Below are 52,757 nucleotides of genomic sequence, written 5' to 3'. Positions count from 1 at the left end.
ACGTACTCCTTGTTCTACTAAGAATTAAAGGTTCCGAAAGGTGACCATTCCATTTAATACATGTAGCAGCATTTTGGTAAAGATTTTGTATCATGAGTAGAGATTGATCAGATATTCCAATTTGGAAGAGTCTTCTAATGAGGTTTGCATGTACTACTACATCAAAGGCTGATTTCCCATCAAGCATAGCTATGCAAGTTGGTCTTTTTAGGTCTTTATTTTCTCTCTCAAACTCCTCTATGATGAGTTCACACATAAGTGGGGTGGTATCCTCTGTGAATCCACTTTGTAACGGGTTTTTAGATTCAATAATTTTTATATTTTCTCTTAGTTTCAAGATCTTTTCTATTATTTTCGATAAGGTTGGAGTGACAGTAATTCCACGGTAGTTAATAGCATCTTTAATATTGCCTTTGTTTTTAAATATTGGAAATAATGTGCCAATTTTGAGTAGGTCTGGAACATAACAGTATTTAAATGACATATTTATTAGTTCACGTATATAAGCTTTCAGATCTTCACCACCATATATAATATTTTCTGCTGCGATTCCATAAATGTCTGCTGCTTTGTTTTTGTTCAAACTTGATATTGCTTTCAACGTCTTCATCAGTCACTTGCATATGAATATATATATTTTGACAAATATCAGATATAACTTTAACTTCTTTTTCAACATTTTCCAAATGTTTATGATCGAACTTTGTATTGACAGACTTTTTAGCTAGTTCTCCAAAATGTATATGCCAGCCGTTAATAATTTGGTTGTCACTGTTATAAATATGATTATCAACATTGAGCTCCTCTATACGTTTTGACATTTTTCCTCTTTGATTTCTAATCATTCTAAAAAAACGTTTTCTAAATTGGTATCTGTGACTTTAGATTCAATTAGTTTTTGCCTCTCATTTATTCTTCTAATTGCTATTTCTAAGCGACATTGCTTCCTCAGTTCGTAAGTTGTTAGCTTCTTTTGTTTCAGGTAGTAGTTGTGCGGATCATTAATGCTTCCGTTACTTTTCCAGTTATAGAACGCAATTTTCTTGTTACTGATAGCTTTACGGATTTCCTCATTCATCACTTGTAATTTTGGCTTTTTTCCCCCTTTTTTTTGATTTAGAAGCAATAACTTTTGTAGCTTTAATTATGATGTTATTTAAAGTGTTGAAGCCGCTCTCAAGGTCTTCACGATTTTGTATTTTACATTTTGTTGAGCTAATTTCTGTAGAGATGAGGCTTGCATATTTTCCTGTATCAATTTTGTCCCATTTTATTCTTTTGTTAAATGTTTTTGCTGATGTTTGAGAGTTTTTAATAATATTGAGCTTTTTCTGATGATGTAATAACAGACAATAACAGGGGATAGTGGTCCGAAACATTTGAAGTTACATTTAGTTTCTGTATATCTGTTATGTTCTCTGAATATTTGTTTTGATAAAAGAATAAAGCCAATGGCAGTGGCATCTTTTCCATTTGAATGTATAAAGGTAAGTCCAGTTTCTTTTGAAGATAGCTCATTGTCTTGCATAAAGTCATTGATATATTTCTTTCTTTGAGATGAAGCACCATTAATTATGTCTTCATTAAAATCTCCTATAATTATCTGATAAGTATTGGAGTATGTACATACAATCTCATTCAGTTGGTCTATACATTCTAGTAGCTCTTGTGTACTATTAGTGGGTACTTTGCATGGTAGATATAAGGAAACAATGATGATGTTAGAATCCCCTTCTATTTCAATGCATTATATTCTATTATTTCCTGCTTTCAAAGTCGAAATTAAGGGGTCTAGTTCTTTTCGCCACAATATTGCCACCCCACCGTATCCTCTCGGCATTTGTATTGGAGGCAGAGGGTCATCAGTGTCAACCGACTTTCCTATTCCTATATATTTAGAGTGAATTTCATTCAACATGTTGAGTTGACAATCAAACAACCAATGTTCCTGAAGTAAATAAATATATACATCTTCCTCATCTCTCTAAAGAATGTTAAAATATTTTTACAGTTAAAACTCAAAACTTTCATATTCTTCTGCTCACAACCATTAAAATCTAAAACGTTATTTGTACAGTTACTATTTACATATGTAAGCGAATGGTCATCTAGTGCGGTGTCTGGTTGAGGCTTGGATGGTATAAAAAATGATCTGTATAACTTGTAGGTTGGTAGTACAACGGTTGTCCTATTTTTCTATACTGATTATCTATTGTTTCCTAATCGGTATGCCTCGAGTGGTATGTATTCTGATCATTAGTTCTTAAATGTTGTGTTGTATTGTTTTGAACAGATATGTGGTTTTGGACCTTTTCTTTGTCCAATTTGGAACAACTTCTATTAAGTTATCCTTGCAGATGTTTCGGGTCTCTAGTTCTGTTTGATATGAATATTGACTAGATATTTCTCTTTGATCATGATTCTGATACTTCCTATCTTCATTTTCTGATCGGTACCAGTATTGATTGGGTTCACTGAACTGCGCTACATACATACTGTACTGATTAGTTGCTGGTGGTTCACCACAGTTTTGGTTATAGCTGCTATCTCTATAGTATAGTTGTTGGTGTGAAGGATACATTTGCTTGTAATCATATGATGTTTGATTTTGTCTATTGAGAGTATCATTGTTGGTATTTTTATTTTCATTTTGAAGTTTATTTATTTCATCATCAACTTTACTAAGTACATATTTTGTCACTTTTTCTCGTATACCAATCACAAGGTCATCAGTTGCAGTGCTAGTAGAGTTTTGGTGTTCTGGAGGATGTTGATTTTGCCTGTTCTGAAAAGACTCTATTTTGGTGTACAGAGTTTTAATTGTATTTTCCAGTTCTTAATTTCGAAATTGTGCTTTATGTAATCTATCTAAGATGTTTGTTTTTTTCCTTCATATTTTCATTAATCATGGCTTCTTTCATTTTTAATTGTTTTTCTCTTTTTTTCAACTTTTGTTCTAATTGTTTTAATTCCTTCATACCAATTTTGTGATTTTCATCTAGCTTGTTTTTATCAGCTGAAACAGTATATGTAGAATCATCAGTGATCAGATGTGAAGTATTCGGAGATTCAGGTCTTTTGGCGTATTTCATGTCTTTGTGCAGTACAGACAGTAGCTCTAGATTCAGGTTGAATATATTTTGGAGTAGTTTCAAGAGAAATGCTAACTGGTCCTGATTCATTAATGTAATTTGTCTCTATTTCTACAGATTTTGGTATTGTTTCATGTGTTTGTTGTTGGGTTTTGTCACTGAGGTCTCTCTGTTCAGCTAACCCTATGCACGAGTAGCATTTTTGAGTATCATTATCTAGACAATTGTCATGGAATGGCATGTCGCATATTAAGCATCTGTTTTCAACACTTTGTTCAAAATTATTGCAGGCATTACATTGAATTTCTTCTTGTAAAATCATGTCAGCTATTGACTATTCTGGATTATTAATAGCACAGTCATTATGTAATATTGCTTACTGTTCAAAGTTGTTTCTTGTATCAAACGCTTCATTTATGCAAATTTTACACACATAGATATGTACACTTTGTTCTATTTCTTCAATTTCTTTTTCAGCTAGTTTGTCACATTTATAATGGACCCAGTGATTGTTTTTACACATGACAGATCTTGTTCGACAATGGCGTTTACATTTAAAGCATTTTTCATCTTGCTGGAGTTCATGTTGCTTCTCTTGTTCTTTGTCTAAATTTTTATCAATGACTTTATTCTGTGGTAATGAGTTTAGTGCTTCTTTATGTTTTATTGCCAGATTTTGATTTAACATTTCTATATTTAATTTTTGCTCCATTTATCCGTGTGTTACTCATGATTTTGTGAATTTCTTGAGCATGTTGATGTATGAATTGATGAGCATCTTTTCCATTTATCAGTAGTGTACATTTTGTTATATAAGCATTGATTGTGAAGCTCAAGTTTGTCGAGTCAGTGATTTGATAGGTATATTGTACCTTGTTGCCGGTTTTGTCCTTGGCAGTTGTTTTATTACATGTATCAAAGTATGTTTCACATGCATATATGAATAGTTCAATGGATACTGTATCCAGTGTAGCAGTTATACCCCCGCCTGTATATGAATATTCAATCTCAGATCTCTGTGTAGTCTCAATTTTTTTCTTTAAAGATTTTTCGATATTTAACACATATCTGTTCTCATAAGTTTTTCCAATATAAAGCTTGCTGTCACTTTTTGAATGTTTTAAGTTCGGTTTTTTAACTAAAGCCATCTTGTATAATTATAAAATTTTCCAGTATTGAAATTGTCTATAAGACCAGCGATACCTGTGGAGATTCCCACCCTGATCGCTAGTACCTATAGGTCAATTTACCAACAGTCAAATATTGCCTATTATAATAATAATAATAATAAATTCTTTTTTTAAAGAGGGTAAACTCAGTTAGTTACAATAAACTAATCTTCCCTGAGGCCCTCACATACAAAGTACAATACAATCAAAAACAGATATTTACACATAGTTGATTTACAGTCAAGTAGTTCAATGTAATATTGTTAACACGATAAGATATAAAGCTGTTCAGGATGTACATTTGGTCAAAAAATCAAATAAAAATAATAAAAAAAAAAATATACAGATACATTGTAGAAAACATAATCTTATCAGGACTGTGTTATGTACTTCTTGATACTTTGTTTAAAAGTATAAGTGTTTTGAGCTTTACGCATTTTGTGTGGTAGTCCATTCCATAACACTGATCCAGAATAAACAAAAGATTTCTTAAATAGCTCAGCTTTTGGCTTAAGAACTATCAGATTACCTAAAGTGAGACCTATCAAGTAGTAAGGATTATTATCTGATTTCAGTTTAAACTTTTGAACTAGGTACATTGGTGCTTCCATACGCATACATTTATATAGAAGTAAATATTTATGGTATTTGATTCTATTGTCAACTGTCATCCACCCAAGTTTTTTAAATAAGGGGGCTGAGGGGGATAAAGGATCTGCATCTAGAATTAATCTTGCTGCCCTTTTCTGGAGTTTTAAAATTCTTGTTATCCCTTCATTTTTACATTCACCCCAAATAATACAGCAGTAGTCAATTAGGGGCAGAATATACCCATTGTAATATGTTTTCCGTGCATTTATATCTAAAAATTTCTTTATTTTAGAAAGAAGGTATATTCTGGATGATATATTAGCCCAATCTTGGTCAATTTGATTTCTCCAGTTAAGTGTGCTGTCAATTTTAACACCTAATAATTTTTCACATGAAGAATTTTGTAATACTTTTGAATTTATTATCAAGTTTGGTTGATAAGTCTGAATTGATAGTTTCTGCTTTGTTCCAGTAACCAAACATTTTGTTTTATTTGCATTAATGAACATGTTATTCATTTTGCACCATTCTTCAACCCTGTATAAATCTTCCTGAACATCATCATGTATATTTTCTATGTTTTTCCCTGATTTATGAAGAGTGGTGTAATCAGCAATATAGGTCTGTTTCACAATTTTCAATGCATAAGGGAAGGTCGTTTATAAATAGCACAAACAATAGAGTACCAAGTATAGAACCTTGGGGGACACCAAATTTTACATGTTGTTGTTCAGAATAAACATTAGAAATGTTTACCTGCTGTTTTCTGTTATTCAGGTATGACTTGCAAAAACTAACAGTAGCCTCACTAAATCCATAAATTTCAAGCTTTAAACAAAAAATGTCATGATCTACCAAATCAAAAGCTTTTTTAAAATCTAATAAAATTGCTAGGTTTAAATTACCATCATTCATTTCTTGCAACTATTTATCAATGATATTAATAAGTGCAGTTTGACAAGAATGATGCGGCCTGAAACCAGATTGTGTAGGGTGTAAAAGTTTAAGTTTAGATAAGTATTTGTACATATTATTAGAAACATGTCTTTCTATTAGTTTTGATAAAGTTGGAAGAACAGATATAGGTCTGTAATTTGTTGCTAAAAGCTTGTCACCATCCTTGAAAACTGGTGTTACCTTAGCATTCTTCAGTAAAGAAGGATATATGCCAGTATCTATCATTCGGTTAAATATGTATGTGAGAGGTGATGCAATAAAAGGGGCACTTAGTCTTAGGATTTTTGGTCCAATATTATCCATACCAGATGCTTTGTTTATATCAAGTTTTGTTAACTCATTAAATAGCTCATTCATGATCACTGGTGGTATAGAAAATTTATCATGTTTATGTAATTTATTTTTAACAAATTTATCAAGATTACTGAAATCTGCTTTGTTTACAGGTGTATAACTTCCTTGTTCTCTTAATTTTTCAGCACAGGAAGTTGAAAAGTTATTAAAAGTTTCTGCTATTGATTTTTTACTTTTAGTTGTATTGTTATCTTCTGTGGCTAACTCATATGGTGTATTTTTAACTTTTGGGTTCAGACTGTGAAGACATTTCCATAACGTTTTAGGGTCATTGGAGTCTTTTACCATATTTTTTATAATAATTCTTTTTTGAGTTATCTATAATTTGTTTAGTTTTATTTCTCCAAAATCTATACTCACTCCATAAACCAAGTGCATTATAATTATCTCTCATATTCCTAGCGTAAATGATTTCACTGCTATACCATTCAGGCTGTCTGTCCCTTTTAACTCTCTTTTTAACAACAGGAGCATGTTTATCTATAGCCTTGTTCAACATATCATAAAACAATTGTAGACAGTCAGAGGGGTTTTCTTCAAATTCAATTTCAAGAAAAGGTTTTGTTTGCAGATCTAATAAAAAATCATTTTGGTTGAAATTTTTGAAATTTCTGTAAGTAATTGTACTGTGTGTATTCTTTTTTCCTATATTTGCTTCTTTCCTTGTTAAACAGATAGGATAATGGTCACTAATTGCATATCTACACACATGTGATTCCTGTACCATATTTGGATTATTGACATAAATATGATCAATCAATGTACTAGAATCTTTTGTTACCCTTGTGGCATCTACAATGAGTTGTTGAAAATTGTATGATTCTAAAACATTCAGTCATTTTTGAGGAGGTTTGTTTGGTGCTTTAAAATTAAAATTAAAATCACCCATAATTGTTATATCTGAATTCATGGTCATTGCCACTCTTATTTCTTTTTCAAAATCATCAACCCAATATATCAGTGACTTTGATGGCCTATACACAAAACATAATAAAAAGGATTTTTTGTATTCTGGTTTAATTTCAACCCACATTGTTTCAATGCCCCTATTTCGATGTTGTTTTTTCTTAAAAATTTTATTGTTTCAGAAAAATAAACAATCAGACCACCCCCACATGTACGGGTAAGGCAAAGCTATCTACTGGTTATATAAGCAGCCTGGATATATGTAGAAGGCAGACAGTACAAGTTATATACACAAAGCTCTATGGACTGGTAAAAGTCGGTTATGATTAAAAGAATGTCATTCACTTTTGTTCGAAGACAATATATGATATCTGCAGACTATATATTTACAACAGTCATGAATTGATAAAAATGTTTTATTCGGTAAAACAATAACACCAGATTTTCACCTCCTGAATAACGTAGAAAATTCCACTGTAATTTATAAAAATTGGATACTATTAAAACTCTAGTTCAGAGAGATGATTATTGATGGGTGCATACAGACTATCTAAAAAAATTTAAGAAATGGCCGCCATGACATGCGGTTTATGGATGGGCTCACAACTGCTAGATTGGTTTTAGTGTTTATATATCAAATAAAACGAATAAAAAGTTTATAAAAGTATTCCGCCAGTGTTAGATGTAATAAAGAGATGTATTTGCAATGTTCCTGTCACAATATATCTTCTAAAATATCAAGTTCAATGAAAATTTTCCTCTCCCAAATTCAAACCACCACCATTAATTCGAGCATGCGCGTAGTCACAATCGCCTACTACTAAACTTGAGTATTACCAGAGACATATAATATTATTATGTGTCTTTGGTATTACGGAGTTAACCATAAGGCAAACAAGTGGATAAGATCAATCCTACAAAACAGAATGCAAAGCGTTATCCTAGAAGGAGCTGTCTCTGAACAAGTACCAGTATTTTCTGGTGTACCTCCAAGCACAGTTCTTGGACCTCTACTGTTCCTGGCCTACATAAACGACATGCCAGAAACAGCAACATCATCAAAGACCAAACTTTTTGCAGACGACAGCCTCCTCTATAGAATCATAAGCAACCAAGCAGAAAGTGACCTACTGCAGAAAGATCTAACATTATTAGAGGACTGGGAAGATAAGTGGCAAATGAGCTTCAATACGAAAAAATGCATTGTAATCCGAATTCAACCTAAGAACCGTCCTGTAATACCAACAAATTACAAATTACATGGACACACACTAGACACCATTGAAGCTAGCAAATACCTGGGAGTAACAATCAGCGATAATCTAACCTTGGACAGACGTATTGACAATATAGTGGGTAAAGGAAACAAAACACTAGGCTTCATAAGACGTAACCTAAAAAATTGCACTAAACCGGTTAAAGCAGCAGCATATTCAACAATAGTAAGACCTTCAGTTGAATATGCTTGCACGGTATGGGGCCCTACAAAACAAGCTAAAATAAAAGCAATCGAACAAGTACAGAAAAGAGCAGCCAGATTCGTAAACAACAACTACACAGACCGCACACCTGGCTGTGTAACAAAAATGGTAACATCTTTAAAATGGGAAAGCCTTGAAGACCACAGGAAACAAAATAGGCTATGCATGCTGTTCAAAATTTAAATGATCTAATAGACATAGATCGGCACCAATATCTGACGACAAACGATAGCCGGACCAGAGGTAAAAACCGCTTCTACCAAGAAAGGGCTACAACAGACGCCTTCGGCCAATCATTTTTTCCAAGGACCATCAGAGACTGGAAACAACTGCCAACATCAGCTGACACAGTTGAATGATTCAGAGCTGCCCTGAAGGCATGCTCTACTAAAATTTATACAGTAACATCCTGTACATAATTTTAATTGTATATATATAGAGAACGTTTTAACTTGTAAATAGCCAAGAGAAAACTTTCTGTGTTGTCCGACACTGCGTATAATTTTCGCGGGACCTCATACATTCAAATATTGAATTCGGTTCCTTACCTGGAAGAAGAAGAAAGTACCTCACAACATTTGATAATTAAGGCCACGGTCCCTTATAAAAGATTGATTAAAAAAAAAAAGGATTATTGAAGACCACATATTAGGATAGACCACAAGCTTTCTATATTGTAAAGAACAAATGGTAATGGTAAATGGTGAAGAATCCGACTGGGCAAATGTAACATCAGGGATTCCTCAACGATCAGAGGTTGTTCCTCTGTTGTTTGTATTATATATAAACGACCTACCTGATCAAGTAGAATCAGATGCTTACCTATTTGCAGATGATACCAAGATGTTTAGAAAAATGAAAGATCCAAACGATAGGAATATTTTACAAGATGACCTATCCAAGTTGAAAGCATGGAGCGATAGATGGCTATTTAAATATCATCCCGAAAAATGTAAGCACATGAAAATAAGAAAGAAAGCAAATAGCGTTATATTTTACTCGTTATATTTTACTTAATAATAAAAAAAATCACAAAGGTTAAGATGAAAAAGATGGATGACTCTTCGTTGACTCGGAACTCATCTTCGAAAACCAACTCATTCTTTGCGGTTAATTCTGAGGAGACCTTAATATAAATATTTGGGTACAGAGATGTAATCACCATTGTATAAAACAAAAGTAAGAACCCACATGGATAACGCAAGTTCAGACTGATCAACTTACAAGAAAAAAGATACTTACAAGATATAAGGAGTTAAAAGAAGGATAACTAAACAGTTTCCAGACCTCAAAGACCTTTTAAGGTATCCAGAGAGATCGAAAAAACTAGGCTCACCTACCCTGTCACAAAGGAGAGTAAGAGGGTATATGATTAAAACTTTCAAAGTTGTGAATGGCTACTATGATGAATGCTAAAATTGGCAGAGGAATCACAACAAAGAGTTAGTAACAGAACAAATAGTAATAAAATGGTTCACCAAATGTTTCAAACGAATATCTGAAAACACGCATTCCCTTTAGAATAACCAAAACTTGGAACAAACTGCCAGATAAAATTACCACCGCCCCCTCCGTCAATGCCTTCAAAAATAAGTTAGGCAAGCATTGGATAAACGAAGAGATCTACTACAATGATTACAGGGCAGAATTATCTTGAAGTCACGGAAACAATAATAGTACAACAATTAAATTAAATTATGAGTCTGGTGAAGAGGAACCATTGTGACCCTGTACTAGAAATCTACTCTAAGTAAACCACATAAGCACATCCTGCAACTAATGAAAGACACACCAATTGACGTGAGAGTTGCCGGCAATTTTTCAAATACGGTAAAGATAACACGAATATTCCAACAAAATCAGCAGTGAATCTGTACTGGGGTCAAAAGATAAATTCAATTTATTAGTCCCAGATCTAGATATGAAAATAAATGGGTTAAATCAGAATTTAAAAGCTTAGTTAAAGTAGATGCAGAAATGGTAAATGAAATTCCAAGTATGTACACTCCCGGTTTCATTCAACATATTTCAATACTACCACCTTATATCATGTATTGGACTTAGTCGGGAATAAGAATATGGCACGATTTGGCAACGTCGTCAGTTGTCCATTTGGATGCCACTGGTGGACTCCTGAGTCGCAGGGATGAGAACTTCCAAGTTTTATTACTACGATTTAGCATGCCCAAATCCCGTGGGTGGTCAACCTTTGATATCTTTTTACAGCATTATTATCAACATTAGACACCTTTGGTTCGTTTATGATTTGCCTAATTTAGAAGTGTCGAAAAGAAAAATATTCTGTCACTCAAACCCCTCCATGTACCACGACAGATTGACGCTTGGCTTTATTCAGGCATCTCTATCTGAATTTAAAAATGAAAGTCTAAACAACTTACGCAGTAGAGCATTCCGCATTATAATTGGAGGTGCAAAAGATGGCGAACTTAATTAGATGATCATACCTCATGCATGTTTATCCTATGTAATGAATTTGTTTAAGAAAATTACTTTGGAGTGTCAAATGTTGAATTTTGGCATATATTGTCTGATTGTTTTGTTACACTCGTCAAAACTATCAAATGTCAAAGAAAGACTTCGTGCCTTTTATCGCGTTCTGTCTTCACAACACTTAGAAAGTGGGACAACGAATTATAATCAGACATCGGAACATTATATTTCCAACCTAGACATTGACAGACACAATCTAACCAAATTCTAACTAAAGTTTATACTGAAAAAAGTGTCTATGCTTCATTTATTTATTTACAAAGACGGGTGCCACATGTGGAGCAGGTTCTGCTTACCCTTCCGGAGCACCTGTGATCACCCCCGGTTTTTGGTGGAGCTCGTGTTACTCAGTCTTTAGTTTTCTATGTTGTGTTTTGTGTACTGTTGTTTGTCTTTTGGTCTTCTCTTTTTTTTTGTCATGGCGCTGTCAGTTTATTTTCGACTTATGAGTTTGAATGTCCCTTTGTTTACTTATGAAAGAGAGGCGAAAGATACCAAAGGGACAATCAAGCCTCTCTTTTACAAGTAAACAAACGACATATCCCAATCTTCATCGAAAAAATCAGAAATTATATATGCCAACCATCCTTTAAAGGTCCAATCTTCTCCTGTGTCATCTTTCAAGACATGGGAAATCAGATGTATAAACTCTACACCCACCAATACATGTTATGAATGGTAATGCAATCATAAATAAAATTTCAAATAAATCCAGTTAGATGAACTGTCAGTGCAACTGAATGACCATACCCATTGCTGTCCAAGATTATAGTATGTTGCACTCCGTAAAACCTGGAAAGGGAAGGGTCAACAGACAGGGTAGAATTTCCAAAACTATAGAAGAACAGTGGGACAAAAGAAAGCCTACAGAAAAAGAAAACAAACTAATAGGGAAATACAAGAGAGCACCAAACCAGGTGAAACTGGACACGCTTGAACAAGATGGTAAATTGAAGAAGAAGGTAGTAAGAAAATAATACAAAACAAGTCAAAAATCATGACACACGGCGGGCGGATAAACTGAAGAAGATAATAATGTGAAAATGAAGACAGTAAAAATACTATAAAACAAGATAACAAGAAAAAAAAACATATAACATCTGACGAATTAGAACAAGAAGTGACTAGAGATGAAGAATTATTTCATTCTGATGCTGTTTTTGCGTTTTCGACAATTGACTTCACGCAAAATAAATATCACAAGAAATTAATAGAAAAAGAGTAAAGGACTTCGAAGATCTTTACTATCTTGAATTAATAAAAGATTCCAACAAAGGACTATACAACCTTGGTAATACGTGTTGGTTTAATTCAGTGGTACAAATGTTTGCACACACAAGATTAATGGGGGGCTGAGATCAGTTCTAGATGTTTTTGACAAGGTTGGTAAAGGTAAAGAAGTACCGGCCCCTTGCAGACTTCCTCGACTTCTCTTAAATTTAATACATTTGGTTTTTGATTCGACTCGACAGAATGATGTCCAAGGATGTGTGACAACTGTACAACGGCAATGCACGGATCTATGTGGAGTAAAGCTTTTCATTGCGGTATGTTTAACTATTAAGAAACTGTTTGGAGAGTAACTTGAAGAAATGATAGTATAAGAAATGCAGATATTATAAGCATATAAACTCATCATAGATACCAGGATTAATCATTTGTACGCCAGACGCGCGTTTTTTCTACAAAAAAAACTCATTAGTTAAGCTCGAATCAAAAAAGCTAAAACGGGACAAATAAAGTACGAAGTTGTAGATCATATTATTAAATAATACAAAGTTAAGCCAATAAGACAGTTTTCAACAGAGACTAAAGACGAGGATGTTAACAACTATAAGCCACCTTACGACCTAAAACACTGAAGCAAACCAATACCGTATACATGGTATAGGAAACTTTCAAAGGTTCCGGCAGGACCACATTTGAAACTTTTATAAAAGAAAAAAAAAGAACTGATTTTTGCTAAAGCAGTAAACGAAAAACTGAATATGGCATAAAGCAGTGAACAAAAACGACAACTTAAGTATAGGCATGAGTCACTTACCCTGTCGACGAACCAGTCTCGCACGTTTCGGATTTCTTTTGATTTCTGCAGTTTTTATTTTAACCTTCATGTGTATTTTTTAAAGAATTTATAAGATTTGAACTTCGGTAAACTACTGTTTCCTCGATTACCTTGATATGGAATGGCACATAAAGCAAGTGGTGGGGTTAAAACATATGTGTGTGTGCGTACAAGCAAACCCTAACCTGGAACGGTGGTGTAAAAGCATCACATTAGACCAACATGTGAACATCAGTTGAAAAGGTGCTAAACAAAAAAAAGTGAATTTAAATATTACGGTTTTTAAGGCCAAACCTTTTCTACGTTTTTTTCCTTGTATTTCTGATAATTGAGTGTGATTCTATAAAATAAAATTAATGCAATGTTAAATTTTCACATTTTAAACTTTATTGTTCTGTCAGTTTGTGAAAAAAGGTTTGAACTTAACAGTATGGGTATGGAATCGGTAAATCATATAAATAAGCTTTTTATATTGAAGCACATGTCTTTGGTTTTATATACGTATCAATGTGATGTATTTACATTTATAGGTTATTTTACCAGAGCTTTTTTTTTTAAATATTTTGTTGCAATAATGAACACCAAATTCTCGACATGACAAAATCACAAGGTTCTTGACTAGATAAAAACATACATTTAAATGGAGGAACTAGTTTCTTAAATTAGACGTTTAGATTGTGAGAAATCTCAACTCTAATCCTTTAAATTCAACCATTTGATTAACAAAATGTACATAAAACATCGTACCAAAATAATCAGTTCGGGAAAGCACTTATCACTCTTTAACTGCAAAAAAGATAAAAGAAAAACAATAGCATGCTAAAAATGATATTCAATGCCGTATCACAGATGGACGCAACTATAAAATGCGATCTCAAAGTACAATATGTAATTACCATTCCACTGTAAATGGTGTGTTGAGAAATAAAGATATATATATACGTTTTGTTAAAATATACTTTTTCACTTTTTTTTGTCTTTTGGAAAATGTTTGTACTGTCCTCTACCAAGAAATTTGTTTTGCATGCACACGTATAAAAATTGCGGTTTTTATCCAACGCAATCATAGGTTTGAACGTTGTTTTCAATTTAGACTTGTTTATATTTTTTCGTTTGGACTTGTATTATATTTGCCTTCGGGTTTATATGATCCGTTCATCCTATATCGACTCTTCAAAATTCAAGCGTCTATCCTAAATTGAGGTAAATTATATGGCCTTCCAAATACCGTTTCGATTCCTAACATCACCGAAGAGACATTGATTGTCGAAATCCGGATATGGTGTACTAATTTTTGCACCTTTTGTTTGCGGTATACCATCCTTTCCGCAAGTTTATTGTTTTCTGTTTGGTATTAAATTAATAGTTAAGATCCATTTTGATACATCTGGTGATCCGTTTATTTGGCAATCGCCAATGGCAGTCAGCAGGGTTTAAGAACATATCCGTTGTTCGACCTGCTAGTCAAATGCGTTTTGTTAAAATATACTTTTTCACTTTTTTGGTCTTTTGGAAAATGTTATTGCCGTATTTAGACCCCTCTACCAAGCAATTTGTTATGCATGCACACGTATAAAAATTGCGGTTTTTATCCAACGCAATCATACTAGGTTTGAACGTTGTTTTCAATTTAGACTTGTTTATAATTTTTCGTTTGGGCTTGTATTATATTTGCCTTCGGGTTTATACGATCCGTTCATCCTATTTCGACTCTTCAAAATTCAAGAGTCTATCCTAAATTGAGGTAAATTATATGGCCTTCCAAATACCGTTTCGATTCCTAACATCACTGAAGAGACATTAATTGTCGAAATCCGGATATGGTGTACTAATTTTTGCACCTTTTGTTTGCGGTATACCATCTTTTCCGCAAGTTTATTGTTTTCTGTTTGGTATTAAATTAATAGTTAAGATCCATTTTGATACATCTGGTGATCCGTTTATTTGGCAATCGCCAATGGCAGTCAGCAGGGTTTAAGAACATCCGTTGTTCGACCTGCTAGTCAAATGCGTTTTGTTAAAATATACTTTGTTACTTTTTTGGTCTTTTGGAAATTGTTGTTTGTGCTGTATTTAGACCCCTCTACCAAGAAATTTGTTTTACATGCACACGTATACAAATCTAAATTGAAAACAACGTTCAAACCTTTGATTGCGTTGGATAAAAACCGCAATTTTTGACGGTGTCAACGGCGGCTGTGGATCTCGGATATCCTGCGAAACGTACGTTATTGGGCGATCGTTAATAACGCTTTCAATCTCCGCAAGAACTGTTCGTAACATATCCGCGTTAACTTGGGATCTTCCCAGAACTTTTTTCAGTGTTGTCTTTGTTATTCCAATCAGTCTCTCCCACCATCCACCATACCACGGTGCTGCTCTTGGGATGAATTTCCAGTTGATTTGTATGTTCAGCTCTCAAGGAATTTGGCATGCCGCTGAAACAAAAGTGGGGGCGTTATCCGAATACACTGTACTAGGGTGTCCTTTCCTACGAAGCGTCTAAATGCTAACATGAAAGCGTTAAGTGTTATTAGATATAAGAAGATGTGGTATGAGTGCCAATGAGACAACTCTCCATCCAAGTAAAAATTTATAAAAGTAAACCATTATAGGTCACAGTACGGTCTTCAACACGGAGCCTTGGCTCACACCGAACAGTAAGCGATAAAGGGCCCCAAAAAATTACTAAGTGTAAAACCATTCAAACGGGAAAACCAACGGTCTAATCTATATATAAAAACGAGAAACGAGAAACACTTATGAACCACATCAACAAACGACAACTACTGAACATCAGATTCCTGACTTAGGACAGGTGCAAACAAATGCAGCGGGTTTAAACGTTTTAATGGTACCAAACCTTCACCCTTTTTCTGAAACAATAGTGTAACATCACAACATAGAAAGACACACTATAAAATATCAACTGAAATAGCTTAACTCAATCAAAGGACATATTAACACCATTGAACATACACTGAACAAATAAATTTGACCTATGACACAATGTAAATACAAAATAAATAAACTAAGGGAAGAATTAAAAAAAGTAACATGTTATATCGGTAAGAAATGTTAAACAATTAAAGAAAAACAATATGCTCGAACAAAAATATCAGCCATTTGCAATAACTTTAAACACAGGTAAATGAAAATAATTTTATTGTTAGGTATACGTGTACAGTACCAATAGAGAAAGGAAATATTTTTACAAAATAAATAATATTGATGTTCATAGTACGAAGTGAAAATTTATAGTTATACCAAACACTTATCAAAGCTGGTATATAGACCAGATATAACCCTGAATAACATTAAATAACAAAAAAGCAATACAATTAGTATCAACAGGTCAAATAAAAAAAGAAAGTACGATTTGAGAGTACTCGCAGTTACTGACAGCTAGTTAAAAGCCAAAACAATTAAAAATAAAAAATCATGCATCAGAGACTAAAATCAACTAAAACATATCCTAGGGATTTAGTATTTTAACGTCGTGGACAGTCAAAGAAGACATGACTAGTGCAATGCCAAAAATAAATGTATCGACAGACAGTAGGATAGTTAGGAGTTTAACCTCTGTATAGATCTAAACGAACGTGGGTGTATCTTTATATTATATGCTTGAAAAAAATACAAATTTAGTTGTTTTAATTTGCTGATGACAAAATCGATATTAGTGCCAATGTAAACTATATTCAAAGATCTATTTACAGCATTGGTAAGATAACCTTTACTAATAAGTTTGTTTAAAGGTTCGATGAGTTTACACGGATCACATAGTGATTTCCGCGCTTTAAGTACAATATTACCGTAAAATTTAGGATGTGAAATACCGTTTTTAATCAGTTTTCTACAAGTACAGCCAAATTTACTAATCAAAACTTTGTATCTATGAAAGAGCTTAGCAAAAGTTTTACGTAATTTATGGTAACGAAATCCTTGATTTAATAACTTACTAGTGATGCATTGATTACGTTCGTTAAAATCTATGACATCACTACACACACGGGCATAACGAACGAGTTGGGATATATAAACACCGTATGATGGAGCCAAAGGAACATCGCCGTCTAAAAAAGGAAAATTAACAATAGGGAATGAAAAATCGTCTCTTTTGTCGTAAATTTTCGTATGGAGTTTTCCTTTAGAGAAAGAAATGTCCAAATCCAAAAAAGGACAACTACTGCTGTTTATGTTAGATTTAGTTAAAGTAAGTTCTATTGGGTAAATTTCGGTAGTATATTTAGAGAACTCTGGATTATTTAACGAAAAAATATCATCTAGATAACGGAAGGTAATGTTGAATGTATCAACCAAATGTAACAATGACGTGTCTTTACTGAGTTTGGTCATAAACTGAGATTCATAGCAATACAGGAATAAATCTGCTATTAAAGGGGCGCAGTTAGTGCTCATAGGAATACCTACTACTTGTCGATACACTCTATCGCCGAAACGTACATATATGTTGTCCAGGAGAAAATTTAAAGCTTCAATCATATCTTCACATTTCCAGTAAGTGTATCTAGCATACTTTCCTTTTTCGTTACAGAAAAAGGCTTTAAAAGAGTTACAGCAAATAAATTTGTAATGAGATTTTTCAAAAGACCATTTAATCAAATATGAAAACTTTTTCTTGATAAGATTGTGTGGAAGTGTAGTATAGAGAGTAGAAAAATCATAACTGTCAACAGAATTAAAAGGACCATCAAAAGCATGTATTTTATCTAAACCCTCTAAAGAATTTTTAACACTCCAAAAATAATTAATACCATTATTTTCATAAGCTTTATTACAAAAGTTAATAACAAGTTCTTTGATAGTAGTAAGGGAGGTAGTTAGAAGCACTGATATATTAGTAGTAGAACACTTACTAGATGCGGAGATGAAACGGAATTTAAATGGTTTTTTGTGCAATTTAGGTAACCAGTACATAGTAGGGACTTTCAAATGTTCGGAAGAGGCTGGAACGAGTTCTAAATGTACAGCTCGAACACATGCATATGTAAATAAACAAATGTACATCTTTTTCAAAATTCCGGTTTCTTTAACATAAAGCGGTCCTGCAAAATCCACACCTGTTGTTGTAAATGGAATCATATCCGTCACTCTATCTTTATAGGACGTGGGGGTAAATCTGGCTCCATAAACGATTTTCCCATGACTTTACGACATTGTATGCATTTCTGTATTATATGGTTCACGCACTGACGAATAGACGGTATCCAATACGACTGTCGGATTTGGGTGACTGTTTGTCCAGATCCTGAATGTAACATTTTCAAGTGTGCATCCAGTATAATAAGATCAGTAAATGTATGTTTCTTTGGCAAAAGTATTGGAAATTTTGTACAGCTACCCAACGAGGAATTATGTATGCGCCCACCGCATCTTATATACTTTCATCGTCAATAAATAGGCGTAATTGTTTCAATAAAGCCAATTCTTTGCTTCCTAAATTACTCGAAATTTTCTCCTTTTCTCCCATAAATCGTTCGTTTTGTACGTCCTTAATCCATAGATGTATTGCAAATTGAATTTCTTCGTTAGTAATTCTTTCCTGTGTGTGTGTATATTTTCTTCTAAGTTGGTATGCTCTGCTGTCTCTGCATTTTCTCACAAATTTCGCAAACTCCCAATAATTTTTTCAATGAAGAAAACCTAGATAAGTCAATAATTTTTGAAATTCCGGGCATCGATGTAGAACCAAATGTCTCTGTGTTATCGTTGTCACATGTCGTCGTCAAAAGAGTTGTTTCCTGTTCCGGCTGTTGAGTCCATGTAGGCCAACGATTTTCATCTGAGATCCAAGATGGACCTTGCATCCATAATGTTGAGGTACGGAAAATTTGACTGGTTTCTTGCGTATGTTTGTATGGGGTGAGCAATCTTTGGAACGATAAGTACATTAATTGGTATTAATTCTGTAGTCTGAGCTCGTAAATAAACAGTAGCCACTTGAAGATGTCTTACTTTCGTATTTGATTCACCAAATCCCGAGACTGTTATTACTTCATTTTTTACGGGTTTCAAGTAATTGAAAAGATACTTGGTAATAAAACTGCGCTGTGCACCTTCGTCGAATAGGATGTTTGCTTGACTAAAATGGTTTTCGTCGGACGAGACTGTAACTATTGTGGTTTTCAAAAGTACTTGAGCTCTTACTGATGTCGCTAATGAGTGCATGCTTGCTACTGTGATTGCTGTCTGGTTTTCCTGTTTTACAATTATCCGTTTCTGTTTTTGCTTTGTCTTGCGAATGCCGCTCATTTGTGTTGCAAATACTCGTGTGGTGTCGTTTTCCGCGATTTTTACAGGTTTTTTTTTCGATTTGCAGTGTGCAATTCTATGACTTCCCAAACAATTAAAACATAACTGTTTCTCCTTAATTGTGCGCTTTCTGTCATCAATATTTTTCACTTTCATGCATGCAGTTGGAGCGTGAATGTCGTTACAATATATACAGGGTTTGCTGGTTAAATTTCTGTTATTTGAATTGTATAGTTTCGTTTTGTACTCGCTATAAATGCCGATGTAGGTGTATATTCTGATTCTAATTCGTAACAATTTACTGACTGACCTGTTTCTTGGATTGTAATTTCATGCTGAATTGCGTCTCGTAGCAACTGTAAATTCCATCTGTCATTTCCATGAATGCGTACCATATTTTGTCGGATGTTTCCGGGAATTTTATTTAAGATAATTGGTACTAGAAGGCTCCCGTACGATTCATGTGTCTGTCCCATTCCCTCAAGACCTCGAATATAATTCTCCATACTGTCGTAAAAGTTCTCTAATATTTGCGGATGGACTGGGTAGACTAATAAGGCTTTGCATAAAAGCATTCACAATTTTGTGGGGTTGACCAAATCTCTGTTTCAATACATGTAGGGCTTGAGCGTAATTTGTGTTTGTAATTTGTAATCCTGAGATGCACTGGCTTGCTTCTCCGTACAATTGAGACTTTAAATAGTTAAACTTCTGTACGTCGTTTTAGGACAAATTTTCATGTACTGCTGCTCAAAAGGAATCCAAAAATGGCTGCCATTCCAATATATTTCCTCCGACCGTGGGTAGGGAAAGCTTTGGTAATTTATGGTACATACTGGAGTTTGAAAATGAAGATGCTGAATGATTTGCTGGCGTGAAACTTAATTGAGTCGGATTTGTTTGGTTATTTGAAAGTGTAAATTCTGTGGCATGCGGGTTTAATTGTGGTTGTTTCATAGATGTTGTGCACGGTTATCTGCTTCCCGGATTACTTTTGCTAAATTTGTTAAAGTAATTTGGATATCAAATTCATACCTGTCGGCTTCTTCTATCTCTTCTTGAATATCCTCTTCCGAAATTTCTTCCACAATTTTATCGTTGAGTTCCGAAATATCTGTTTCCTTCTTCCGTATCATTTCTCTGATTGACATAAGTTCATTCACATTGTATTCCTGTAATAACTCCTCGAAATTTCCGCTCACTCGCTTTATTAATTTCGTGACTGCACCACGATGTCCAGCTCGAATAGCTTTGAGTTTAGAACTCGTCGTTCTTTTTGTCACGGCACCAATATGACTTATATTCAGTCTAAAGAAATAATGAAGATCGAAATTTTTATCTAACTTGATTACATATATCACAAATATCGTCGCTAAGTAGCGACGTCGAATATACTGTTACGTAATTACCGCGCTAAACGACGTTAAGATGTTTACCAATTATTTAAGGAATGACTGTAATATTTTTTCTGTCTATGAAGAAATAACATAAAAAATGTGGTGCACACTGAATAACTCGCGTAGCGGGTTATTTTAAAGTGTGCACCACATTTTTTTTGTTATTTCGAATAGACCGAAAAAATATTAGTCATTTCTTATAATTTAATTCTAAATTCCATTTTAAACCGGAGTAAACCATGAAAAAACGTTGATGAGGTCACGGTCACATGACAAAATTATGTCTATGAGCTGATAAACAAAACAACGTCAGCCAATCAGAAGACGCGTTACATCCAAAATTAAATTATAAGAAAATGTCTATAATAAAAGAAAGCAATTTACAACAACAGCTTTGTACTAAAACTGAGAATTCCTAAAGTTTTACAAAAGTTTTCCAATAATGTATGAATGTACATTTGTATACGCAAAGTTTATTGTACATATATTACAATCGATGTGTTACACAGTGGACACACCGTTCTCGTATTTAACCACTTTCGTATGCATATCTCGTGAAACACATGACCACAGCGGGTAACCTTTCCTTTCATCATTTCTTGCAAACAAATAATGCAGTTATCCCTGTTTAGCTGAGAATTTGATGCATCTTCTAATAAAGTAGTATATGCCAAGACCCTTTTCCTCTGTCGAATAGTATTTAATAAAACTTTAATACCGAAGAATACATTGACCAGCCACATTGATAGTAGTCGATTTAAATCAAACCATGTGTAGAATCCATAAAATACTGTCCAAACACCAACACAAGCTGTAGGCATTAAAATAACAAGTGTAATCGTGTATACAGTAATTCGTGTATAAAATATCACATCATCAAAATTTTCCCAGAATCCCTGGCGAATTTCATAAAATTTATACAGACAATATATAAAAAGCGAAGCAAATGATTTTATGAGACCACAAACGGAATAAGCTGTTGTAAGAAAAATGCCCAAATCTTTCATTGAATACTGGACTATAAGTCCGTATAGTATTGCCACATATCCAAAACAAAATGCAATATGCACGCCGATAACTCTAAGGGTGCTGAATCCTGATGCTTGCATTGCTACCACATCTGCACTCGCTAATTGTACGATAATTGAACAAAGGTCTGCCGAACAAACTGCAAGAAATACAATTCTGCTGGACAAAAAGATACCACGGTCAAACGGCTCCATGTCAAAGAAAATCATGTCTGTTGTACAGAAATATACGTTTACGATGCACCATATAAGTAACCCGAGCTCTATTTGTGTGGATTCATACATCCCTTTTACAATGAAATAGCAGAACTTTAACAGATGTTTACAAATTACAATTGAAATTGTAGAAAATGCTATAACGGAGATTACAGAACAACAACACATGCCGAGTGTGGTATAAAACACCAATTTAGTTTTGTTAATATCTTGATCAAGGTCAACCACGAGCCAGTTGTTAATTAGGCATACAGTAAATAAAATTATAAAATAAATAGAAAACTCCTTTCTATGGAATATGTTTATAATGTCATCCAATTCCAATCCTTCAAAACGTTGGAGGTATAGATTTATATGCATTTTCTCTTCAGGAGACAAGATTCCTCTTTCAAACACATGAAGGCATAGCAAAACAAGACACAAAATTGAGACTATAGTTAGGGCGTTGAAAATCCAATCAGGAGAAATTTGTAACACCGTTCCTCCCATGAAAAAGAGGTAAAAATGCACTGCGAACCGATATAATGTGTTAACCTCATTAAACCAATAATAAAACAGAATTAAACTAATTTGCACTAGTTTTAGAATGATTAAAATATGCACAGGGTATTCTGGTGTTTCTCCACACTTTATAAACAACGATGTTACAAGCCATGCTATAATTATATTTGAAGTTCCCAGCATAATCCTGAAGACGGTCAGCAAAATGCTGTATGGTAATCCAGTAACAACCAAAAGAGTTAAGAGTCCTGAAATTTAAACAAAAATAGCAAATTATTAGCAGTGGTTCTCAATAACCGCATCTTGTCGGAAGTAGCTATCTTCTCGTAGCATTTTTAAAATGTATTAACCACTACAAAAACTACTAAAAGTAATAGCAGCAACCTTAAAATGAATGAAGATAATCTCTTACCGCATTATATTGCAAAATTATGTTCCTAATCCATCCTTTTTTATTCTCAGTTGACAAACAATGTTCATCTCGCCATTTTACTTTAAAAAAATGTGCCGATTCTATATTTATAAGAATTCGTAAATAAATCGAATTTGACGGTAATATTTAAAGTATGTTTTGTAAAATATAAGCTGATCGATTGTTGGTTGCTTTACGACCAGTGGCAAATAGTTTATGTTTGTTAGGGACAAGAACAAATTAGCAATACTTAGTACATAGTGATGAAACAATTAGATAGGTTCTGTAATATGAGTCGACCGGGATGAAGGTCGGGGAAATTTGGACTTCCAATGAAAAATGAGAGTATTGGATAGGGAAAGAAATGTTTGCTTTGCAACAGTCCACCCACGGACCCCTCAAAGAGTTGTTGTAAGTGTTCTTATCGTACATAGTGATGACACAATTAGATAGGTTCTGTAATGTGAGTCGACTGGGGAGAAGGTCGGGGAAATTTGGACTACCAATGAAAAATGGCGCTCTCTTTACACAAGACACGTCTGACCTAACGTGGCTGCGTACTTATACATCCTGCACAGCCAAACGGTCTACTCACTTTGAAAACGGTTTTACCGACAGTTGGAGGCAGACCAAAGTGACCACATTCTACTTGTCAGTCATCCACGGGGACTAAAACAAAGGAAACACGAGCTATCCGACATTGAGACATGTACACTGCATCAAAAAAACCTGCGCATTTATTTCTATCCGTAAAACCAATTGCCTCTACTGGTTTTTAGTTAAGAAATGAATTAGAATTGACTGCTCGTACCATTATAAAAAAATGATTTAGTATATTTTAATCATCATTAATTTTGTTATAACAGAGAAGCGAAATATACCAAAAGGACCATCAAAAGTCCATAACAAACTATCAAAGGCATGGCAAAAGAAATGAAAAACGACGACAAGACAAACAGCAGTCCACAAAACACAAGATTTCAACAAAGACTGATCGAGCAAAACAAACCGCACAAAAAACTGGCGGGATATTATAAACTGTGTTTTCAAGAATGGAAACGTCAATAAAATTGAAAGTGTTTAAGGATGAATGAGGATTGGCTCGCTCATACAGTCCCAGTTATAACTACGAACTTTTATTTTGAAAGACATGCATCGAGTCGCCCGCTCCCACAACTGGCTATTAATTTCTGGTTATGCTTAAATACTTGGACAAGATAAATGTTGGTGATTGAATGAGGATTGGCTCGCTCACCACCGTTGCATTTACTAGTATTTGAAACGGTATTTATCAGCTTGGCCGCTTTCATGACAACTAATGTTTGTTGATGATCTTCAAGTCCTTGGGTATTTCACTTGTATAAATAAAAAGAATAATCGGTTTTTATAAAGGTTGGTAATTTAAACTATCACCATTATTAATGTTAGCTAGGCTATCTCTTTATATAGATCACTTTATGTAGAGAAGATAATTGGGTTTCGATTCGTCGTTTGTTTCTGTTAGCTTTAAATGAAAATAAGGTGATGTAGTATGATTGCCAATGTATTGATGGGGTCTTCGCAAAGGTATTTTTGCCAACTGCTAACACCTGGAACTTGTCAGGATAAGCTTGCATTTTATTAAAATTAAACCAGTCAATCAATTGTTTGGATTCATCTTCTAATGTAGTTTTTAGCTTAAAATCAGGACTACAGAACGATAATGTGTAATCATCTGCGAAGTTATACAATGAGCTCTGTTTAATAAAATTAAAAAAAAATATCTTTCATAAAAATTTTAAACAAAAGAGGTCCAAGAATAAAACCCTGTGGCACACCTTCCTGGATCTCAACCCAACTACTTAGTATGTTGCCAACTTTTATTTGTTGTTTTCTATTGGATAACTATGAAATTAAAAGAGATACCGAATGAGAAGAAACACCATAAAATGACTATTTGCCAAGTAAAATTTAATGAGGTAAGCAATCAAAAGCTTTGGACCGGTTCATTAAAACTGCTACTATGCAATCTATTTCTTTACGTTCCGTTATGTCATTTGGGGGTTTCCCTTACTTGGTATTATTCCCCGCTAAATATTTTTGCACTTGCGGTTGAGGGTATATAAGGAATTTGTATAAGTCTGTTCGATTAATGCGAAGTTTGTTGATAATGATACATATATATGATCTTTATTGTTTTTGTTGATTTGTTTAATTATATAAAATTTATGCGATCTTTGAAACGAACGCACAACCCATTTTCTTGTTTATTGTTTATTTTAGTTAGATCATAAATATTTTTTTAGTGCGAATGAAATAAGGTAGAAAATAAATGCTTTTTATCGAGGGCCTCTCTTCATTCCTCTTAAAGTCTATTAAGTAGTGTGGTCTGACATCCATGGCCTCGTCTTAACCCATAAAAATATGGATTAAACATTGGTCGAAAAAATCTGACAGTTGAGTTTCTAAAACCTTTTCATATAACATGGACAAAAATGGTAGAACACTTACTGCTGGTCTATAATTATTTTTTAATAAAGGATCATTTTTTTAAGAAGTGGAGTTACTTGTGCCTCGTATAGTCATCTTGAAATACACCAGAGTCGATAAGATCTGTCAGTTGTGGCGAAAAAACAGATTTACTACGTTTACAATTTTGACTGGAATTCCGTCACAGTCAGTAGCCTTTTTAAATTTTATTTTATTTATATAATCTTTTCCAATTTCCTCAGCTATAGTTGAAAAAAGTTTTAAACTGTTCTGTAACTTTTTTTGTATCCGTCACAATTTTGTTGTTTTCACTCAAGACTATTAAGTTATTTTGTTGGCCTGAGTGACATTTTTTGACAGATAAAAAGGTTTTATATATAAAAAAGAAGATGTGGTCTGATTGCCAATAAGACAACTCTTCACAGGAGACCAAACGACACAGAAATAAACAACTATAAGTCACCGTACGGCCTCCAACAATGACCAAAGCCCATGCCGTATAGTCAGCTATAAAAGGCCCCGAAGTGACAAATGTAAAACAATTCAAACGAGAGAAATCACGGCATAATTTATGTACAAAAAAATGAACGAAAAACAATTATGTAACACAGCAACAAACGACACCCACTAAATTACAGGCTCCTGACTTGGGACAGGCACAAAAATACAGAATGATATCAACCCTCTCCCTAACCTGGGACAGTGGTGTAACAGTATAACATTAAAATGAACTATAAAAATCAGTTGAAAAAGGCTTAACTCATCAGATGGATACAAATAAACGTACATCTAACAAAAACACAAAGTGGACGTGGCCAGGTACTTGTACATCCCAACAACAAAAAGACACTAAGTACAGATCTGAGAGTACTAGCAGTTACTGACATGCCAGCTTTAGACCTCAATTAAACTGATTAAAAGATTATGTCTTCATCATATTAAAATAAATACAATCCCTCCCGTTCGGGGTTTAGTATCATACCATCATAAAACATACGAGAAGAACATGTATCATGCCAACAACTGGCATCGATATCTGGTACATTTATGAAATTCTTTTCATAATTCGTTTGAATTTCATTTATTTCATGTGGAATTTTTTTGTCAAATGTTTTAGATATTATGACTTTTAGTAAGTCACCGTTAAAATATTCAATATCAAAATTTCTGTTACTTCGGTATAATGTTTTTTTTTTCTTTTTTCATGTCCAGTCAAAGCGATTTAACCTTTTCTGATAAAAAAAAACCGTACATCGCCTCAATTGAAATATTGAATAGCATCTGTTTTATCCCTTATACAATATCATGCATATATATATATATATATATATATATATAATTATTTCCAGCATTTTCCTGAATCTTCATAGTACAGATACTTTATTCCCCACAGGTCTTGGGCAAAATGATTATTATACTGTTAATTCCTGTTATTATCAATACGACAGAAAATTCATTTCCATAATCATCCTGCCGCCTCCCTTTTATGAATACATTGGTTGCCACTTAGCATAAAGAAATATTTAATGTTTGGATCGCTCACTTATTCATGAAGAAATATGAGAAGTAAATCCTATTACCAGTCGTAATCATAAAAAACGCAAAAAAAGAATTTGTTTTCCAAGGAATATTCTGAAATATATATATAACTGATTATGAATTCGGAAAGACTGTCGAACTTCTCGTATGTAATCCTCTTGACAATTTGATTGGAGGGGGAACAGTTAAAAAAGTGTTTCAAAATAGGATATAACTCCACCATCTGAGAAGCTAAGACATTTTTTGTATATATTTAAGACGTTTACCTATAATATTAATGACAGAAATAGACTTAAGATTGTTGAAAACATTGTCAAATGTCCATTCAATGTTCGCTCAAAAATTCGTTGGGAACAACTTGCTACGAGAAAATACTTTGAATTATATTACCATGTTTAAAACAGATAGACATTGCAGAAAATCAACAAACGTAAAATTTGAGATAGGGAGAAAAAAACAAATCTGTAATAAAGTATATAAAAATGTCTCTAACAAACATTAAAACATGTGAATTTATTCATTGCTGTACATGTCTGTTTTTCAAAGACATTTCTGTTTCAAAACTTCATTACTCAAAAATATTTCAGGGTAAAAAATTGTAAACTGGAAGAGAGGTGTTTTGGTATAAAGATGAGTCAAGAAAGTGTCAGAAAATTAAATGTTAATTTAGATATTGCAATAAATTCACAAACATTGTTATTTTCATTAGCTTCTGGAGTAGAATGTTGATACAGGGGGGTCTTCGTTTAATTGTAACACTTACCTAAACAACGCACAATATATGATACCCATCCAAGGTATTGGTAGCTAAATCTGAAAATTGTATCCAAGAAACCAAGGAAAATCACTCGTATACTTAAGGCAAGGATGTTTTCCCAGTTTATATTCTACAAAATAGAATTGTAATCTTCCTGATGCATTTTGTCATTAATTATTCATAGTCGTTATGAAGCAATTGTGTAAAATGAGTTTTGCACATCAATAAGAGATTCCTTCCGGTTTGTACTCTCTTATAGAAACGTTAGTTTTTCTGGTGCAGTCTACTGAGTTATCTCCCAATAATAAGTAAAATAAGGGAGATAATAACAATTATTAATTGTATTTGTTCTGTTCATCCATGTTCTCATTAAATTGTAAGAAATCAAAGGCGTCGTCACTTTGCTCATGGAACCAATAAACATAAACTTGAACTTAACGTCAAAATATTAAACTCAATACTGATATAAGCTGAAACCTGATATCAAACATAAAAGTCTAGTTCAATCATCCACTTAAAACAGATTGAATCAAATAACTATGACTGTCTCATATTACATATATTACGGTCTTACCCTCAATGTAGCCATTTCTAACAAAATACAGTCACGAATTTTCTCTGGTCTATAAATAAACCTTACCACTGCAAACGTGACAATTTTTTAAACGAACAAAGGACTTTACAAATATAGCTGATGTTTAAAACTAAATAATGTGTATACTAGTATGTAAGAGAATGATGATATTCATGATTAATATCTGCTCCCATTTTGAATTATGCCACAGAAACTGGTCAGTTAATTTTAGATACTGATGCAAGAGGACATGCAATTGGTGCAGTATTTTTTCTCACAAATTCAAGATGATAAAGAAAAAAGTAAAATAACAAAAATACCGAACTCCGAAGAAAACTTACGGTTATTAATAGACGAGAGTAAATTCCACTTTATAATAGAAAATTCAGACTTTATTTTGTTACAAATTTCTACATTGAGGGTAAATCGCTATATATGTAACCGGAGGCAGACATTGTAAAAAGTAAAAAAACAAAAATACCGAACTCCGCTGAAAATTCAAAACGGAAAGTCATTAATCAAATGGCAAAATCAAAAGCTCAAACACATCAAACGAATGAATAACAACTGTCATATTCCTAACTTGGTACAGGCATTTTCTTATGTAGAAAATAGTGGACTAAACCTGGTTTTATAGCTAGCTAAACCGCTCACTTGTATGACAGGTCACATCATTAGATTCCAATGGTGAAAGGTTAATTCAGATATTTCTGCAACTTTCAATAAATGGTAGTTTCTTCCTTGCGGTGTTATCTTCAAGGAGGGTTTGTGTTTTTTCCCTTCAAAATGTGATGGAAGTACAGTCGACAATCTTCGTGTTTCCGCTAGCTGTTACTGTTTCGGTGTTTAACCCATGACAAGGCTTTCGACGTTTGGTGAGATAACTCTATAAGGAAAGATAGTTCGCTCTTTCAGTGTCGGTTCCAAATATATTATGTTATGCTGAAGATAATTTTGATGGCATAATTGTTTAAAAATGTTTATAAAATAGACGAATAATAAAACAAATTACTATATACATGTAGTGTCTGATAAATCAAAAGTTCAAAATAAGTAGTGACCATGCTTCTTTAGAAGGCTTGAATTTTTTATAAATCCAGAGGGGATGGTGGCCAGTTGGATATCTGTTTTAGAACCTTATAATTTTGTTATTGAACACAGAAAAGGCAGTCAACACACAAATGCTGATGTCCAATCTAGAAAGCCATGTCGGCTTTGTAAAAGGGATGATATTCCAGGTTGTATTAAAAAAACGATTTCCGTTAAAGTAAACACTTTCACTGCTGTTTACTTTAACGGCTGGAAATGAACATGATTTTGATGAAACAATCCCATTAATGGAGGACTATACAGAACAAAATGAAACTATATCGCACATTGAGGACTTTGAGGTCCCTGATGAAATAAATGAAAGGCTAGATTTTTCTAAATGGTTAGGAATATGGACTCATAAAAATAAAAACATGACAAGAAAATGATTCGGATTAAACTAATATTATTGAATTCGAAACTCGGTCTGATGAAAAACCCAGTCGCGAAGAAGTGTCTGGCTCCTCTCATGAAGTTAGGAAATTATGACGCGATTGGAAAGTACTAGAAATAGTAGATAGAACCTAATATAAACAATATGAAAAATCTGTTGAAACTAATTTGGTTTCAGTAGTTCCCGAAGAGTTAAGAACTAAAACTATGAGGGAACTTTATAACAATAGAATTTCAGTTCATTAAGGTAGAGACAGAACGTTGAGCGAAGGTTCTATTGGGTTGGTATCTCTTCAGATAGGTTCTTGGGTGAAGGATTGTTCTGTTTGTGTCCGAGCAAAGCGAGGTCCTGGATCAGGTCGTTACTCTATTCTGCAATCTCAATTTTGATTTCCTCTCTATCGGATATGCATTGATATTGGTGCTCCTAGAATTGAACATGGGAATGAAACTGTATGGGGTAAAATATAGGATTTACCGGTATAAACGAAATAGGGTTACTCTTTTATAATTTTGCAAAGAATAATTTCTAAGATAACTTTATGACATGATTTATTGATGAATTATATCATTTGACTGTATTGTGTCAATATACTTTGTTATTGGTCGTCCCACTGTCTGTATCACTCTGCTCAGCTCTTAATAAAATTGAATATCACTGCTTTGTGTGGTCAAATACGTTGACCAGGCCTTAATAACTTTGACCCGGACATGTCAACGACGTCATAATGAATAAACCGACGTTGATAAGATTAACCCAAAATTATCAAGGCATCTTCAGGTTTGCCTGTGAAACAAAGAAAACACTTGTTTCTATCATGCATAACAAACAAATACAACTTAATCAATCGATTTCCTCGTTTTCTGCATATTTATGTTATATAATATCAATATGCAGACAACCTGATAATCGGTACATATACGTTTTGATTATGATTAAATATGAAAACTTTATCTTCTCACTGATATAAGTAGCAGAGACTCAGGTCCTAATGGAAGAACCCGGAAGTAGTTATTATTGTATGTGGTTTTTAGCAGTTGGATAATTCATGGTTTTCCGGGTTTGAATTTGGTTTATTGTATTGAAATGCTGTGTTTGTCTAGTACATAGAATATGAGCATTACTAAGGCGTCGTCACTTTGCTCATGGAAGCAATAAACATAAACTTAACGTCAAAATTTAAAACTCAATACTGATTTAAGCTGAAACCTGGTATCAAACATAAAAACATAGTTTACTCATCCACTTAAAAATAGATTGACACAAATTGCTATGACTGCCTCCTGTTACATATATTACGGTCTTACCCTCAATGTAGCCATTGCTAACAAAATTAGGTCTGAATTTTCGATTTTGAAGTGGAATTTACTCTGGTCTATAATTAACCTTTACCAATGAATTACGATCATGTATACGTGACAATTTTTTAAACGAACAAAGGACTTTACAAATATAGCACTGCTACGTTTAAAACTTAATAATGTATTTTTGAAAAAAGATTGATAATCTTTATGACTTTGACAGATTTCTACTAATTAACTGTGCAATAATACCAGGCTGCTTAATTAACATAATTATCTAAAATTAGCATGCTTTTATATAAATTGAATAAACATAATAGCAACAAAACACATTTCTCGACTAATTTGTATCAAAAAAGGAAAAATAAGAAGGAAAAACATAGAAAGCTCGAATCCAGGTAAGTAATTTTCACTGCCATACGCGAGAATTACTATTTCATACTGATCACGCAACAAACATGTCTGCCATAGGCAATTCTTGTTTCTGATTGGTCGATACAGGTTACAAGGTGAGCGACACAGGCTCGGCTGAGCCTCTAAATTGATGGCATTCTCACTGAATTATTTATTCAAATGCATCAGTTCTCTACATACATGTAATTGCTTTGTTAAAGTGTATAGCTGTGTGGATTATTGTCGAGTTATTGCTCTTAGTACCATTGATGGTAAGAGGAAAGTATGCAAATATATTTTTTTCTGTCAAAAATAAAAAGTAAAAATGTATTCTCGCTTATGTTTACAATAGACCATAAATCTGTAGATCAAATGAATTTCAAATATAAATCGACTTTTATACTGCAAAATATGTTGTTGAGCTCAAAGCTGATACTGGTCTGCATATTTACCTTTATTTGTCCAATGATCGGATGTTTCGATATTTAAATAATATCTTAAAATTCATTTGATTTTATCGATTGTTGTTTTAAAAAGAGATGATGAAACTCGTGAGCCGATTAACTCACCAACATTCAATTGTGTCTGTTGAATTGAAGGAATGGTACGCTTAGAAGTCTTTTGTCAATTTGTTTTTAGTCATGCAAAATAATCAAAAACACGTAATTATCATAGAGCTGCGCCAGTGTATTGTATTGATTGTTACATGTATTGATATGTATTATCTCCCTTACTCCATGTGTCATGTACATGTATGATTATTGATGTGTTATTTCCCTTTATTGTTTCCCGCCTGACATTGATTATTAAATGTGCATTCCTTACGATCACATGAGTTAGTTTTCTCTGCTTATTGGCGTGGCGGCAGCGGTTTAAGAAACCCACAGCTCAAATAACTCAAGATTTTGAACATTATTCCACTCAAGTTAAAGGTGAGCTGGAAAATTGTCATTGATTTTGACTAACACGACAACATTTTCTATTGTTGGACTTAACTGATCTTTACAAAATGGCAGGCACACGTGCTCCAACACAATGGTCACTCTAAAAACAAGAAACAATTACATCGTTTGAAGCATGGAGACAAAACTTGCAATATACCTTGTCCCTTGATCAAAAATTCGCAGCGTTCCTCGTAGATGGATTTACTTGGCTGAAAAAAACCAACACCAATCCTTGCATGGCATTGCTGACGATGGCGAGGAGGTTGCCGAAGCTAACCGACGAACAGCAGCCCAAAAGTGCACACATTTGGACCTTATGCTTGGGCAAATCGCAAATTACTGTCTGATTATTTCAAGAAACACTATAATATAAAATTCAACATCAATTAATTCTATTTGGCAGTCAATTCGTCTACACTACTGATTTCAGTCTACTGGTGGACACTTTCTTGATTTAAATAACATATTTTTGGAACAAAATGAACGTCCTGAGGACTTATTTCAGCGATTGGCTAGTTTTATTGAAGACAATTTGCTTCATGCCGGTGGCAATATTCATCACCATGGAGAAGTCCCTGAAGCCGATGAAGAACTATCGCCTTCTTCGGAAAACCTGATTGTGCTTACTTAGTTAAGACTTATTCATCGTGACTTACCCAACCTATTACAACAGCGATATAGAACTGAATTGCGGTCAAAAACATTAGCTTCTTTGAAACCTGAAATTTCACAGGCTCTTGATAGTTTACTCGACGAAATTTATTCAGCCACTGATGTCAAGCTTTATGAGCGTCAATAAAAGACAAAGATTTTGACAGAAGTACAAAGAAGTCAGGTAGTATAAGTACTGGTCGTCAAATGAAGTGTTGTATTTTATGTAAGCAAGCTGGGCTTTCGTTCCAACATTTTTTTAAGTTCTTGTAAATATTTACCCGATGAAGACAGACACTATATGTCCAGAGTTAGGCAATCTAATTGTACAGAAGTAGGTGATAGTGAGTCTGAGGACAATGTTGATAATGAACAAGTCTCATTTTTAAATGATAATGTAGGTCCTAGTAAGCTTAGAGTTGTATCTGCTTTAAGACGGATGAGCACTAAACAGTCCCCTTACTTTAAGGCATTTTATAAACATTTCCCGTTTGAGCTAACACTAGATACGGATGCTGAGGTAAATATGATAAAGGCTTCTTCCGCGGATTACATCGGCGTTACAATGAAGAAAAGCAATCATTCCGCTTTACAAGCTGACGGTGTTGCCCCGTTAAATATAGTAGGTGAATGTCATTTCACACTTTCGATGGACGGGATCGAGTTACAGTTAGAGGCCCTAGTAGTGAACGATTTAGACGTTGATATACTCGCCGGTATCCCTTTCATGTCGTCGAACGACATCGCGATTTTTCATAGCAAACATAAAATTGTAATACGCGACAAGGTAACTGTTAATTATGGTAGCTCAAACGAGGAACTTAACTATAGTAAAACTCGCGTTCGTAGAACACAGGCTTTTCTTATCCGGGCTCCTTCAGCTAGTTCAGCAGTTTGGCCAGGATGTTACGACGAATACGATATCCCATCGGAAATAGAATCGGATTGCATCCTTGCGATCGAGCCTCACACTGACCATTCTCGTACGAAAGATTGGCCTAGTCCGCAAATTGCTCAGTCTGTCGCAGGCAAAATACGCATCGTGAATAACACATCGGTACCGCAATTCGTACAACGAAATGTCGAGTCCGACTCACGACTACCGTAGACAACGCACCAGAGGCTTACGACAATATATGTGACCTAAAAAAAAAAAAAAAACTACATAGACACAACACATACTTCCCACTTTTCCAAACAAGTCTCTGTAGACCCAGATAATTTACTTAGTCCAGATCTCCGAAACCAAGTTTAATGAACTTCTGCGAAAGTTCAGTGAAGTTTTTAGTCTTAATTTTGAAGGGTATAATGGGGCAATAGGTCCCTATGAAGCATCTGTTAATATGGGTCCTGTCCAGCCTCCCCCAACGGAAAGGTAGAATGACACAGTATTCAAAAAATAATTTGGTTGAACTAAAAAACAAATTTGACGTCAAACGTTATCTGAATGTTACATCAATTGCCAAAGACGGTTTGCTAGTTGTTCGGCGTTGTGATCCCCTTGCTCCACCCAACGAATTGATCACTGTTCCACGTAGCGTTTGTGACGGACTCGTCACCGCTCATATTAAGTTGGACCATCCGTCAAAACACCAATTAAACCTCGTCTTCAAACAACACTTTTACGCTTTAGATATGCCAAAGGCGGTCGAACAGGCTAGTGACTCCTGTCACACATGCGCGTCTTTAAAACGGTTCCATAAGAGCCTCGTCGAAGACCCACCGGACTTAGTTGGCATATCTTACGTGGTCTACGTTCTAAAGCGCAACCGGCAACTCATCCTGGTCGTCATAGAAACTGTAACGTCGAACACTAGTACTTGCTTTATCAAAGACGAAAAACTGGATAGCTTGCGTGATGGGTTAATACACTTATTGATACCTTTAAAGCCTTTAAACGGTTCCAGTGTTGTCGTTCGAGTTGACCCGGCCCCGGGATTTCGCCCTTTATGTGACGATTCCTGTTTAAAGCAGCTTAACATATCAATCGAAATTGGTCGCGTCAAAAATCAGAAAAAAAATCCAGTTGCCGATAAAGCTATCGCTGAACTTGAAGACGAGTCATTTCGTGAAGAACTCGATCAGTCTTCCCTATCTGAAAATACACTAGTTATTGCTACCACGAGACTTAATTCAAGGCTTCGCCAGCGTGGATTGTCCTCCCGCGAGCTATGGACTAAAAGAAATATGTTTACTCGTGAACAATTGCCAATTTCTGACATGAACCTTATTCGCGCACAACACGAGGCCCGAAATAAAAATCACGGATTTAGAGAAATTTCGAAATGCAGTAGACCCGGATGTCCGATCCCTGATGTTTCTATAGGGGATTTGGTTTACCTTTATACCGACAGGTCGAAGACCAAATCGAGAGATCGGTACCTACTAGTAGCGCGTGATTGCTAATGGTGTTTCATTCAAAAATGTTCATGCAATCAACTCCGCGCCTCGTCCTACAAAGTAAAAACTTTAGGAATGTAATAAAGTTTTAAACACCATAAATGTCAACCGAAATCCAAGATACTCTCAAAACGAATATGATCTAGAGTCCGATTGTGATGACCATGATGTAAAGAGCCTTCTTGGGCCTATCCATGACCTACCACCAGCTCGCGCGGACCCCCCGCCTTTTCTTATTTGCGAAAATATCGAAGATGTTGAAAATCTGGACGATTCGACTGGGCTACCTGATATATAATAGTCTAGAACGTGACATTACAGATAGTAAGTCAAGCAATGAACAAGATTACAAACACATTCTCCATAAGCTCACCGAATTGAAAACGCCAGCGCGGTTTAAAGATTTCATTGTCTTTTAAATTTAATGCTCACTCGTCCGTAGGTTGTTAAGATAAGTCATATTTCTTTCTGGATTTCATTTACTGATAATTATTTGTTTATTACAATGTACATGCACAGTATTTTTTGTTTAACTACTTATACAATATATATACATTCATTTGATCGCATTCGATGAAGATATAGTAGACTTTGAAAGAGAAAAAGAAATGTCAGAATTATTTTGTATTCTGATAAAAGTTATGTGTTTCGTTTATGCATATTGATCACATTTATTTTCTTTCATGTTCTTAAGATAACAGATTACTAGTTAACAATTGTGAGCATATTATTCATTTATATATATAGTCTATCCTAAAATCAGGTTAATTGTTGGGCTTTCCAAATACCGTTTCGATTCCTAACATCACTGAAGAGACATTATTTGTCAAAATCCGGATATGGTGTACAAAAACCTTTGCACCTTTTGTTTGTGGTATGTCATCTTCTTCGCAAGCTTATTGTTTTCTGTTTAGTATTAAATTTAAAATTAAGATCCATTTATTACATCGGTGATCCGTTTATTTGGCAATGGCCAATAGCAGTCAGCAGGATTTAAGAACATTTGTTGTTCGACCTGTTAGTCAAATGCGTTTTGTTAGAATATACTTTTTCACTTTTTTGGTCTTTTGGAAAATGTTATATATATATATTTTTATACGTGTGCATGCAAAACAAATTTCTTGGTAGAGGGGTCTAAATACAGCACAAACAACATTTTCCAAAAGACCAAAAAAGTGAAAAAGTATATTTTAACAAAACGCATTTGACTAGCAGGTCGAACAACGGATGCTCTTAACCCCTGCTGGCTGCCATTGTCGATTGCCAAATAAACGGATCACCAGATGTAACAAAATGGATCTTAACTATTAATCTAATGCCAAACAGAAAGCAATAAACTTGCGGAAAAGATGGTATACCGTAAACAAAAGGTGCAAAACTTGTACACCATATCCGGATTTCGACAATCAATGTCTCTTCAGTGATGTGAAGAATCGAAACGGTATTTGGAAGGCCATATAATTTACCTCAATTTAGGATAGACTCTTGAATTTTGAAGAGTCGAAATAGGATGAACGGATCATATAAACCCTAAGGCAAATATAATACAAGCCCAAACGAAAAAATATAAACAAGTCTAAATTGAAAACAACGTTCAAACCTATGATTGCGTTGGATAAAAACCGCAAATTTTATACGTGTGCATGCAAAACAAATTTCTTGGTAGAGGGGTCTAAATACAGCACAAACAACATTTTCCAAAAGACCAAAAAAGTGAAAAAGTATATTTTAACAAAACGCATTTGACTAGCAGGTCGACCAGCGGATGCTCTTAAACCCTGCTGACTGCCATTGGCGATTGCCAAATAAACGGATCACCAGATGTAACAAAATGGATCTTAACGATTAATTTAATACCAAACAAAAAACAATAAACTTGCGGAAAAGATGGTATATCGTAAACAAAAGGTGCAAAAATTAGTACACCATATCCGGATTTCGACAATCAATGTCTCTTCAGTGATGTTAGGAATCGAAACGGTATTTGGAAGGCCATATAATTTACCTCAATTTAGGATAGACTCTTCAACTTTGAAGAGTCGAAATAGGATGAACGGATCATATAAACCCTTAGGCAAATATAATACAAGCCCAAACGAAAAAATATAAACAAGTCTAAATTAAAAACAACGTTCAAACCTATGATTGCGTTGGATAAAAACCGCAATTTTTATACATGTGCATGCAAAACAAATTTCTTGGTAGAGGAGTCTAAATACAGCACAAACAACATTTTCCAAAAGACCAAGAAAGTGAAAAAGTATATTTTAACAAAACGCATTTGACTAGTTATATATATATATATGCTAGGAATGTCTGAAAGAGAACAACGATCAAACTCCGATACAAAATAACTTACTAAATAATAAAGTTGAAAAATCTGTTTCTTTTCAATAGAATCTACTCGACAGATGTTTTAAAGACTAAATGTGATGTGACATTTGGAAATGGAAACATTAAAGACTGTGCAAACTGCTGGTAGATCTGTCCATTTGTTTTAGTTAGGAACAACATAAAACATAAGAACAGAAAACATGTGTAAAATGATATGATTGTCAACATGGGAAAATATACAGAGCTACCAACGGATGTCATTTATAGAATTAATGGGCTTGATAATACATCACGGCACAATACCAAGAAACGAAAAAGTCCATTATACTTTTATAAATGGGGATTGGGAGTTTCAGTTGAAACAGGTGATACTACTCACATGCTTTTTAATGGGATAATCTCGCACATATCGTTATCTTCTGCATTATCAACTTATTCCTAAGACCAAACTATCTGTTATTGATTCCTTCCAAATGTTATTATATCATTTATGGTATAACGGTTGGTAACACGTTGCCGATATTCTTTAATACTCTCCAGGTCTAAGTATAAGGAAAAATCGACTTTTAAAGCTTTTACAAGAAATTAAAATTACAGACAAAATTGTCAATCATTCTTGGGAGTCATACAATCTTCTTCAAGAAGGCATTGCACGTCTTTATTGCTATAAAAAGTAAAATAACAAAAATACCGAACTCCAAGGAAAATTCAAAACGGAAAGTCCCTTATCAAATGGCAAAATCAAAGGCTCAAACACATCAAACGAATGGAAAACAACTGTAAAGGAGAAATAAGTATTAACAAAAATACCGAACTTCAACCTAAATTAAAAAAGGATGGAAGTCCATATATAAAACCTGACAAAATCAAACGCTATACTATATCAACCAATGGAAAGAATAGAAAACAACTGCCATATTCTAGACTTGGTACAGGCATTTTCCATAGAAAATTATGCGTTAAACTCGGATTTGTAGCTAACTAAACCTCTCACTTATATGTCAGTTGTTTTATAGTAAGGTTATATTGACAAAATTGGGTGAGCAACCCTAAATGGTCAAACGTAACAGTGATTGGGATACAGCCGTCAAAACTGTGTATATATAAACATACATTGCAGACATACAAACACGACTGACTTAAACATTCAATGAAACTTACAAATAAATCTGACAAAGACGCTATCAAAAAATGTTGTTTTAGTTGATAGTACATACTATATAGGAAAATTCAATTTCAAATACACTTATCAATAATTGGGATCCAGCAGCCAAAATTGTGTTAACATACATCCTAGCCATTCAAACACAACTGACTCGAAAATTCATACAAATGAATTTGACAAGGACGCCAACAAAAATGTTTAGTACATACAGTGTAGTAAAACAATTTCATGTAGCACTTCCCGATAAAATACAAGTTAAGTAAAATGAAAACAACACTTTAAAAACCTGATATGTCACAAATATCGAGTCACGTAAAGAGTCCTACAACCAAAATGAACCTAATAATACACAGACAAATAAAAGAAAAACTGTAAAGTAAATAAAATAATTCACAACGTCTGCACCTAGAATCTATTACTCAAGATTATTATTATATCATTTGTGAAGTAGACACTGAATATTTATCTATAAGGTGTTGGTACCTTCCGATGAACTTTTTGAGAAAATAGACAAGACGTTCTTTGACAAAACCCTGGCTCATTCATGCTTTGCCACATGACGTTTTACAAAATCTAAGTAGCACGTGCAAGCTCTTAGATATCGTTTGTGTTGAGAAATGTATATCCCGCGTGTTAAATTGAAATATAGCTGCAAAGGTGAGGTAACATCATCAACATACCTGTATGTGAAATTAAACGATCTAGCTTCTATAATTTTGTCTGAAAAACTCCGACAGATATGAAAGTAAGAATAACTAATGTTGGAAGACAAGGAGAGGCGCACAGTTGGTTCCCATATGAGTACCGGATGCAAGTTTTACTGAAGACATAACAAAAGCAGTCTTAACATACATGTACTTTTGCGATAGCTGTTCATCTTAAGCTGGAGATAAGTCTTTTGGTCACAAGCATCAAACATAAAAAACTGTGTTCATTGTTTACCAACTAAACAACTATTCAACACACATTACTTATCGACCTCAATACACTGATACTTGTCGGAAGTCTTTCGTGTGCAGATGGACAAATGTTTCTGTTGTGTTGTAATCTGTCTTCTACACAAAAAAATATTATTGATGTTGGTGATACTGTAATTACTGGAAGTTGCAGAGATTTTTGTCTTCCTGAATTTGAAATACAATGACTCGGTATAAGCCTCTAGCAACATTGTCTTCATCTGGCACACTTTTATATAGACACAAAGGCGAACAAAAAACGCAGTGATAGTAGAATTTTCTGCAAATGAACATCAAGCAGAGGGAAACAGATTTCAAGCTATGCAATCTACTAATTTTTATACTGATGATTTTGTTCTGTTGTTTCTTGACAATATTTTTATGCACAAATCCTCTGCACCAAGTTTTGAGATGATTCTACCGAATCACAATGAAGAATTAGGACGTGCACAATCGTTTCATCGCTGACGGGGGACGAACAACGTGTAACTAAGATTTTTAAAGCCCCAATCACTGTGGGAAGAGTTTCATTAGACTTACAGGACGTCAAAAGTTTTCTTTGCGACATATTATCAGATAAGAACATTAACTATTCCCTTTCGACGTTGAAATCCGAAAAATCTTTAATGATGCCGGCAGAATGGTTTAGAATAAAACAGAACTTACAATACCAGATACAATTACAACTTGGTTTGTCTTTAACTACATATTTATACCATGTTTATAATAATAATTGGCTACTACTTGTTGTTCTTCCCAATGAAAGAGAACTGATAGTGTATTTGGATCCACTTGGAAACCAACCTGAACTTGATGTGCTCAGTCGAATGTGTAAGTACTTGGATCACCAATGTGTGTTTGAAACATTCTGCACTAGTACGGTAGTGGCTATGAAGGGGAATATTTCCAAAGGCTTTCTCAATTCTGTAATCTATTTTTGCATGCACACTTTTCTCGAGACATCTTAAAAGTCTAACAATAAATTTAGCACATTTTCAGGGACCAGTGCTTAAGTGAAAAGTGATAGTTTTGTAGAAACTAAAAGTCAGACATCACAGCCTGTGGAAATAAAGAGTATTAACAAAAATAGAAACGAATTCCAAGGTAAATTAAGAAAAAGAGGTGATAAGATTTCAAAATATGTAAGACGAACATAAAAAGTTCAGTTTTAAATATAAAACTTATTTAAGAACCTACTTGTTTTAATAGAAATGCTAAAGCAACTCTTTTAGATGTTGTCTTAACTAATAGACAAGGCAACTGTGGTAAAAACATAATTTTGGATGTTTACAATATGATTGCTGTGCTATAGTAATATGTAACCGACCAATGATTAAACCGAAGAACATAAACTAAAGAAGTTTCAAAAACACGAACAGATCTAGAATTTTAAGGATGAACTAGGACAAAGTTACTGATGTTAATACTGCATATGAAAAGTTTTAATAGCTTTGTTCATGTAGCAAGAAAACACGCACCTATCAAGAAAAGGAAAACTTTAATATCATAAATGAATAAAGAACTGAAATTAGCAGTCTATAAAAAGAGAATGTTATAGAACAGTTTACAAAAAGTCAACACTAAAAAAAGTGGGAACCTTCACTACAAGTTATGGCAAAAAGAGCTTTACTTTGAGGCAGCAAAGCTGTGGAACTCCGTGCCTAACCATGCACAGTGTATATCAACTTTTGGACAGTTCATACATTTTATTTTAACATGGTGTTCTGCAGATAACTGTTTCTGTAGCTCATGTAGACAACAACTTTGCTGCCCCACAGCTGAAGTCCTCTAGCCATTTAGTGTTTTGTTTGTTGTTGGCTCTTATTTTAATTTTAATAGCGCTTTGACTCTTTTTTTTCAGGTTTTTCCTAAATGTGCTTGCTTTGATTTATGTATGTTGCTTATCTATAATGCTATGCATGTGTTTTATTTATATATGTGCTGTACTCTATCTTATGTTTGTAACATGAATGGTAATTATTTCCTTTGTTCTTCGAGCGAGTTAACTTCTGTTATTTTTAGAGGAGTGCATTAACTGAATAGAATTTTAGTTAGAGCACTCTCGAATACCGCCGTTGACCGCTTTCCATGTGAATAGCAAAGAATGGGATAAGCTTAAACCAGTGCTCTAACTTCCATCTCGGAAGTTGTTAATGCACTGTCTGACTCCGCCTCCCTGACTAGTAAATAATGAAAGAATAAAACAAAACGTAATAAAAATTACCATAAATTTTCCTACTGTCATTTTTGTTGGATACCTGTTTTTACTGTGTCGGAATTAATATTCCAAAAATATCTGTCACTGGATGTTTAGCCTTTTCTCCATTTTACAGAGGTCTATCTCCGTGAATTGAGGATGCTTAAAATATTTGTCCATGAACCTTACACAATTAACAACCTATCAATTAACCGATCTCTTTCCTATTGTTGAGAATGGAAGAATAGTATATTCATAATTGGTTTTAAAAAAATGTTTCCTTTTTATCACAACGTTTAACTCTTTGAAACTACACGTCTTATTCGAGGTTTGAATTCAGAAAAACATCGAATAAAATGGTGCATCTATTCTCCCTTAAGAATTTTCCGGTAGAAATTTTTTTTCGATAACATATAAATGACTGTCGGGTCTGTAAACTTCTATGTAAATTCCACGGCAACACTTCATTTACATGCACCTGCATCTGAAATACAAATCCTACTGACATCTGCTGCATGGGTAACTATTCTAAAAATGAGACGTAATAATCACGCCACTTTTTGATCAACATATTTAGTTCATTAAAAGCACAGTCAAATTTTATTGGTCAGCATTTAAACTTTGACATGTGTCATCGCCCATTAATGTTACAAATCATATAAAGCCACACCTTGCTATATTTAATCTACTGAAAGCTCGCTTTTCGTGAATTAAATACGTAAATTCGTAAAAGGCGTGCTATATATATATATATGCATAACACTTCTTTTAAATATCAAGTCGGTTTAAGACCTCTACAGAGCTCATGCTACTATGTTTAATTGTACATATTTGATCATATATTGTCCGACTCTAAATAAAAATTAACTTACTTTTAAAAGAGGGGTCCATAAAACCTGACAAAATCAAACGTTAGACTATATCAACCAATGGAACGAATGGAAAACAACTGTCATATTCCTGACTTGTAAACATACATCACAGACATGCAACTCAACTGACAAAACTATTTAATCAAACATACAAATAAATCTGACAAAGACGTCAACAACAAAAATGTTTGTAGTTGATAGTACAATGTATATACAGTATAGTAAAACGAAATGACATACTGGTATACACTTTCCTGATAAAGTACACATTAAGTAAAATATAAATACAAGGGTATATAAAATGAAAACGACACTATAAAAAACATCATGCGTTCGAATCGCACATCTGGAGCCACCCGCACCAGGAAAGCCCAAAGCCAAAAACCCGAAAGCTGGATATACAAATACCTAGCCACGTCAAGAGTCATACGACCAAAAGGAACATAATAATTCAAAGACGAATTAACTAACGTAAAAATGTAAGGTAAGTAAAATGATACACAACGTCAGCACCTAGATCTATGACTAAAGACCATCCTGTATAACTTGTGAAGTAGACACTGGATATTTAGGTCTTCGTATTTTCCAATGAACTATTTTTGAGAAAATGAACAAGACGTTCTGTGACAAAACCCTGGCTCATTTATATTTTGCACAGACACCGATGACGGTTTACAAAGTCTGAATAGCAGCTGCAAGCTCTTGAATATCGTATGAGTGAAGAAATGTATACTCCAAGCGCATGTGAAGTTAAAATATCGCTACCAAGGTCATAAAAATTTATAATTTCAAAATAAAAATCGTCTCGTTTGTCACAGATTCTGGTATTGAGATGACAGTTGTAGTCAGATTTGAGGTATATGTCTAGAAATAGGGCGGAGAAAGCTGCATAAGTGGTTTCTTTAATCTCTAGTTCAGGATGATATAGTAATGGGACCCAATCAGAAAAGTTTGGCTTGTTAATAGAATGAACCTCCTCAATATGCCTGTATGTGAAATTAAATGATCTAGCTTCTTTGAGCTTCTTGGTTTTTTTTACAAGTGTCCGAAAGAACTCCGACTCATATGAAAATAAGAAAAGGTGGGCGAGGAGAGGCGCACAGTTGGTTCCCATAGGAATGCCGACAACCTGATGGAAAATTCTACCTCCAAATTTAACAAATACGTTGTTAATGAGAAGCTCCAACAGACTGATCACTTGTTCGTCGGTGTCTATAGCATATTTTATCTTCGGGCTCATTTTAACAAAATATGCCGAATTATATCCCAAAACAATAAAGTTGTAGCTTTTGGTACCGTTTTTATGGAGGAAAGCATTTTAGATTATTTCTTTTCGACGGGGTTTCAATTTTTGCATGGTATGGTGGTGTAAAGGGTAGAAAATCGAAGGTTTTGAGAGAATTTATTTCAGAGAATGACCAAGATCACAAAATTTTCCAGAAGGTCCTATGAGTTCTCAAGAATCTACATATGGTTAATGCCACTATGCAAGTAAACATGTTCACAGTATTTCTGTAATCCCCCTTTCACTCCGGACACAATTTTGGTTAATCTAACGGACAATTCCTTGGTAGAACATGCAGATGAGCCAAGCTGAGCGATGTGACGTTAATTGTACGGGGTTTAGTGAAGTTTAGGCATCCAATACAAAAAGACAAGTACTCAGTGGATTATTCAATGAGGTCATGAACTACTTATGATTTGTAAAGATCTCATCCTTAGCAAACATTACGTTGTTGTACGTGAGATTACCCGAATGTTAATTTATTCCTAAATTTTTGACAAGACACTCATGATAATATGATACAGGATTTACAGACAAAAACAAAGTTGTTGAATAGACGTACTGACATCTTGCAAGAATACCTACCACAAAAAGAATTCCCAATTCTGCTAATGAAATTTTGGGGCACTTAAAATATTAAAGGTTAACACATTAATTTACATGTGAAATGTTAATCTCGGCGCCCAAATTTTTAGTTTGCCTTGTTTGTTATTCAAAGGACAGTGTCTTTTGTCCAATTCCATTTTGTAATTTTGAAACGCTGCCTCAAACGAGAAAAAGCATTATATCTTTAGATTATGTGTTTCATTTAGATTTTGCATTCTATGCTGTTAGATAATTCAATTACAGTACATTGAAAAAATATATATACGATAAAACCAAAATTAATGCTTATTCAGACATTGACATTGTTTTTAATTAGTTTAATGAAACGGTGTTTTGTAGTAGTGTGTACATATTATTATAAAATTGTGTTGACCTTGATTCGCGAATATTGATTATTCGTCCGATGCGATGTCTAAATATTAGTTTTTTGCATCCAACCTGTAAACTGCAATCCAAACTTTATTGATCTTGAAATAAGACGAAATAAGAGGAAAAATTTAGTTTCATTTTTCAACTTTATTCTAAATCCCTCAGTGAAAGTTGACCTTAGGTATTTGCCTTTTTTGGCTATATTTTTAATCGCTTTTTGTCATATAGCTCTTAGCAGTACTTACATAAAATTGAGAATGGAAATGGGGAATGTGTCAAAGAAACAACAATCCAACCAAAGAGCAGAGAACATCCTTCAGTGTCATTTTTTTTATGTTTAAAGAAAAGCACTTCGGACGCATGCAATTCTTAAAGTGTTATTTTCATTTCTTTTAACGTTTTTTTTTTAATTTGAATAATATGATGTACATATAAATCTATATTTGTAGATTACCCATTACGAACATATGACAGTCTACAGACACCACATTGACTGCATGACCAGTGCTTAAAGCAAAGTAGTATTTTTATGGAACGCCATGACTGCCTTATGTTGATGATCATCATTATATGCACTGGTCACATCATTTTATGCAGTGGTCACAGCATTATATGCAGCCGTGACAGCATTATATGCAGTGGTCACAACATTATATGCAGTGGTTACAACATTATATGCAGTGGTCACAACATTATATGCAGTTGTCGGAACATTATATGCAGTGGTTAAAACATTATATGCAGTGGTCACAACATTATATGCAGTCGTGATAACATTATATGCAGTGGTCACAACATTATACGTGTTTTGTTGATGAAGGTGATGATCAGTGATGGTGGTGATGATGATGATTGATGATAGTGATGGTGGTGGTTCAGATTATTTTATCTATTTAGGGGTAGTTCATTCCGAGGAAATGGTCAAACTAAGAATTGAATGCATTAATTATAGTTCTATTTATCTTAAGAAATACGCACGGCATAATGTAATTAAAAATAATGAATGATAAATATGAAACATTGAATGGCATTTGTATACTATATGTCTCGAGTTCATTTCATATTGAACAACTAAAAGTTATAAGCTACTTAAAGTCTTTAGTCAATATTCAGTGCCATATTACATATATATGTAAGACTCAGATCGATGTCCACCGGGAACCTATGATCGAGGTCCGTTCCTCAAATCATGTGGTGCCATGACTGTACATCAAAACTATTACTGGAAGTCTCCTCTTTTCGATGTCTTATATATGATTTGATCATTTGTTCCAACTTCGATCTTTTTTATTTTCTCTGAAGTGATCGTTTTGTTTTCGTATAATGCTGTCTAAAATATTTTTTTTTAATATTTTATACATATCACAATGGCTTATGTAAAGGACCAACAAAGGATAAAGCATCCCGTCGCAAAGAATGAACTAAAACAAATTTAAAAAAAACGAACATGGATAAATGACAACCGGTCAACCACCGACAGCAGATTCTGCACTTGGACAGCAATAGTTTGCGTACATGAAACACGTCGATCCACTCCATCTACGTACGATGTCTCATTTTTTTCATATTCATATGAAAAAAGGAGATATGGATATGCGTCAATGAGGCAGCAATCAAACGACAAAGATAACCGTACAACACTGGAGTCATACAGTCGGCAACAATAGACAGCTATCTATACAATATATAAAACTCTGGTTGAAATAAGGAAAATAAGAAGACGGACCAATTTACCACGAATTTATTCCACGCCAGGGGCATTTTTAACGTCTTTTGATCTTATTTCAATGATCAGTATCATCATATTCACAACTTAATATGTTTATACTTTAAGTATTTAAAAACATATATAATTGTGCATTTCTGATCATTTAACCCCAAATAAACATCTTCATATTACAGATTACTCGGGACTGCAGTTTAGATATATCATAACCCAGTATTTTTCAAGGAGAACCAAATATCTGTCAGAAGTAAACTATGTATTGCATTTTGGAAACAAATTAGTTTATGTTGGTCAGCGATGTCATTCGAAATAGAATTTTACTAAAGCATATAAGATTTGCAATATTGTTTTAAAAAGGCATGGAACAGCAATTTTTAGCGCAAAATAACTATTTTATGAATGACAATCTTTTTAAATATATAATTCGGACTATGCAATATATAAAAATCCAAGAAGTTTCGACAATTTTCAGATTTTTACCCCGTGAGTGAAGCTTATACAGGAGAAAGAAGCCCCACAGAAACAATCAAGATCCACCATCTAAAGTAAAATACTCAGATAACGAAAAATATTCAGATATGAAATTTTCAACTTCTGACAATGATCGTAACGTGGGATGTTGGAAAACATTTTGTTAGCAAAAATAACTGAAATCCCCAGACTATAACAACAAGGCAAGGTTGTATGTGAGAAGAATTAGAACGCCAATAACAACAACGAGAAGAATTCACAATAAAACAATAGTTCTCCATTAAGAGACATAATAACGAGTGGCGAGTTGTTTTTCTTTTTTTTGTGTTGAGGTGACAACATTTTTGTGCGGATCTTCATTAAAATCAAAGAAGTGCTCAGTAACAAATATTATTCCTCGTTTAATTGTTGTTGCTTTCATCTGGACCTTTACACAAATTTTAATCAGAATCATTCATGTGTAAAATATAGGTCGAGGTGACCAACTTTTTTTCAAGGTCCTTTGTTGTTATCAGATGTGCGATCTAAAAGATATCATTCCTCTATGACTTGTAGTTGATTAGATTTTGTATCTTAATGCAAAACTTAACCAGAATTAAATTAAGTCGAGGTGGCCCATTTTTTCATGGACATTCGTTACTATCCAAGATGTGCGCACTAATAGAAAATCATTCCTCTTTGACTCGCAGTTTGTTTCGATCTTGACCTAAATGCAAAAACTTAGCCGTGACAGACTGACGAACAAACGTAGTAAACGCTACATCCACTCCAAAACTCCGTTTTCCGCAGGGATGATAAAGAGATGATAACTATGAATAAAATTGTTAAACTGGGTCTTGAAAAGGGTAAATTTTCTTAAATGAAAGTTTATATTTTGATATAAGGCTGCTGCTCATATTTAGAAGACAAACTGCTTTACGTGCTAAAAAGCTTGTAAAAGTTGGATACAATTGATGTAAAGTTATGTTAAACACTCACAATGAAATGCTTTAAACTGCATTTTTCATATCTGTTAGATACTAAATCGTGTAAAAATGCATAATTCTGAAAATCGAAGCCAAATAATGGCTCTATCATGACATGTACCAGATATCGAGATATGGGACTTAGGTCTTATAGACAGCTGACTATTTTATTCAAAACGTATTTATGCAACTTAAACTGAATATCGACTATAAAGTTGCACCTAGCTATAGTTCTTCAGTAGGAAATGAACTCGAGGCATATAGTATACAAACTGTCCTTTGATATTTCATTATTATTTATCATTATTTTACTTACATTATGCCATGTATTTCTTAAGACGAACAAAACTAGTTAATCCATTCAACTCTTAGTTTCATCGGAATGAACTACCCCTAAATTTATAAAATTATGTCTGTCCAATTTGCAGACAATAGCAGGCGTTATTTTTTCTCTAATAAAGTTTTCAATCGAATTGCCTAAATTACACGACTTCAATAATTGTTTCACTTTGTTTGCGGGGCATTATCAATTATGACTGGATTCGGCAATTTCCGATAAAAAATTTACGAAGTTTACCGAATCTGAACCATCACTATCATCAATCATCTTCTTCACCATCACTGATCATCACCTTCATCAATAAAATATGTATAATGTTGTGACCACTGCATATAATGTTCCTACAACTGCATATAATGTTGTCACGACTGCATATAATGTTGTGACCACTGCATATAATGTTGTAACCACTGCATATAATGTTGATCATCAATATAAGGCAGTCATGGCGTTCCATATATTTTTGTTAGCTCATAAGTAAAAAATAAATTTATTCAATCACTATTTCCTGATTTTGGTATCTCTTGAGGAGCAAGTTAGTAGCAACATTTAATAAAATGCAATGAGATCGCATATTCCGTAATATTACCTTACTTAATTCGTGCAACATGTTCTTTATATAGTTCTTTTCAGTCAAACTCTTTGTGTAAGAGGACTTGGACAGTTTTCTTTATTTTGGTTCAGAAGATAAGTACAGACAAATGTTGGTTGAATATACTTTGTTATCTTTCGCCTCTCTTTTGCTGTTATTTTATCGACTTTTCCATCGGAAATCATTATGTTCAAATGTTAAATGAAATGGATTTACTCTGTAAAGTAGTTCCTAAATAATTGTATATATATATACATTAGAATATTTGACAGTTTCATGCATATTTTAATGTATATACATATTTTTTTACACCAAGCTGTTTCAGAGATTTGCTTTAATCCTGTGACAGCAATTTTCTTTGATTTTCATTCCGCTAAGCAGATAACTTTTTGGCATCTTGGTAAGGCGCACAGGGAAATAGTTAGTGTAAATTCAGGGAAATAGTTAGTATACATTCAGAAATTATTTCGTGTATTTATTATTGCTATTGTTGAACAATCAATAAACATGCGAGTTAAATTATTGCAATTTCATAAAATGCTGCATACAAATAATGCTTTCAAAATATAAAATAAACCTGTGCGTTTTATACCCACTTGGGTCATTTTGTCCGAGCAACCTTAGGCCATTTCCTTTTATTTGTACCTAGTGTGGAAAAAAGTTTTGCCGTATGGAATTTTATACGAATTAAAATTGGGAGGGGGTAGGATCGCAATATCCAAACTATGGATTCTTTCCCTCTTATCGGAAACTGAAATAGTTTTTATTGTTGAGATTCCAACCTTTTCATGTTAAATCAAATCAGTATGAAGAATAACTTATCTGATTTCGGTATCCCAGTTCTACGACAAATTAGTAAATCATAACGAAAATAAAACGGCTGCAGACAGGTTCTTAGTTTTTACTTCAACTTTTTTCGAAAGCATATAAGCATGTGAATTTAAATTCTATCTTTACACTTGTTAAGGTAGATAAAACTTGTTACTTATTTCATTATCATAAAGCCAAAACCGTCTCTAATCAAACAATAACAAAAAAGGGGGAGAAGAAATTAAAAAAATTGAAAATCCAATTGAAGAGGCACGACTGTCAAAGATGTTATGTTGTATTAAATAAACAAATAATTAATCCATTTTGTCTTTGTGAAAATGTATTGCATATCGTCTTCCTACTGGAAATGATTGTCACCAGATTTAAAAGACATTTCATGTTATTGAATTGTCTTCTGTTTTTATGCATGGACGTTGCGCACGATGTTGATACTAGTGAGCGTTACACGACGTTCCCTAGAACAAGACGATTTTGACGTATTGCAAAGAACGTTCCAAGCGTTTAAGCTTATATTTGATAAGCTTAATTAACTGTAATGAAATTGGTAACCTGAAATCGGTTTGTCGAAAAATGCAGTTTTTACAAATAAAACTCAAAGTGGTCGCATACATATTTTTAAATGAATATTCATTCCCAGGAATTGTCAGTCTTTCAGGTCCATAATTGAAAATTTTCCTTTTGCCAGCAGTCCGCATTAAATAATGCATACACTTATTTCCAAATTTACACAGAACTTTTTTTAATATAAATTAGATATTGAATTTATCTTCACTACTTTTTGTTATATATTACTTCTTTCAATGCATTTCTTTCAGTTTCCTTTCATTTCTATGTTTTATCATTTCCCGATGCTTTCTTTATCGCAAAAGATCTTGGGTAGTTAAAAATATGGGAGTCATGTTATTCTCATTTCCGTATTTTTGTGGCATTATGTAATGCTAAATTTGTTTTAGATAACCCTCAGCTCCTATATTCAATTGTAAAGTTTGCTTTTAAACAACAATAAATCATATTTTAATTTTGTAATTGACAAAAAAAAAATAACATCTAGTTGCTAGATAAGTTTGACGTTTTTTTTCTTATTGTTCGATGTCTTATTGGTTGCTAGCTTGAGTCTGGTGAATACGGCGTTTTACGTTTCCGCAAATTGGCATTACTTTTCCGGGAAAAAAGATGACGTTTCCGCAAAAAAAAGTCTACGTTTCCGGAAATAAATACCTTACTTTTCCGAGAAAATAGTAACGATATACCGGAAAAATTAAATTATTACTTTTTCGAGAAAATAATTAAGGAGTACCTTGAACTTTGTCCTAAATGAAACCTGCAACAACTGATTGTAGCAGCATGAAATTTTTGTAACAGCAGTATGCATTGACAAGTCAAAGTCAATATGATCTACCTTGGGCTGGAGAGTTAGTCTTCGGGTAGCGCACACATCAATAAGCAGAGTCCCACATTTTGATAAAAAGTGGAAGTAACGCAAACACAAGAGGAATGAAGTTACCATTTAACACCCATGTATCGAATATTCAACTGTGCCATCTGTGAAAATATCAGTTTTTTTCATTACATAGACGATCATAGACATTTCAAGTTGGTGAAACATAAAAATATAACGATTCCGACATCATCATCTTTCACTAAGGTGACACTTTCATTTTTTTATATCTAGTGTATTGTAGATATAAGATCAGAACCTTTTTTGTATAAAAATATGAAATAAATAATTTATCTAACATATATTCAAATATTAATAATGTACTAACAGGTAAATTTCCGGAAAAGTAATAAATACAATTTCTGGAAACGTATACTTTAAGTTTCCGGAAACGTAGTATTGGAACTTTGAAAAATTAGCGGAAATGCAATACGCCCGGTGAAAAGGCTTTGTTTGTTATAATTTTACCGACAATGTTTTTTCTCATTTTTTTCTTTTTTTAATCAACGATAATATTATACTTTTTTTCTTTTGACAATTTCAAACCTGTAGAATTGTATTTTCTATATGATCTTACCATGCTTATTTGGTATACAGCCGGTAAAAACCTCAATTGAAAATAAAATATAACATTTTTTCCGTTGTGACAAGATGGCTATACTTTTTGTAGTCATTGCGGTAGTGACTATACTCATGTTCCCGGCAAGAAAATATCGTGAACCAGGAATAAAGTAAATGAACTTTTTAAAGTATAAATATTTTACCTCACAGCTTTTCCAATTTCACGATATAAATGTACGAACCCAATATATGCTTACCGTTTTCAAATGTGACATTTTCCGGTATACGGTTTCAGTGATATTGATTTTGCCTTAACATGCAAATAACTGCAACAAAGGCAATATTCTTGTCAAGTTTTACGTTGATCGGGAAAAAATACGATATGAAAGACACAGAACTATGATCTTTTGCGCACAAAATGTAACGTTGAACATTACGTTTTGTAGTAAAAATGGGATAATTAAGTGTTATAATTTTTGGTATTTTAAATCTCGGTTCCTATTTTTCTTTATTTTCAACCTTACTGAACTCAATTCAACCAAAAATCACTTTATTTTTATCGAGCTGACATGATAATCTACG

General features: G+C 33.7%; 1 protein-coding gene across 3 annotated transcripts; it reads right to left on the bottom strand.

The window, feature by feature from the left end:
- Window positions 1-16,274: 16,274 nt before the first annotated feature.
- LOC127738176 (RING finger protein 145-like) lies at window positions 16,275-31,181 on the bottom strand. Of its 3 annotated transcripts, none has more exons than XM_052249326.1 (3): window positions 31,086-31,181; window positions 27,728-27,851; window positions 16,275-22,792 (listed from the first exon to the last, which is right to left on the bottom strand). In XM_052249326.1, exons 1-3 carry the CDS (start codon window positions 31,098-31,100, stop codon window positions 21,273-21,275), a joined length of 1,659 nt encoding a protein of 552 aa, XP_052105286.1. In that variant the 5' UTR covers window positions 31,101-31,181; the 3' UTR covers window positions 16,275-21,272. The 3 variants fall into 2 exon arrangements, with proteins under 3 accessions (XP_052105286.1, XP_052105288.1, XP_052105287.1); XM_052249327.1 differs by lacking the exon at window positions 31,086-31,181 and adding an exon at window positions 28,296-28,637.
- Window positions 31,182-52,757: the final 21,576 nt, after the last annotated feature.

Source organism: Mytilus californianus, unplaced genomic scaffold (genome assembly GCF_021869535.1).
Source record: "Mytilus californianus isolate M0D057914Y unplaced genomic scaffold, xbMytCali1.0.p SCAF_4, whole genome shotgun sequence".
Lineage (NCBI taxonomy): Eukaryota > Metazoa > Mollusca > Bivalvia > Mytilida > Mytilidae > Mytilus > Mytilus californianus.
The sequence above is the reverse complement of the archived record's forward strand: the minus strand, read 5'-3'. Positions and strand labels throughout refer to the sequence as shown.

Excerpts from the sequence above, each read along its gene's own strand:
- LOC127738176 (XM_052249326.1), bottom strand. Across the intron at positions 22,793-27,727 it reads ATATATTGTGCGTTGTTTAG|GACTCTTAACTCTTTTGGTT; the intron begins GTAAGTGTTACA and ends TTTAAATTTCAG.